Source organism: Pseudoliparis swirei, chromosome 6 (genome assembly GCF_029220125.1).
Source record: "Pseudoliparis swirei isolate HS2019 ecotype Mariana Trench chromosome 6, NWPU_hadal_v1, whole genome shotgun sequence".
Taxonomy (NCBI): Eukaryota; Metazoa; Chordata; class Actinopteri; order Perciformes; family Liparidae; genus Pseudoliparis; species Pseudoliparis swirei.
Genome location: NC_079393.1, coordinates 13,282,828 through 13,354,916, shown reverse-complemented (window position 1 = coordinate 13,354,916; position 72,089 = coordinate 13,282,828). Strand labels below are relative to the sequence as shown.

At 40.8% G+C, this 72,089-nt stretch overlaps 4 protein-coding genes across 5 annotated transcripts; 2 read left to right on the top strand and 2 right to left on the bottom strand.

The window, feature by feature from the left end:
* The first annotated feature begins 38,413 nt into the window (after positions 1-38,413).
* znf710a (zinc finger protein 710a) lies at positions 38,414-43,820 on the top strand. 2 transcript variants are annotated; one of them, XM_056416449.1, is made up of 5 exons: positions 38,414-38,525; positions 40,538-42,025; positions 42,730-42,921; positions 43,014-43,188; positions 43,543-43,820. In XM_056416449.1, exons 1-5 carry the CDS (start codon positions 38,481-38,483, stop codon positions 43,710-43,712), a joined length of 2,070 nt encoding a protein of 689 aa, XP_056272424.1. In that variant the 5' UTR covers positions 38,414-38,480; the 3' UTR covers positions 43,713-43,820. The 2 variants fall into 2 exon arrangements, with proteins under 2 accessions (XP_056272424.1, XP_056272425.1); XM_056416450.1 differs by lacking the exon at positions 38,414-38,525 and adding an exon at positions 38,615-38,825.
* Positions 43,821-45,344: 1,524 nt separating this feature from the next.
* Positions 45,345-59,999, bottom strand: idh2 (isocitrate dehydrogenase (NADP(+)) 2). Its single transcript, XM_056416451.1, has 12 exons — positions 59,913-59,999; positions 59,459-59,602; positions 54,139-54,230; positions 53,484-53,649; positions 50,472-50,632; positions 49,311-49,454; positions 48,198-48,334; positions 47,907-48,058; positions 47,645-47,757; positions 47,297-47,394; positions 47,123-47,215; positions 45,345-45,767 (listed from the first exon to the last, which is right to left on the bottom strand). The coding sequence occupies exons 2-12, from the start codon at positions 59,571-59,573 to the stop codon at positions 45,683-45,685; spliced, it is 1,356 nt and encodes a 451-aa protein (XP_056272426.1). The 5' UTR covers positions 59,574-59,602; positions 59,913-59,999; the 3' UTR covers positions 45,345-45,682.
* A 3,521-nt stretch (positions 60,000-63,520) lies between these two features.
* On the top strand, positions 63,521-66,706 carry LOC130195844 (retinol dehydrogenase 12-like). The gene is made up of 7 exons (XM_056417573.1): positions 63,521-63,704; positions 64,456-64,596; positions 64,677-64,868; positions 64,959-65,120; positions 65,251-65,367; positions 65,467-65,671; positions 66,095-66,706. The coding sequence occupies exons 1-7, from the start codon at positions 63,632-63,634 to the stop codon at positions 66,198-66,200; spliced, it is 996 nt and encodes a 331-aa protein (XP_056273548.1). The 5' UTR covers positions 63,521-63,631; the 3' UTR covers positions 66,201-66,706.
* ankrd34c (ankyrin repeat domain 34C) lies at positions 66,343-70,138 on the bottom strand. The gene is made up of 2 exons (XM_056417572.1): positions 69,956-70,138; positions 66,343-69,029 (listed from the first exon to the last, which is right to left on the bottom strand). The coding sequence occupies exon 2, from the start codon at positions 68,977-68,979 to the stop codon at positions 67,402-67,404; it is 1,578 nt and encodes a 525-aa protein (XP_056273547.1). The 5' UTR covers positions 68,980-69,029; positions 69,956-70,138; the 3' UTR covers positions 66,343-67,401.
* Between the last annotated feature and the right edge of the window lie 1,951 nt (positions 70,139-72,089).

The window sequence follows — 72,089 nt, the reverse complement described above, 5'->3', positions numbered from 1 at the left end:
GTTCCAAACTTCTTCCATTTCCTGATGATGGAGGCCACTGGGCTCATTGGGACTTTCAATGCTGCAGAAATCTTACTGTACCCTTCGCCAGATCTGTGCCTCGATACAATTCTGTCTCCGAGGTCTATAGATAATTCCTTGAACTTCATGGCTTGGTTTATGCTCTGATAGGCACTGTCAACTGTGATACCTTAGATAGACAGGTGTGTGCCTTTCTCAATCATGTCCAATCAACTGAATTTAGCACAGGTGGACTCCAATCAAACATCTCAAGGATGATCAGTGGAAACAGGATGCACCTGAGCTAAATTTTGAGTGTCATGGCAAAGGCTGTGAATACTTATGTACATGTTATGTTTTCGTTCTTTATTTTTAATAAATGTGCAAAAATTTGCAAAAAACAGTTTTCACTTTGTCATTATGGGTTGTTGTGTGTAGAATGTTGAGGAAAGTAATGAATTTAATCCATTTTGGAATAAGGCTGTAACATAACAAAATGTGGAAAAAGTGAAGCGCTGTGAATACTTTCCAGATGCACTGTACAAGTTGGCACACTGTGTTCATCGCAAACACACACGTCTTGTTTGGATACAAACCTAAAACCTTTTTTTATAAATGTGCCATCAAATGTCTTGTGCAACTTTCTATACATATTTCTAACCAACGAACAAACTACTGGATCTATGCTCAAATCCAAATCAATTCCTGTGGGTCTGAATGGGTTAGGATGCACAGCATAGATTTGTAATGACTGATCCAGAAGTTGAAACTAAATGGGTTAGATATCTAATCTTTCCTATTTGTAATAAAGGTGAACACGTGGTCCGGAAAAGTATTAGCTAAGGTGGCAGTGTGACCAACAATTGAGGTGAGAGACTCATTTAGAGATTTAATGTGACTGGTTCAGCATGTTGGTCGGCGTGTAACACGCCAAGCATGTCATCAATCAAGGCCTTCTCAGATGGTCTGGCGTTGATATGTGGGATGTTGATGTTTTTCATCCTGTGCTTTGTTTATTTGGGGGGGGAAATAAGCTGTGAGGACACAGCATGACACACGCCAAGGCATTACTCCACCACTTCTGACATGGTAGCTCCCCAGCAGAGAGGGTTTGTGGGATGAGTGCCCTCTGGCAAGGAGGTGATGCCATTGAACAATCCCAGGGTGTGTGGGAGAGAGCGTTTCAGCCATCCACATGACTCACCCCATGTCCTTTCATTACACTGTTGCATACGTGCTCATTTTCTCTATGTCACCAAACTATCTATTACTCACAAGTCTGAAACTGTTGCTACAGTTCCCAGTATTTCCAGTCACATGTCTACTACACCATCATACTGTAAGTGTGACTTATCACAGCATGCTCTCTTGCAGGTGCTTGCTCTGCATGTGACAGTGTTTCCCCTCAATACTTTTAGAATCTGTGTTTATCTGTTTGAAGAGAAATATGTTTGAAGTGGCCAAACTATTTATTGGATTAACAATTTGTCCAATGAGAGCCAATGGCACAGCTCCAAGGCAAGTAGGTCGGCTTGAAATTCAACAGACAGTGCAAGAAGAACAGCCCGGATGCTCCTCAGGAGGCCCTCCATGTTCATGGCAGCAACTCAACTTTCTAGTGTTTTCTACCTCAAGGTCCCCTCCCCCAAACATACACACCCCACTACCACATAGAGTAACTACCATGTCATCCTCTGTGCAACAGAGTGGGGAATTAATCAAGCAATTGTTTGTGGTCCAGTGGCAAGAAATTGGATGACATCGTCAAAGCTCATGTCATGGTCAAATGTCTGTCTCTCTGTTTATCTCATCTATTTTATCTATCTCATCTATCCATCTATCTAATCAATTTCATCTATCTCATATATCTACTCCATCTATCATCAAGGGCCTATGAACCATCTATCTCCAAAATGGAAACTTTTAATGAGGTCAGAAAGCAGCCCTCAGCTTTGAGACTATGTATTTTTTTTAGATAATCCAATACATATTTTAATGTTGTCTCTAAAACTTCAACCAGCAACAAAATATTTTAAAAAGGTTAAGACACATGGTTTTCATTGAACAGTATACAATTTCTTGATTCAATGTATTAAAGCTGCAAGGATCAGACGGTAATCGCCTAATTTGTGGGCAGTAATTAAATCAGCATACATGTTCATTCATTATACAAGTAAAAATAAAAGAAGAAGTAAATTGGAGTAAATATCTTTCCATTTTGTCCAGTCAAAACGAGTTATTAATGACATCGCTTTGGCCTCTCGGAATTGTAAAGGGCAATCAGCATTTTTCAGTTTTCTAAAAACTAAATTATTAAACACGTAAAGAAAATAATCGTTAACTGCAGGCCCAAACACTAAATATCGATATATGATTTTTAAATGACCTAGACTTCACTATATACAGCCACTAGAACTTAAAGAGAACAAAGCTGATCAGAGAACAGATTTAACACTTTAACTATAAAATTATTAAAATGCAATTATTTTAGAATTATTTTAGATTCCACAACACATTAACATCATTGATTACCGAGATAGTTAGAAGACAAACACAATCATAACCAATTGGCAGTTTCAGCACTTAATAACCATCGACTGGCTTTGGTGACGTTACCTTGTCTCTCAGTGAAAATGATGAATGGATATTTGTTTTCCATTTCAGCTGTCAATTAATTACATACATGCTGTGTCTAGATAACCCATTTTCAGCAAATGCAGAAGAGTAATGACCTGAGGGATAATACACTGTCTGCTGAGTCTCAAAGACCAATTACCTGTACTGTAAACATGACCCCTTCCCTATGGGGAAATCATAAAATGACCCTAAAATTACCACATGGTTTCCCTTGACTTAATCCAAGCTGGGACTCTTCTCCAGAATATATCCTGATCCCAAAGGGCTAATGAGATAGTGATTTAGAGAAGTAGTTCATCTAGCTGATTACGACAAAAGAGAAATGTTACACTTCTCATGTACTGAGTGACACGGGCGAATGAGATGAATGGATAGCATGAGACAAAAGGAAGTGGAGATCAGTGATGACTCAAACACAGGGAAAACCCTGAGGATAAATTAGTTATACGGCCATCTACATGTGGAGCAGAAGAGACATGGAAAAGAGACATAAAATATTAAGGTACCGTCTCATATAGTGCAAGAGTTAAGGTTAAACAACTCCTGAAAAAGCTCCTACTGTATATTTACAACCAACTCTCTGTGGCCCTGTGCTAGAACTACACATCCCATTGAAAGACAATGACGAAGAAGGAAAAGTGTTTGACTAAGCATCTACGTAACGCACTCTAAATCCCGGTTAAATGTCTGTAGCACTCATAAATCTGCATGCAGATAACACCCACCGCATCATTAATCTCGCTGCATGAATGTCAATGTACACGCCCAGTTTTTGTCGAGCTGATAAATCAAAGTGAGACATACATTCTGGGGAAGTAAGAAAGGTTTTGTTTGTTTGTTTTCAACCAAAAAGTACAACCGTGCTGCAAGATTTCAAATGAGTATCAACAAAAAAGCTTTCTGTCATCTCTAATAGAAAATGCACAGGAGATGAGAAAACACTTCACACCAAAAGGTAATTGTAGCTTTCCACGACACTTGCTGAATTACCACTGAGCCAGCATGGAATCCGTTTCATCTTTACCATGGAAACCAACATCCTACGACAGCACATGCACACACACAGAGGGAGCAATTGCCATGGCATCCAGTACCGTGGCGACGAGACGCTTTCAGCGACCAGACCAATTTACTCAGCAGCTAACTGGACACTCAGTCAACCTTCTGCCTCTCACTCCCTAATTCACTCTCTCTCCTCCCGATTTGCTTCTTCTTTTTTAATTATTTTTTTTCACAAATAATGTCTTTTGTCATGACCCAGAACGATTACCTTTTATCAGGAGAGGATAAGGTCTTGTAGTGCTCTGTAGGAGCGGCTCTCTGTCGAGTGGGGACAGAGGAAAAGAAGCTCTGCAGGGATCCCGAGAGATGCCCAGGGATGCAGCTGAACCGGCACCGCACGCACGCATCCACAACCACTATCACCACCAGCGAGAGCAGCAGCAGCAGCAGCAGCAAATCGGAAGGGGAGGGGAATGAATTTTTTTTTTTTAAAGCAGGAGAGGGGGTTGCTCTATCAGCAGCAGGAACATTACATCATAGGCTGCCTCTGTGGAAGGGTGGGAGAGGAGTGGACGGAGAAAAGGGAGGTGCTCCTTGTAGCCGCACTCTCTCTGTCACCGCTGAGCTCTTTTTAGTGCGTGCACAAGTCCAAATTTAATATTTATGATCTGGTAACTGTAAAATGCCCACAGTGGTTCGAGGCAGATCTATGAAATAATTAGATCAACTGCTCTTAATTGTGTACGAGCATTGGGGTTTGTTGTCAGAATTAATATAATATGATGTAATGTATAATGTGCCTTATCCCTTTGGGGCACAGGCTGTGTATGTGTGCGAGCGTGTGTGTGTAGTGCATGAGAGCTCACACAATGTCTATTCTTTGTGGTAATTCGATTGTGTGACAAGTGCTTGCTTCCCAGTGCTTAAAACGCATTCTGCTATTCAACCTTTGCAAAAGGTCATCTGAGATTTCTTGCAGTAGTTGTCAGTGGATCGGGTAAAGTTGTTAGAACAATGATTATATTTGAACTTGGCCGTCACAACAACTTGTTAGAAGCTGCTGAGTGAATATGCCGATGCTCTGAGCACATCTGGGAGGCAGAGTCCAACCATGATGGTCAGCTGTACCCACCTTCACACTGACGCACCACAGACCACCGCCATGGACAACAATACTCACAGCAATGGTTAGTCAGAACCACATGATCTGAATACTTCCTAACAACAACAAAAACGTATACCCACACATGTTGTCAAAAGAACACAAATTAGCTGAAGTACATTGAAGAAAATCACAATGTTTTCTCTTCCAGCTACAACCAGTTGGTGTACAGTGTATATTTAGACTTTCCCCTCTTCATTGTTATTGTATCTCCATTTATATATTTTTCAAATTCTTCATTATCTTAATAATAAGGGAGCTGCAATTCATGATTATTTATATTACTTATTATTTTGCAAATTATTGAATCAATACATTGATTCATAATGTGAGTTTCCCAGTTTGCAAATGACTTGTTTTCTCCAACCAAAAGTCCAGAAGCATACTATAATAGAAAACAAGAAAAGCAGCCAAACAGCTACCTAGAAAATATTTAAACAATTAATCAAATATCAAAATGATTGTCTATTTGTAATTTTCTTTCAATTTGTATCACTTTATTGTTTCAGCTCTAATCAACACTGAATCAAATGACTGTGTATTTTGAAAGGAGACACTCAGAGGGCCCAATAATGGAGTATTGATACATATCTCTGCAGCTGTATACATTGTGCATTTACTGTTTGTATGATTCTGAGCCAATGTCATCAATCCCTGTCGTTCCTGTTTACAGCCAGACTCTGATCAACCCAATGCTGTGGCGCAGCAAACATAAGAAAGACAAACTTACCCATTGGCCGGAAATAAACAAGCTGAGCTTGGCATATGTTTGTATGTTTCAAACCCAAGCTTCAATGTACTTGTTGTGTTTACTATTACTGTTAATCATTGTAATTATTCCATCTGCAATGTCTTGTGGCACAGCGGTTGATAGATGAAGTAAACTGACTAGTATGCATTGTGTAAATGAACTGCAGCTGTGTTCTCTGAAACAGTGTGTCAACCAAAACAATTTACTCACACGATGAGATAAAAGACTTAAGATGAAAAACTGTTGTTTATAGCCAGCAACTAATGTGTCCCAGCAAACATCCAATTAAATGATGAAGAGCATCTAACTCGTCTGTATTGGACTGTAAATCCAGTTTAAGAGTGCCGACAGGTAAACAGACTCTGATGAAGACCAGATCTGGTACATACACTCTTCATGTTTTCACGATGAAGTCACTCAAATAAGGGCTTTTAAATCATTAAATTTACCCAGTTGGGTATGCTTTAAACTTTGAATGGCAATAACAAGTAATTGTATAAAAAAAGAGTGACTTTAAAAATCAGACAATTTACAAGCGATCACAGACAAATAAAAAATCAGGAACATCCTGTTTTACTGTATGTCCGTTCACCGGGATAAACTTGCAGCTCGGCAGGGATCTGGTGACCGTCCAGTCCAGATTCTGACTAAAGCTGACAGATCAGGAGGAAATACTGCAATTCTGAAAGCTAGTTCGCTAGTTACATCAGCATCTTTAAAGTATTTTCCTGTATTGATTTATCATTGACTTGATTATCTATAGGTGTAAATATAACCAGACATCAAAGTGAAAGGTTAGCGTGAGTTTGAACAGCGACGGTTGTCACAGCTTCTTTTGCCCTGACAGCAATGACAGACCACAGAGACCTTTAATTTAAGGCCAGATGGCCAGCTAACCTGACCCGTATGTCCATGGACAACTCACATCTGCAATCTGTACTCCATGTACATCATGGTCCCCACGCAAAAGAAAACCTCAAACAAAAAGTTGCCACCATTTGATCTGTATGACCAGAAAAATAAATAATGAATGTAAATAGATCAAAGATCATACAACTCGACACAGAGATCCACTATTACAATAAGCAGATGTGACCTTCACAAAAACAGTAACAATATCCTCTCAGTCACAATAAACTCAAACAGCAAGATAACATAAAGGAGCCCTGTATGTGCAGCAAGTGAGACAGTGAAACAGAAAAATCAATCCAGCTGCTCTTTTGTCCGTCTCTCATTGTAAAATCGAGCGTACTAAATTCCTCACATACCAAGTCTTGTAGGTTGGCTGCAATGCAGACTGTACTCAAGGCTGTGTGATTTCCAGTGTGTGTGACACTATTCACTGGATGACGCCTGAGGAACGAGGGTACCCCAGAATGTAAACACCACTCCAGATGGATCTGACCTTTGCTAACACAAATCGGCTGAACCCTTTTTGACCGCAGGGGACAACAGCCTTGAAATATTATTGCTGAAGCACACAGACTATCATTCTACTTTCCTAAAAAGCTGCTCTGTCTCACTGATGCAAAAAGATTCAAGTGCCTGATGGCAAAAGGGAGAACAAAAAACAATGGAAGTAGCCGATTGAGAGACATGGGAGTGACCTTGACATGAGCCCATCGTGCTCTGAAAGAACACAACAATTAATTTATGCTGCTTCGAATACAAATTGTTGAAGATATGTTTTTACGACCAGATGTTGAATGTGGACAAACCACTTATGAGTATAAAAACAGTGCAGATGCGGTAACAAAAGACTTTGATTGATGTTCATACAGCTATAAACATGGTGATTGTTCTTTGGGCAGCTCCATGACATATATTTAGGATGGATTTATATCTCTATCATCTCTCTAATAATATAGATGATGAAATTAAAATTAAAACAACTTTTAACTTTGACATAGCACTACCTTATTTTTTTTAATTTAATTCTTTTAATTTTTTTTTTTTTTTTTTTTTTTAATTTTATAAATAATAAATAATATAATATGACGACCTGACATAATCTATTTTTATAATCCAATTAAAAAATAAAAAAATGAAGGGGGTGGGGTGGGAAAATTCACATCACATTTCACAGTAAGAGTTGGTCAACTGTAATAATACATGGTGTTGATTGATCACACTCCAGCATCCTCGTTCCCTTCTCCTCTACGCGGGCTCTCAAGACTTCTTCTGAAATTAAAAGGTCAAAGGTGATTGGCTGTTGTTCTCTGTAGCAACTGAACAGCAGCAGGGATCATGAAAACCCTCTCATAACTTGGTGTCACGTGCAGTAGAGGATGTAGAAGTGACATTGTGTTGCAACATCAAGCCTCAAACAGCTCAATGCCACTAATTGGGAGATTGTGAGAAACTGAGAGGTTAATGCCATGCACAAACTATCGGGATCTATAGAAATGGGTGACGTGACAACGACATCTGAACACCGCATTACGAGGTGGTGGTATGTAATGTGGTGAAGGGAAGTGTAAACAACGTAGGTGTCAGGCAGCAGAACTACTCGGGTAGGTTTAGGAAAGAAAAGATGATGGTTAAGGTTAAAATGACATACAACTTACTGAGCCCACATCAACCAAAAACCAAAACATGACCGATTGTATGTCAAACCATATATACATACACCAGCAGAGGATAGCTTAAACATTTGTTTGAAAAAAGAAAGAGGCACTCCAGTGGCCTCTGTGTATAAACAAGCTTTTCTCAGATAAACATCTCGTCTTTCTTGTCAAGTCTGACCACAGCCACGAGCACATCACTACCCGTCACAGCTTACACACGTTTTACAAAAGGGACAAGTGGGTCAGTGGAGGTTTGATTCTTCGTGGGAATTGGCCAAACCAGAAAGCCTTTTACATCATAGGGGATCATTTGTATCAAAATTATTAGCCTACTTAACCCTCCTGTTACCTTAGGGTCAATTTGACCCCATTCAATGTTTAATGTCGGTGTTCTTTCTGGTCAATTTGACCCCAGGCTGTTTTTCACTGTTTCAAACGTATAAGAAATATCAACTTTTTTATATATTTAAAGGGCTATTTAGGTAGTCAACAAACAAATATAAAGTACCTCACACTTAAACTTGGAAAACAATATTAATTCTAATAATTTTCTGGAGGTTTTAATTGCTGGGGTCAAATTGACCCCCAAGGGTAAAATATGTCAGTAAATATAAAGGTAACAGGAGGGTTAAACATTGAATGGGGTCAAATTGACCCTAAGGCAACAGGAGGGTTAAAGTTTATTTCTGACCTCTATCTCATTTATAAAAGGGTGCTCTGTGCAGATGCCGCTGTCGGTAACAAGATGAAGACCACACTCTAAAAAAAAAAAAGTTGAGTCAACTTTAAAAAGTGAGGCAATCAGCTGCAAAGCCTTTTTGAGTTCACTCAACTAAGGGCTAATGTGTTGTGTCAACTTATGATAAGAAGTTCACTCAAAGTGATATCTTAAGTTTGTCAAACGTAACATTACTATTCAGACGTACTTATGTATTTAAGTTAACACTACTTAAAATATTGCATTTGATCTACTCATGTACTTAAGCTCAGAACACTTAAAATATTAAATTGGAGAAACTTTAAATTGTGTGTTCTTGTAGATTAAAAACATACATAAACATCACTTAACATTTTTTGTTGAGAAATGTTTTGTTGAGAGAACTTACTTTTAACTTAAAATGTTTTGTTACTAAATTTCACTGCCCATTATTTGAGGACACTCAACATTCTTTGCAACGTTGCCTTCATTTAAATTAATTAAAAATGTACACCGTTTTTTTGGAAAAGTCAACAGTTAAAGAAAACAAACTTCTTCAAACACAAAATGTTTATTAACAATAACTAAACATGTTTGCATAACTATATGAATTCCAGGTGTCAACACTTGAACATAGACAGCAGAGGGTCAACATCCTTAAAAATCAAAATGGCTGCATAAAGAAAAAAAATGAAAAAATTATATTTTGTGAATCCAAAATCAAGTCCTGAAACAAGCTTTGGAACATGGTTGTGACACGTGTGTAGCCCTCACGAGTAGGTTCCCCCCCCTAAAGCACCAATAAGCAACAAGTAGCCAGAGGGATATTCGGTAATAAGGTTTATTCCGACAGCAGACTGTGTCTCTGCTCTCCACGCTTCTCTCATCTCCTGTCTGTCCAGCTCCTTTATGGAGACAGACTCAGATAACCAACACAGATCGTCATCAGCTGGACTGATTACCAATCTGATTACCAATCAGTCCAGCTGATGACAATCAGACACCGTTCCCTGAACCACACCCCCGCTCCACCCACTCTGCAGTATTCCCAGTTCAACTCCTTTTACATAAGATTCCTGCGGGTCTGTATTCTACACAAAAACAAGCATACAGAGACTATAATAAATATTCACCGCCTCTTTTAAATTTTCATTTTTTTTCTTCCCATTCTGTAACAATACAATTTAAAAGTCAAAAGACATTTTTATGCAGATTTTAAAAACTAAAATATCCCACTTTCATACAAGAGTCACCTCCTACACATTAGTATTATGGTATTTCAATCTTCATAGTCTGTTAAATTAAATAAATAAATTGAGCAAAATACAGGGAAACATTTGCTCTCACGGTACAGGCTCCCTTTAATTCAATAAGTGACAAAAACCTGAACTGGAGCAAATCTGCCATTAAACAATGGACAATATCCTTCCAAATCTAATCCATATCTAAATATAATAAACAAACAATGGTATCAAAAACCAATGTATTTTAAACAGGGGCTAAAGAAAATATTGTTATATTATTTTATTATTTAAAATATAAGATTAAAGTAGTATATATATGTATTTACATATATATATGTATTTATATATGTATTTGTATATATATATATATATATATGTGTGGCCTTAGTTACCTCAGCAGATGCCCAAACCACTATATTAAGTTTTCTCAACTTAACATTTTAAGTGGATTCCACTCTTTATGAATGAAATTGACATTTTGAGTTAGTTCAACTTTTTTCAAAGGCATTTGTTGACTCAATTTTAAAAAATGTGTTAAGACAACAAATTTGAAGTTGGGCTTTTTAGAGTGCAGCAGTCGCATCTTATTACTTTGTCTTGGAATAGTGATCTAAATCCTCGACATATATATAGCGCTTACGGCTGAAAGATAACAAAGCTCCGCCCTTGGCACCCTTCTCCAGGGTCTCAGGGGGCTCTGGAACGGCTGCTCAGATAAAGCTCTTGTAATGTGGAACATTTATTAAATCCCATCTTGCAGCTCTTTGACATTTGACCATGTGCTTGAGCAAGGCTAACTGAAGACAGCACTCTTTAAACATAATTATGTTTCTCTTGCCCTGCGAGAGGGCTGGAGTTAATGATGGGTGTCACCCGTTTTCTCATTTCCTAATATGGTTTGCTTTGGTCAGCTGTTGAAACAGGTGTATTCTTTCTGAGGATGGAGGGCTGAGAGAGGGAACAACACACTTTAAATGGCTCTTGAAATTGGTGTGATGGTAATTTGAAGATGAAAATAGTTTTCTTTTGTAAATGGCGATGACTGTACAATGTGGAATATTTCCTTTCACCCATATATGGATTAACGGAACTGAAAATAGCCGTGACACTATTCTGGGAAACCCTGATGCAACATGATTTTGAAATCCGTCCCATCTGCTGCTGATCTAAGAGGCTCCAGGTAACCACTTTGGGCTCTTCTGTTACAGCACGGCCCAACCAGTCACCTTGTTCACCGACTCTCACTGCAGTATCATGTTCTTCGTTACCGCGGCAACACAGCGATTATGTTCGCCTCCGTATTCACGTCCCACTCTCATCCCCCCAAGAAACACTCTTCTTGTCACCACACTGAGCTGACAAAGCAGGCATATTACAATAGGCATTGTTAGATTGATCTAAAGAAAGCCCGGGCCCCCCCGGCAAGGTGAATCGGGCAACATCAAACGGAAACCTGGGTCTTTGGATTTGGGAAAAAAAAGCAGAAATGTAAACAGAAGTCATGTGACTGAGTACAGGTTCCATTATATTTTACTGGATGTTTGCTCCTTTAAAATATATCCTAATTTGACCAGCTTGTACTGAAACAGATATCAAATGTAAAAAACAACAACAAATAAACAAGCAGTACACCGTCCTACTATTCTATACTACAGTAAAGTATCTATATTCAATATACTGTAATCTTCTACTGAAGTAAAACATCAGCTGTTGATCTTACTTTTGTGGAAATATAATAATTATGATTAACAGACTTTTTTTAACACCAATGGGTGAAGACAACGGTAAAATAAAATGGGAAAATAGATTGCAACCATTTAAATCGTTATAATTGCGACGTGAAACTCCTGGAATGTGGATCAAAAGGCTGAGTAACAGACAACGTAGATCCCTCATATCTGTCCTATTATTAAGAAAATGCAATAATATATCACAGTGTTCTTTGGAATCAGTGGTCTCAATTTCAAGTTGAACATTACAGGGGGCACACCTATGAACAACACCCAGGAAGATTCCTATCTGTTTACTGTCTATTTGAAAAGTTACAATATATTCATTATTATCTACATGGACCATGATGCTACAATATCAGTCGCTGTGAGCCTATGACTCAAACGGTGAGTTTTATTGCAAACATCTGTCGAAAGTACTCAGATGACATTTTATAGTGCACCTCTAACACAGTTAGCTGATCAGCTGAGGATATTATGAACATTTTACAGTTACTTAAAGTTGCACATGTTTAGATACGGCAATACATTCTATATCATCTCATACTCAGGTTCCTGCATTTTATAGCTCATATATAGCCACATAATAACTGAATAGGTTTTTACAATAGTTAATAATAAAACTAAATAATGGCCATGTTGCAATGGTCAGCAGACCAGTCTAACTTCTTCATATACATATTAAACCCCAGATCCACTCAGGTACAATCAAAAGATCATAATGAAGTCGACTGTATAAGCAGCAGAGAGACTGTGCAGAGGGCTTCAATAGGCCTTAGAGTGGCTTCATCATCAGTCTCCCCTGAATCATTTCATGAAGCATTTTGGATATGATGCATGCTAACAGTGGTACAGGCACAAGGACGTGACAGTCATTCTAGAGGATAACAGATTTAGAAACGATGTCTATTCCGGTTCATTCGTGAAATAAAACAAAGCTTTAGAACTATTACCACACAATTGTTCCTCAAAATAAAAAGTTTACATTGAATATATTCACCTACTTCTGTGAACATGTGAAATTGACAAACATCTATACAGGTTCCATAAACTCTCGTGTGAAACTTCTTTTTTTGAAGGGCGGATGCAAACCAACAGTAGTCCCACATTTACTGAGGTTAAGCCAGACACTAAGTTAAATTATGCAGTGTATGCAAACCTTAAACTCATGCCAGGCCTAATAATACACTGACCAGATCATACAGGGCACAGCAGATACAGCAGCAGGTCAGACCTCCATTTCTGTGCCTCGCCTTGAAATCCTCTCAGGTCACTCCACTCTGTAGGCCTCTAAACTTAGCTCAGCCCAGAAACAGACCAGATCAGAGGATGTCTGCCTGCTGCTGGGGCGCGTGGTTATCCCTCAAAGGGTGCAAAGATATGTGACAACTGCTCGCATCACACCACGGACAGCATGGAGCCACAACAAGAGTTTAAATCCTCTCGAGTATGAGCAGCAGCCGAGACCTCCAGACGACAGCAGACGAAGAGGAAACACTCAGTCAGTGACTTAGGTAAAGAATTACATAACAATTACAGGTGGTTGCCAAGACACAGGAACCATTCAGACAGAGATTCAGATGACTCAGAGAAGGTTAAACTCTTTAATATTCTATAACTGCATACTCCAGTTAAAGCCTACAGAAGCCTAGAGAATTAACAACACTGTTTCTGCAAAGCTTGGTAGGTCTTAATCCACTATTCCAATCAGCAGGATATGTGCAGACATTCAGTATACCTTCAATAGCACAGCATAGTGGCGCTGACGTTAGTTAGTGCTAATGCACTCGACTCACCACTTCATATTACCACCGCCTTAACCCCGTCCTCCGTGTCTTGACTCATGGAGAACTGCAGCATACTAAGCTCACTCACAGCTTCCAGGCTAGCTTGGATACCTGGTCAAGACTCAGGATGTGACTGGAACACATTTTGATCCCTGACTCATGCTTGACATTGATTCTGCTGATCTAATTAATGAAGAATCACACAGCCAGCGACAGGGAATGGGATTGGTTGGTGCGCGTTGAACAGAGTTGATGTAGTAGAGTGGACAGATTTTTGGGCACATGATACCGGAGGTCAGACATGGGCACTGGAAAACGTGCTAGAATATCAATGGTGTCAACCCAGTGATCATCATCTGGTTGTACACAGCTCCATGAAAAATCAGTATGCAACAACAAATAAAATTGCCATAGAAATGTGATTTCAGGTCTCAGAAGTCTATGCGTCAGTTAAGCAAAAGTGAGATTTAGAAGCTGATCTTTACTGATGTAAGCAATACAAATATGTATATGTAGTAAATATAGTGTATTGTACACATCACATATGTACAGGATCACCACCAAAGACACCAGAGAGACAATCTCTGAGTTACATATGATCATGGATGTTGGATCTGATTAGCTATGCTAAAATACAGTTATATTCATTTAAGTGTAGCTCCAACAAACAGACTGTATCTTTTCCTTTGCATCTATGCCTAGATGGAGATGCAAAAAGCCCTGCATGGCTTGATTTGACCTCTGAGTGGGTTTGAAAATAGGTGCACTCACTCCAAGATAAACACCGACAAGGTTGTTCAGACTTCTGGAACCGAGTTAAGAGGTAACAAAGAGGTTCAAAGTGAGCGTATTAGCATCCAGTAGAACCACACAGAGATGCATCATCATTGACAATGTGTCCACAAAGAGAAAACAAATGAATGAACATCAACAACGTTGTTCAGGACTGTAGGGATTTATTTTGTATTGACCTGACATAATAATGAATGCATCAAGAAAATATGAAATAAATAGATCAAACATGGCAAAGGTCCACTGTACAGTACTTATTGCCTAATTGTTATCTACCTTATCAAATACTGAAATATTCACGCTCCGACAGAAACTGATGGGTATACCTTTTGTATTTCATTAAAAAATTACTAATTAAACAGTTTTTCTCACATGCAGCTCATTTCCTATAGCATGCTTGTTTTGGATGACCAATGGTCCCAAACCAAAGATCAGCCTTACAACTGGAACCATTGGTTATTTGGCATTGTTGCTTGATAAATAATTATCAAAAAATACTTGCCAGATGTTTTAGTTATAATGTACACAACAAATGAAGAAGCTCTTTTCTTTAGTATCTGCAGTAATGCCACCACAATTAAGTTTGGTCAAGCCGACTGGAGGTTTTGGGTGCAAGCAAGTAGAAACTCAACAGTGAATGTGAACGCTCCAGCATTTGACACACAGACAGCAGAAGCCCAGAGCTGGTGCATGCTGTGATTTAGCCGGTCAGTCTTGTATCTGACCATCTGTCGTTGAAGGCCCTTGTAATATTAGCACCCCCTGTGTATATTACTTCCTCTGTTTACTAAAATCTCTCTATGATGAAACATCCTTTGAAAATACATACTTTGACAAGACAGGACGCAACATGCAAGGATTACTTCTGATCAATGTCAGGAGGAGCCTGCAGAGAAGATTTCCAAGGATTCCTTTTTTATATTTCTGGCACCACACTCTTACTCATCCCTGCAGGTCCAATGATGCTGCTGCAGTACAGCACAATAACAGGTCCACGCCAAGCACATGTGTGACTCGATCCATAAGACACTCACAATATAATGTAATCTAGCTAACTGTCTAAAGAATACAACAGAGATTTTTTAAGTCAAGTCTCAAGTCTTTAAAATTATAAAAAGATAGATAGATAGATGGATAGATAGATAGATAGATGGATAGATGGATAGATGGATAGATAGGTCTCTGAGCTAGTTGTTTCTTCTTATAAAGAGATAGTGAGTGTAACAATATTGTGACAATAATGTTTAGAACTGAAAATGACTTTGTATTTATAGACGTTATTTACAATGAAATGTAGGCTACAAACAAAACTATTTACTAATGTTTTTAACCTTTCACCATAAATGGTACTATAGGATTAAACATAACTATCACCAAGTTGACTCGTATTAATACTTTTAAAAAAAGATTTCAATTCAGTATTCATCTTGAATATTGAAAAGGACAAACATACACTATATGGTACATTTGTACATACAGTATCTGATGTACTATCCAGTCATGGATGCCATCTGTCATTATTTCTCTAAAATTACTGTTGAGTAAAGAAGAAATAATTTCACCGCATACGGTATTTCTAATATCAAGTCAGAAATGAGAATGCCACAAAGCCTGGTCTGAGCGATTTGTTTTCTTGTCTGGGTTCAACTTGACAAGTAGTTGTGTGAAGAGAGGGTACAGTTTCAGTGAGTGGAAAAGCTTTGATGATACTACATCAATCACTGCAGTGGCAGTCAAGCTCATCAATGCTGCTGTTCGACACAGACCATGCACGGATCCAGCTGCATGGTCCGATAGTGGTGAAATGAACTGTTGCCTTTACAAGAAAAGCTGAGGCGACCATAAACCCAACTCCACCTCGGGTATGGAGTGGGTAACAGGTGTCTAAACACCTTTGTTCCTGTGTGAAATTGTGGAATAATAATAACCCTCTGATAAAAATCAGAGTAGTTACATATGTAAGCTCTCCAATTTATTTCACACTCTTAGGATTATCCATGAAGTAAAAGTAAGCTTAAACACTTGCAGCACATCAAAGACGAAAAACAAACTCAAAACCTTTTAAATGTATACCATTTGGCAAACGATTGATTTCCAAGAAATCTAATTGCTTATCACTGAAATATATCATCCACAGGGCAACCTGCAATTACAATGACATTTAAAGAAAGCTCCGTATAAAAGGAAAACACATTTGTATGTAGGTCTGAGTAGGAGAACTACAGGCAACTAGACATTACTCCTTTCCAGCCAACACAATGATGCAGGTTAAACCCCGGTTGGCAGCCAAAGTGAGTGAGTCAATGTGCATCATCCACACAGGCTTTGTTTTAATTTGATGGTATATATATTTAAAAACCATTTAACTGCCATGCTGAGTCATCTAAAGTTTGTAGAAAATTAAAGATATTGCACAGAATGAGCAAGAAAGACAGAGCAAAGTTGTGCACAGAAAACTGAGACTGAGACTTGAAAGCAAGCATTAATGTTATTATTTATGTTATCTAGATGATTTACCAGTTGTGTGTAAGGAACTACTTGCAGACCCAATATGTTATAAAAAGGAATGAAACGGGATTAATTTGGGACAACAGTGTCATATGAATCGGTAAATCACAGGTGGAACCCGTGTCAAAACTCAAATATCAAAGTGCTGCACACTGCGCATGTGTTCAATCTAATGGCCTTTTATTCTTGTGTCCTTGGGCTACTGCATGAAGTTAAAAGACTGCTGTGATATTTAACCGGTAAAGCTAAAGTAACCAAAATGTCACTTTTGAATCTCAATCTCCCCCGATGACAAATGACCACAATGTAAGAAGACTGAGGATGAAAAACAATGACCATAAAAAGGTGATTCTACTCAGGATCTACACATGTCAAAAACTGAAACTGATATATTCTGTAGTAACTGAATATCTTATCAAAGTGAAGAATTAGGCCTGCAGCATAACTTCACACATGGCACAGAGGCCTATTGACTATCAGTAGCCTGAAGGGGCTTGTGATGGAGTTTCAGTCAGAATCCCAGTACAAAGTACAACTGAAGGACAATACACAAGGAGATATTTGCCTTTAGTTTTTGGTTGTGGATTTTGGATACAGCACATATCCAGTTACAGGGCTGGATTCAGATCAAACAAAATAGTTTCTGTTTGACCAGACTTCAGGCACACTGAAGCTGGCCACGGTAAAGGGAGTGTAAATTATATCCTGACCGTATGTGCCAATTTGAAGGCCCAAAAAATGTACCACATCTTTTATGCTCCTAGACCTGCCTGTATTTCAGTATTTCAGTGCTGGCCCCTCAAGAAGCATACTCTTACATAAACGGCCGTGGACTTGGATATCCAAATGAGAATATTTACTACATGTAATGTAGTCTGAAAGAAAAAAATACGAAGAATATACCAAACTAACGCCCTTGTTATGTCGACTACACTGATACATAGTTTTCACAAAATGTGATAAGAATGTATTCAAGCTGTGATGCTTTACCTGCCCAATAGACAAAGCTCACTGCATATAACACATTTGTGGAGAAATTGGTGGTCAAGAATTTTAACGGGGCACAAGTACCTCAAGTATCTATTGTATGTTGCTGAGAAAACATATCCTTCAAACCACTGTATGTGTTCAAGTTCCTCACCACAAACACTTTTCTACAAGACACATCATGATCGTTCTGATTTACCTTCGCCCAATATAATGTTTTGCTGTTTGGAGTTTGAACGTAATGTAAACACATTAGTCGTTAGTTCCGTTACACGCAAGACGGCTCGGGAAAGACTTTGTGATGTTACTGCGATTGCCCTGAGCAGCATCCATGGGAAGGCATTACAATATAATGTTTGGATCTACGCGTCTGGTTCAAAATGTTGCTATGCTATTAGCTTCGTTATTTAGCCAACCATCTGGGAACATGCTGCAATCCATTTACCTCGGAAATCTGAATCAGGAGTTTTTCAACAAGTTGGAAAACCTAAATGGGGTTTGTTCCAGCTAGTACTGTAGGCTATGTATGACTCATTTAAGAAGACACAAGTAAGTAAGTGCTCATGAACAGCATATTACTTAAGCCTTTTTACTGTTGACACACAGAGCAGCCATCTTGGATTTTGAGGAAAGGGTTTGTGTAAAATCCAACTTCAGGTGGCCTTACAGTTGACATTTTGGACTGCGAAATTCTGACTTCCCAGTTAAAATGGAACCAGCATAAAATCTCTCCTTTTGCCGATATCAACAGATGTGTTGATCAGGGATCGGCGACAAGAAAGCATTGATGCCGATCTCCGAATTGCATATTTTTTACTGAATATCGGCCCTTAATAAAGTTATGTATTTATCACTCCAAACTTAGAGTTTACATTATTTAATCTTTTAATCAGATTTTCATAAAACTATATATACTAAACTATATATGAATCTTCATTCATCGTAAGAAGATACTAGATGTGTTGCGTTCAGACAAACTTTTGGTTTCAAACCTTCAGTAGCTCTGTGATTTATTATTTAGTCTTTTCAGGTCATGGTCTGACTAACAAACAGCTGGAACAGACTTTAGTGTAATCCCGTTTTAAATTATCCAGCTATTCTAGACTACCGTAGGAAATAAATACGCAAAAACAAATACTCCTGGCCACCCTCGGAGCACAGATTAGTGAGTACATCAAAGTGATAGCATCAAATTTAGCATCAGAGCGTTAGACACACACACACACACACACACACACACACACACACACACACACAACCCTATATCAAAGAGCCCTTTTTGAGGCTTTGCATAGCAAACAGGTGCTAGATTAAATCAGAAGGGTAGAGACAAAAGCGTAGTGTCTGATACTTGGCTTTTCACCACAAAAGTCAAATCCTGAAACGATAAACCCTAAACGTGTGTTTAAGAGCAAAGGGAGAGAAAAAGGGCTGTTGTTTTATAACTTTATCTTTTTATTGTCAACAAATCTCATGAAAAGAACAGAACCTTGATTTGCTTTCAGACAAATATAAAGAAATCTGACCAACCACAACCACAGTCCTGAGTTTTTGAGTATCACATTCTTAATAAATAATAACTACGGATGTTAATCAATTTATAGTTTTGAGCAAAAAAAGTAAGAAAATAATGATTAAAAAAAGTCCAAAGCCCAAGGCGACATCTTATTATAGCTTAATTTATCCGACACCAACACCATCTACGGTATTTGACAGGGAAATAATTAAATCAATCATCAAAACATTACATCAAACATTTCAGCTCTACGAATAGATGATAATGCGGTTAGACGTCAAGCTTTGTAACATTATTCAGTTTCAGTGGTGAGTGTGGATGGGGACAAATTCACAACTCGCCCGATTACCCCAATGCGAGCAGTTGGAAGAAAGTCCCTGACACTGATCGTAAATATTGCATGACGGTTTAAGGCACTGGCTGTTCTGAGAACAAAAGGAGTGAATCAACAACAAAGTCACGGGCAGGACAGGTCTGCACCTGTACAGCTGGGTGCTGCAGACCTTGACGTCATGCAGAGTAACACAAGCCCCAGACAGCCCTGTTGTGAGCAATATCAGCCCAAAGGGGAATCATCCAAACCAACAGCAGGAGATTCAATTGTCCTATTTTTCTCACAGAATCATAGCTTTGTAGTTTTTACGTTTTTCATCTTTTTTTCTTAATTATTTATTTCCAAGCTGTCACACACAATGTTGGCTGTTTCCTTGCGCCGTGTCCAGTCCTTTTCTGTCAAGGTTATTGTCACACTTTCTTGCAGAGCTGCATCTCAAGCGCAGCCAGACCAATGAATCGTCTACTTCTTCCCTGCCTCGTCTCTTCAGTGTCAGCCTCAGCAGCGTCTCATACCAAAACCTCCCGAAACACGTCCGCCATGAAACGCACAGAGAGGTTTTCTACGACTCTCTCAATTTGAAGATTCAGCAAAAGAAAAATTTGAATTTGTCATCCTCATCCTCATGATACACCGATAAAGACATTTCGAGGAAGAAGCCACGGCAGGACTTTCCCATGCATTTATCCGGAGAGTAACAGATTAACTTGTAATATGATTAAAGGACTGTGTGCTAACATGTGGTGACTTCCATCATCTCACAACATTCTCACAAAAAACTATGGGAAAACTGAGATACTATTTTAGGATTTCTTTCAAACATTTACAAATTTAATTTTCATTTTTAGAGTGAGATCATATAACAATGTCCTTTAAAACATAAAAAATAAAGAAGAGCAAAATCATTCACTCTAAAATACGACAAGAACAATATCCAGATCTTTTTGCCGAATATCTATGAGTGACATTGATGTCACCTTCAGAGGGTGGACACAATAAAAGCAACAGCTGCACGGTGCAATAATCCACAATTACATTTTTGGTTTTAAACAATGTCAACTTTTGTTTCAGTCTGTGTCAGTGAGGTACTGATTCAACTCTGAGTGTTTAATTGAGACCATATTTTGCATTAGTTGGGATTGCATTATATCAAAGAGGCGTTATCTGTGTCCACCCCTGCAAGATACCAGCTCAGCATTACACTACATGCCCATCTCAAAGTAGAATGCAGTGAATTATGCCATAAAATGATGGATTGGGTTCCCCCTAGTGGCCTCCTGGCAAACACATCTGTTAACATCCTGGATTCTTTTCTTTTTTTTATGGACCAAATTCTGCTGTGACCTGTGCCACAGCACAATCATGGCAACATATATCAGATCAATGTGTGCAGCCATGTTTGGTACACTAGAATCACAGCAATATGGTAATTGAGTCTTTCGTTGCAGCTGGAAAACAGATGTGACTTTTAGATCTGAGATAAAAGGGCAAAATGTTTTATCACTGAAAAAGGTGTTCAGTTTATATTCTTTAAATGAGGATTTATTAAATCAAACATATTTAAGCCAGTAACTATGACAGATTAAGACTGACTCTTGTTTAGAATATTCGTTTCCCAGGACAGTAAGATTAAGATAAATGAAACCCTGATGTAAAGTGGGCTGTTACAAATCCATGTCGTCATTTCTTTCACCCACGTTACTCACAATAAAAATTGACTAATCGTATTCAGTATTTTTTTATTTTTAAACATTTCTCCAATGAAAGGATTTGCTGGCTTTCTGTTTCATGTCACTGTAAATTGAATAGATTATTTTAAGCCTCTGGAACATTGGCCAGTAAAACATAAGCATGCTCAAGACATTGCTCTGGGAACTGCATTTCTCATTATGGTTACAATGAGGTTAATCCCCTACTGTATTTGAAAGAATAATCATGTGATTAATCAATAATAATGAATGTCACTTTTCTAATTTCACCTCATTATACGAATTCTCAAATGTTGCGTTTAAAGGTCTGTGAAGCTCTTAGAGTTAATTACATAACATATCATATGTATTAGTTTATAATAAGACCAACTGACTGCTTCAATTAGCATCATCTAATTAGCCTATAAAGATAAAGGTAAGAGGGGCATGCAGCCCAACAGCGCGTCTTACTGACATACACATCAACGGATTCAAGCTTCAATGGTGAATAAAATACTGAAAGCCATCAATACTGTATTTCAGATTAGAGCAGCACTGACATGTTACTCATTCTTCCCCAAATCACAGAGAAAAGCTTGTGGGTATCCTTGCTTGGCATGTGTAATGGACGTGTGGGAAGAGTTTAAAATGTGTTCAGAATTTACATGAAGCTCATTTTAGAGGCAAGCCGTGAATTCAGGTGAATGTACATCGTCTTGAATTGAAAAGGTTTCAGTTAAAGTGAAACATTTAACGTTACGCTCGTTCAAACCTGTATGAATCAACCTAGCAGCTATATTATAAGGCAGTACGGTAGTTAGTCAGTTAAGTGTGACATGGCAAACACATGCATCTGGGGAATTCAGGGGAAAATACAATATAGCAGCAATATCCAAACCTCTCTGAAAAAATCAACATAGTGGCAACAAATGGAGGTTCAATGCTCATGTGCCTGAACACATTATTAAATTAAAATCTACACATTTTTGAAGATTCATTTTTAAAAAGACTGCAAGACATGAAGTGGGGAAAAAACATAACTTTGCAGGTTCAAAAGTGAACTTTGGAGAATGCCATCCTGTTTTACTTAGAACCAGTAAAAAAGAAAAGAGAGCACATGTCACGGGAGTATGAGTATGAACCCAATAGCACGACTCGGGACACAGAACTGCAAATAATGATCCTTTACTTATAGTAACATCAGGAACAGAACAGACAGAAATATATAAACACAACGTGGAACGCTCGAGGGCTTGGTCGGAAAACCACAAAACAATCTCCGAGTCGAGCTCTTAGGTTCACCCTAATACTCCCGTGACATTACAATCTGGCTGAGGACAAGAGCAAGTGAGGGTACCTAAGTAGACAGGGACTAACGAGGGAATGGGCAACAGGTGAGAGGGACATGAGGACCAGGTGAAGGGAACGAGGCATTGACTAGGTGAGAGTGATCAGAGGCAGGTGAGAGAACAGGTGAAGGGAGTTTGACTGACGAGATGGGAAGCAGGATCTGGAATGACATGGCAGTGAAACAGGCCGACAGGATGAAAACAACTAATAAAGGACGGTGTGGAGCTGAACTGTGACAGCACAAACATAGTAAAATATGTCATCCCCCTTTAGTTAACGTGACATGAACATTAAGAATAAATACTCGTAAACTTAGTTATAGTTATGTTTAGTCTTATAGTACCATTTGAGTTGAAAGATTTAAAAACATTAGTAAATAGTTTTTCGTCTGCGGCATAGATCCCCAAAGTTTCTACAGCGAAACAAAGATCGCTTTAATATATTTTTCTTTATTATATATGCAATGGCTACATCTTTGGGATAATCAGTTTTGTCTGTAGCCTACATTTCATTGTTAATAACGTCTATAAATACATAGTCATTTTCAGTTCTAAACATTATTGTCACAATATTATTACACTAACTATCTCTTTATAAGAAGAAACAACTTCACTAGCTCGGAGACATATCTATCTATCTATCTATATGACATTTCGACACAACTAAATGAATTATTTTTAAACAGAGCACCAGTGCCACCTACTGGAATATGTTATTCACTACAATCGTCAGAAAATAGGAGAACTGTTTATTTTGCCAATTATATTAATGGCCCAGCTCAGTAATATTTTTACTTCTATCATTAATTAAATACATATTTTAAGTTGACTAATGCTTTATTTTAATTTTAGTGGCTATTATTATTATTATTATTATTATTATATATTTTCCTGATGAATCATGAAGTTGATGTTGCTTCCTTTTGGTGCTGCAAAATAATGTTACACTCTGTATAATAAACCTATATACTAATTTAAAGGTTGTAAAATACTACTTCAAAACTGAAAAACTGGTTCCACTGAAAACATAAGCAATAATCTGTGTAAAATAAATATTTGTGTTACTACACATACCAGTACTAAATACCATCATATCTGTGAGGGCATGTGCAATATTAAGATATTATAGAAAGGCTATTGGTTATAAATGATACAAATTGTTGCTTGATATATGTTTTACTCTGAAATACAGACTCTTTAATTCACAGCCTGAGCACAGGACCAGGGAAGAAGAAAGCAGAATGAGCAGTAAGGTGCAAGCAAGCTGTACAGAATTAAAGATGTGCTGGATTCAAGATGTACAAGATAAGCATCCATATCCTTGTCAAATCAAATCATACAACTCACTATATGAAGGTATTTTGAAGCTCTTAAAATCTCTTTAAGATCTAACACAACTGCAGACCCATGCAACAAATAATAATTTCAGAGCCTGTGTGTTTTATCTTGAGGGGGAAGCATGTCTCCAGCCCTTCAAAGAGCTAATCTCCCACCGCCCTTCATCGTTACTTTACAGGGAACGACAACACGAAAATGCACTAAAGATGCATGTGACCCTCCTGGAAACAGGAGTAATGCACACTGTGCCTTGCTTTGAAGAGACATGTGTTTCCATCCAATTTCATTGGGTTACAGGCTCAACATTTTTTGCAGTTTCGTACAAAAAAATCTATATTATTTACCTGTGAATCTTTTTTGTATCACTTAAAAAATCGAACTATTTCAGTGTCTGGTATGCAATTATTTAAATCGCTTGTTCATATGACGAGAGGAAAAGTGTGCTAGTGGTGCTTAGCAGGACAAGATGTATGTGTTCTCATTCAATGGGAACATAGTTATATATTCCTATCAAATAAAATACTGCAGTCCCCTATATTTTGCAATTCTCTGCATGTACAGGAGGCAAAGAGCAAGAGTGGGGGATCTAAGCCATTTTGGTGTATCTCACACTCAGTGGGTGAGAGTTGGCAGCCCTGTCATGTTCAACCAATGGTGGAAAAGTTCTTTTTATTTTTATTTCTTTGTGTGAATCCTAAGGGAACAGCACCTCTCTGAGGAAGCACTGGCTAAGCAGAGTAGCACTGGAGGGCATCCACAACACACGATGCACGGTCAGTCGGAATGACCAACGAAAAGTAAAATCAAAGAGAAGTCAGTGCTGGTGATTCAGTTTCTGCGTCCAAGAGGTTTTATGAAAACACCCAAACAATCTTTACTGCACTTAAACAGGGCTTGATTAAATACTACTATGTTTAGCTTTTTATAAAGAACCATTTCACTATACTGTATATTTAACAGGAATCAATTGTACATATCCTAGTGCTGCTGCCAAATCTAGCTAACTCATAGCACAGGGCCATGTCCTTCATACAATAACACATTATTTGGATTAATTATATTATTGACAATGTTTTGTAACATACATTCACTGTACATTGACTTGCAGCCTTCTTCTTCCTCTTCTTCCTCATTAATTTTGTCTTTTGTTGCTACTTATTATATAACAGTACTACCATCATCTATTGCCACCTGCTGCAGTCTAAAAGGGAATCACATCATGTGCTCATTGCATGCAGGTACAGTAGCTACAAATATCACATGAACCTGATCAACACATTGCACTGTAGTACAACAAGTAGTAAAACACCCCGTAGAGGATGCGCTTAACCATAGATTAAAAAAACAAGCAAAAAACAAACAAACATCAACATTTAATTAAAAAGTCTCTCGTACTTTTATCAGTGGAGTTTTTCCCTTTTTAATGTTGCATTAACATGAACATACCAACACTTGTAACACTGATTTGATTAAAAACACCTCTATAGTGTGGTGAAATGTGTATTATATTTCTCTGCCTCATATGTAATAAGAATGAACTAGTCCCCTGCAGTTCAGTTGAGACAACGGATTGTGAGGATGGCTGTTGTTTAACCTGAAAGATGAAGTGCATTGATAACTTAATCTTTTTTTATGGCATTTTCTGGCAAACCCCACCAGACTACTGAAAGAATCTCTGTAAAGCCACATTAGTTGCTGTAATAAACCATGGAAACAGCTTCCACTTTCAGTCCGGGGGACAGACACAGTCACCACATTTAAGAGTAGACTTAAGACTCTCCTCTTCTATAGTCTTATAGTGAGGGCTGAATCAGGTTATCCAGCCCTTAGAGATGCTGCTATAGGCTTATAGCTGCTGGGGGATGTTTTAGGATACACTGAGCTCCTCTCTCCTCTTCTCTCTCTCTACTTATGGATGAATTCTCTGTATTGCACATTACTAACTCTACTTGCTCTCCGGAGTCTTTGTGCCTTCTCACCTCACAGGGTCCGTTGGACCTGGGTGCGTCTGAAGCTGGTCCTGACTCCTTGACCCTGCTTCCTGCATCCAGCCCCTGCCTAGACTTGGCCTCATTCCCATTAGCCCTGCCTCCTTCTTTGTGCCTCCTGCCTCAAGGGCCTGGACTCATTGGTCCGGCCTCTTTCGCAATGCCTCCTTGGCCGCGCCTCCTGCCACGGCCCTGCTGATGAAATTATAACATCTCCTCAGATTTCTGTAGTCCACTCATTATCTCAGTTTGAGCTACATTAGCCACTACTAGCATATCACTTCCAAATCTCAGCATGAACTGTTGCGGTTTTGACAAGAAAGAAAAGAGATTTCATTTCTATGTTTTTGGTGAATCCATTTTGATCCTATTTTTAACTGTTGACTGTAAGTTTGACGGTGTTATGGAATTGCAATGCTAAATTGTTGGAGTACCTTTTTAACCCTGAGGCTACCAGGGCACCCACATACAGTAGATTTCACAAAAATTATTGCTGATATTTTAACCTTGACTTTAGACTTTTTCTTCAGAGCGGTCTCAAGTAGCATACAGTACTTCATCTCCTTGCTAAACTGAAGAGCCTGGGTTTCAGCCAAGTGGGAGAAGTAATCAAAGCATCTGGACTCCTAAGCAAAGAGGGAGAAATGTCTAACCCCCTCATCAAACCATCATAAGGACAGTAGATCCTCCACACTTGTCTTCACCAGACACAGCACACAGGCTGAACCAAATTGTCTTTAGTTCGGTCTATAACGTGGCAATAAGGGCATTCTGTGTTCACCTCACAGTAAAAGAACAATCGGTCTCTCTTCATTGAATTTGGTCGAGATGAACGTTTTTTTCTGAATAGCATTCAAGCTTGGCATCTTGTCTGAGTTGTAGGAAAAATCTAAAGAGCCTAGCTCCCTGGATTGTTTCCTGCTCATCTACGAAACCTGTAAGCCGTCACACTTCCGTTTGGTTATGTCAATCAACCAACACTTGATTACACAATTCTGTTGAACTCACAATAGTCAGTTTGGTCTGGTTTCAGAAGGATGGCCATGACTCCAGCCTCAGCCATCCCATCTGAGCACCGCCAGCACACTTGCCTTCTTGAGACATTGCTTAACCCTTGTGTTGCCTTAGGGTCATTTTGACCCGAATCAATATTACACCCTCCCCCCGCCTTTGGGTCATTTTGACCCGATTCAATGTTTCACCCTCCTGTTACCTTTATATTTACTTACATATTTTACCCTTTGGGTTCAATTTGATGCCAGCAATTAAAACCTCCAGAAAATTATTAGAATTAATATTGTTTTCCAAGTTTAAGTGTGAGGCACTTTATGTTTGTTTGTTGACTACCGAAAGAACACCGACATTAAACATTGAATGGGGTCAAATTAATCCTAAAGCAGGGGAAGGGTGTAATATTGATTCGGGTCAAAATGACCCTAAGGCAACACAAGGGTTAAAGAAGCTGATACCCCAAAATAAGTTGCCACCTGCCAAGTCTGCAAGTCTGTCATATTAAATATTGGAATCAAGCACACATGTCCAAGCATGTTCGTCGTGCAGCCAATGCGTACATACATTGTGAGCTGCAATGTACGGACGACTGCACAGACACTCGCAGACATGTGTAGGTGACAGAAATTGAGACCCTGTGTCCATGATCTTTATCAACTAAACAGACATATTACCCACACAGGGAAGCTGTTGCAGATGAAAGGAATGTGCAACGGGACATCAGGTTACTCTGCACATTGCTGTAAGAAGCTTGTCACTACCAGCCCTCGACTTGGAAAATAAATCTACAAGACAAGATAGAAGACCTGCCGATACGGGGTGTGGAATAAAGACTTCAGCACTTCATTTGGTTTGCAGGCATTTGACATGTGTGACACGAGGCTAAAATGGCTAAAATGGCCATAATTTGCGAAACTTTGCACTCGATTACCAGGAAGACATTTTAAGGAAAACTGACATATGCTTATTCACTTTTTGGGAGAAACAGAGGGAAACAAGTAGCCTGGCGATGTCCAATTGCCAATTTTAGAAGCAATTTTTAGTTACTGCTTCTAGCAAAGAAATCCTGTCTGTGAACCTTTCCGACGACAGACGTTTGGGAGTGGTGGGTTGCTGGGGGCTTCCGACATATGACACAGATGCAGCTACTGGCCAGATGTGTGGAGGGGATCTAGGTATGGTTTAAACTTCTCTCTCAAGCTGTTTTTCATTCTTCACCCAAGTAGTCCCGTCTCTTTTGTTTTGTACAACTGAGTGCAACACCAAGAGTTCCTTATGGGACAGATGTTCAAGAGTGGCCACCTTTGCTTGTTTGAATTGTTAGAAGATGATGTCACAATAAGTCTGGAGGTACATGAGGCAGAATCAACCTTCTGCCAAACTATTACCCACGACAATGACAATTCCTTTTACGCAGATTCAAGAAGAATCATCATTGTAACGTTGCCTATGGCAAACTTGCTGTTAACCACATTGGTCTTGATGAAGGTCACTGATGAACAGAAACAGGCAAAGAGAAATGTATGCTTGGGGCCAAGCTGTTTTGTTTAGTTTTTGAAATAACTGCAATCATTTGGAAGCATGTTACAGTGTTTTGCCTGTATGAGAATAATGGAACAAAAGTTTCATTTACTGGCCACAACCACTGGCTGAATGTACTTTGTAAAACAGATGTTGGTGAGTTGAATTCTCCATTAGGTTGCTACTAACGTGAGCTAACTAATATGCATCTTTTGACATCAAACAAACTGTGGACCTATAGACTTTTCTTTACCCAGTCCAAGTTGCCTGAAGTGTTGCAGAATGTTGAATGTGTGTCGGTTAACAAGTTAATTTGTTTGTGCTAGATTTGGTGGTATTCACAAAAATACGTATCCTTAATTTAGCAAAGATAATTATTATGCTGTTAAATAAATTAAAAAGCCACCCAAACACTTGTCTTCTTTGATGAACTACAGATAACTTGTATGTGTGTGTGTGTGTGTGTGTGTGTGTGTGTGTGTGTGTGTGTGTGTGTGTGTGTGTGTGTGTGTGTGTGTTCATACGGGTGCTGCACTGTAACCTTGATGTTGAGTGAATAACAGCAACTGATGTGAAGCCAAGATAATCAGAGGAAGCATTTGCCAACCAAATCCAATCATTTAAACTGATTTACTGGATTCAGTTACATATTGGTTTGCGCCATTTAATGTTGGACAACCCATGTTATCATGATTTTTACAACTGCTGTTGTGGATTTTACCCAGCAAAGTCAAAGTCATCCTCTTGGAAACAGTTATGTACACTGGTGCAATATACTTGCAATCCAATAAAAAAAAATTGTATTCTAAGAATATTCATTCTTTCCCTGTCATATATGGAAATAGAAATCGGAGGGGAAAAAGCCTTTCAATATAATGCAGTCCATTACAATCATCACTGACAAAAATTGAAATTCTAATTAAATTCCCCACATTTTTATGGATGTAATTTGCAACGTTTTTTTTAAGTGTAAGAAGTGCAATGAAAAAACCCAGTATATACGTAAATGTAATTCTTAAGAGACCATGTTGAGCCAAGATACCAACTTGCATCATCTCAAAGGTAAACCAAATGTTCTTGATTTTTGCACATTTTTAAGAAATCCTTAAAATAAATAGTTAATAATACCCAAACATTGTCTTAGCAGTTATTCTCCTAGGAACACAAATGTGTGAATAAAATGGAAAGATGACGATTAAAAAAAGATATTGTCATTTTATCAAAGTTTGAACAAACGTTTGCCATCTACAGTGTAGAACCTAAAATACTGTCATATACTGCTTTAGTGTCCTCCTTAACTTGTATTCATGAGCTGAGTTTACTGATATGGAATTTGGAGACTGCCCTCTGACAAACTATTTTAAATGTTCCACTAAAAGATTGGGCATTTTTAATTCGAACAGGTTAAGAACCGTTTCAATAAAGAAAATGTTCCCATGCTTGAATGAATGTTTGAATCCTCAATAAAAAGTGAGTGAGTATAATAATAACCCTATTCCAGCCATAGTTTTAGACGAGAAGCAGAAGAGGGAGAGCAGCAGAGAAAGGTGTTAAACTCCAGTCCAGTCAGCAACAAAGCATCGAGGTGAGGCCACAGCGGGGCAGGATCACATCAATCAGACAACCAGATCGTAGAAGAACTTCAACAAAGTACATAAACATTCTCGCTTTAATGTGCAGTATTTTAATTTATTTGTAATCATATTATACACTGCCTATTGTGACAACCTTAACTAGGTTGTTTGATTCAAGGTCAAGAGAGAGAGCTTACTTGTCAATCTGTCAAATTATTCTTGGCATGTTTATCCACTAATCTGGTTTCTTTTTACGATTGATTCAGTTCCACAAAGGGAACAGATTGTTTATTTGAAACAAGATCAGCCTAACAAAAATACATAATAAAAATAGCAATTGTCCAGAGCCCGTTATTGTTGCCATATTATAAATATTTCCTGTAAACTAACACTTACTGAGGAAGTCAGCTTTCGATGAACTATGTAAACATCTTAATCAAACTATTAAACTACTATATGCATGTCAACTCAGTGACTGTTTATTTCCTAATACCATATTTTACAGGGTTTTATTTTGAATAATGTATAAAAGAAAAGCAGAAATCCCAAAAATATTTTGACCCTTTTGTAGGAAGGTCAAAAAGTATCGTCTGTTACACACTGGCTGCATCTTGAAGGTAATGTTGCTGACTATACTATTGCAATAAGCTAGCCTGATGCATAGCAGTAATAATGTGGGCCTGCTATTTTTTTAAGGTACGTGAATCAGTTTTTTAAGAACTCAACTTTAAAATGCAGTCATATTTTTCCCATGAGCTCCAAACATTATTAATTTTTCTATTTAAAGTATGCATGAAGCTGGATTTAGTCATTCTGAGATGTGACATATATGCATATGAATAGCACTCATAATGCTGGACCAATAGGAAGATTGTACCTGCAGTGGGTTGAGGGTGCACATAGCTCATTACATCATTCATATTGGCCTGCACAATTATTATTGTTTGTAACGTGCATCTTTGCTAGAAAAGAGCGAGAAGGTCAGTGTTTTCAATTACAGATTGTATTGCTGATAGCTAGTATCAAATTCTTGATCATGACATCACGGTGCCAGTGGACATAGTTAACCTCCTGTGAGCTACATAGACTGAGCACGGTTACTACCTCAGTCGGATGGAGGGGCTGCAATCACATAAGTTAAGTCGTTTAGGGAATACATGAGGTGTATAACTATTTATCAAAGGCCTAAATATCATCTCATTTGTTTTTCACACTATGTTTTTTTAAACCATATAGAGAATGCTATTTAGTGAGCGTTAGTGGTGTTAGTATTGTGGTGCCTTTGTTAGATTTGTTGCCGTCTTTGTGCTCGGCTAAGCAGCTGTTGGCTTCAACATCATATTTACCAACAGAAAAGTTATATAAAAAATCTCATCTACCTCTCAGCCACAAAGCAAAGGAATGCATTTCCCAAAATGTCAAATTATTCTTTAAATCTTGAAGTGAACAGATAAAGATATTAAATATATTTTACGCAACATACACATCTTTCTGGTGTAAAAACACCAATAATGCATCAATAATAGTAATAATAACAGTGTTCTGGCAGACACACCGATGATGTAATATGAAGTAAAATGCAAGAAGGAAATTTAAAAGGTCAAATCTATTTGTTTCTCTGTTTATATTAGAATTTTCTAATAGTCAAAGCATGTGGCGTTGTCTTTCATTACTATGATTAAGAAACAAGGGGTTCAACCAGTCTAATTTAGCATGAATGTTCATTTAACACAAATAAAGAAAATCTGTTATATAGTCAGTTATTAGCGATTCTTCAAACCTATTTTAAGCAATTCCACATGAAGCTTTTCCTTTCCAATATAGTGCTCCCTTCATTTTCTTCTTAGAATATATTTCCACTGAAATGTTCCTGTCTTTGAGAGCTTTCAGTGCTTTTCTTTTTTTGCGATGCTTTTCTCTCCCTGCTTTATGCTCCTTTTGCTCTGTATCTTTTTCTGTCTCCCCTCCCTCTCTCTGTCCTTCTTTCTCTCCTTCAGTTTTTCTTTGGCTGCTTTTCATTCTGTTTTCTTTCATTGTTTTTCTTTTCTTTCTCGCCTAGGGACCCCATTTTTTTCCCTCTTCCTCTATTCAGGTTTTCTTTATTCTGTTTTCTGAATAGTTGTGGTACTTTAAGGGGAAGGGGAAGGCGAGGGAGAGGGGAGGGAGGTTAGTTTCAGTCAAAGCTGCAGAACAAAACTTCCTCCCACACCACATGCAGTGTCTCTTGGAATGAGTTTGTCACTGACTTGAAGACACACTCCCCCTCCTATGTATGTCGCCATGGATGACAACCCTACAGTGAATTGGTATTAGGCCAACAGACACACACATGTGTCTACAGCAATGATTGTCCTCTTAAATATCAATGGGGCATGTTGTGAGGAGCCACAGTGTCCCAGTCTCTGTTTGTGGTTAAGCGGTGTTGGTTCAACGTGCAGTATCACATGGTGACACATGATGTGGTGCGTTAAACCAACCACAGCTGTGTGTGAATATGATTAACTCCCAAGGTGAGGATCGTAGAGGGAGGCATTTGTGCTTCACAAGAACATCTTCATCACTGCGGAGAAATGACAGGCTATACCGTACAGGAGGCAGCCCCATGTCGGCTTGGGGCTCAGTGGGACTCCACTCAGATAAGCATGAGTATTGTCCACCAGTATATCAAAAATAATAAAATTAGTTTGTACATTTTTTGAGAAATTCTAACTGTTCATATGGAAATAGAAAAATAACACGTGTGTGTGTGGGGGGGGAATCCATTACTGCACTCCTGATAGACAAAACTACAGCAGCCAGTTAATCTCCAGATATCATGACAGAAAGCATTCCTCTTCCTTTATGATAGTAAAAAGACTCCTGCAGCTTATTCTTTCCATCTCGCAGTCACACACACTAACACGTTCTGCCCAAGACATTTTAATGCATGACTCAATGGCATTGAAAGTGGGTTGGATAAATTGGAAATGATTAAAAATGCAGAGTTGACAGGGAAACCGATAAAACTTTCTCTCTATAAGTAAGAACCAAAAACCAGCATGATGGAATGGCAGGCTTGAAGGGGAGAGAAAGGTGAAAGACAGATGAAAGTGAAGAGAGATAAAAGCCGGAGTGAGGAGGGTGTGGGATAAAGCAGGAGGAAGGGAGGCAGAGATGAAAGCAAAATGAGAAAGATAAGAACAGAGTGAGAGAGACAGAGAGGGAAACGGAGGAAGAGATAGATAGTGTACAGAGCAGAGAGAGAGGTAACCATGGAAACAGGAGGAAGGTACAAAAGAAGAGATAGACAAAGGGTTTGATTTAAAAGAATGAAACTTGGACGAAAGAAAAGTAATTCCGACTGAAATTTGTTACCGGGAGGTGGAGGAATAATACAAAGGAGTGACGGCCATAGGAGGACAGCGGCTGTGTCCCCACTGCCGGTTGTAGCCAGTATGAATGTGGTCGCCTAAAACCAGCGTATAAGGCACTCCAGAGACCTCTAGTGTTAATAGGCTTCCGAGGTTCATTGGGGGGCCTCACCTTGAGTAAATCTGGGACCATTTCACGATGTAGGACACTTGCATTATCGTCCAAATGACGCGTTTCCTTTCTGTACGTCTGTCTGTGGCGCACAGATTTCAGCACCTACAGACAGAGAATCTGGTAAGACTGTACAGTATATTACAAGCACACTTTTCCATGAATCACATAGCAGGAAGAGACTTCAGAGCGACTAAAATAGGATAAAGTACCTTGGTAAAATTCCTCTCCCACCTTACTGCAATAAAAAACTGCATTCCTGATAAGGCGATATGAGTTCTCCGTGGTCTAACATTGTGTTTGCTGACTTATTGAATGAACTTCAGGTGCTCATTGAATTTTGTTCGGTTGACTATCCCTTCCTGTTGAAAAAATGCAATGTGCCCATGTATTAGTATTCATATTTGTATATCTATATAGAGTTACAGATAGACAGAGGCTTTTTATTCTGTGGTTTTTGAGTCTCTTGTGGCTATCCCTCTTTCTCCCTTCCCCCTCTCTGTTTTTCTCTCCTCTCTGTCTTTCTCTTTCGTCCTCTGTCTCTGTTTCTCTCACTCGCTCCCCCTCCCTCCCTCCTCCCTCTTTCTCTTGATCTCTCTCTCCTCCTCTCTCTCTTGCTCTCCCATGCCCCCCTCTTTTTCTCGCTCTCCTATGCTCTCTCTCTCCCTTCTCTTTCTCTTTTTCCTTCCATAGCTCTCTGTCTCACTCCCTCGCCCCCCTCTCTGTTCCTTTTATATCCTCCTTGCTGAACGCTCTTCTCCTCTCCTCCCTCAACTCTGTCTTTTCTCCTTTATATTCAGTCCTTTTTTTTTTCAAGCTCTCCCCACACTCATTTCTCCAACGTTGTCTCCAAGCAGAGCTATTTCATTGCTAATATTCTGTTTTTCCATTTAGTACCCCCACTACAAAATGGGGAGTGTAATCTTTTATTTAGTTTTTGTTGTTGCTTTGGTCATTTCTACATCCTGTCTTGAGGTTTGCTTTAGAATGATTTGTTGAGTGAATTTTAGACCTGATTCGTTAAAATATACAGTGGGGGGAAGCAAGCAGACATGGAAAGCATCAATATTGAAACAAATACAGAATATGCTGCAGATTCGTATTTGTTTTATTGGCTGGAAGTTGCAAGTGATTCACCTATAGTCAACCCTGTCTGATAGATAGCATATTCCTCACGTATAAAGTTGCTCTCCTTCACAGCAGTGCGTGAGACAATACTGATAAAGACTGAAGCTTTGGGTTTTTTGGGGTTTGTGTCCAGTCTGTTTTTACTTACCTTAATGGAAGAAGCTGGAGGCGTGCGACTAGGGTGTGGCTGTTTTTATACAGTTTCGCTATATTCCATCTGCATTGCTAAAATTCAAGCTGTGTGATTGTCTGTTCTGTGCTTCTGAAAAAGCCTGCTGTGCTTTTTTTTATGAAAGCTTAATTACAGCAGCTAATCATGCTTGAGACTTAGTATTATATCAGCATGCCGTGCAGAGGTGAGGCTGAAACAACAGAAGGTGTGTGGGCTTGCTGCTTGAGATGCAGGTCTGAGAGGAATGGCCGCCTTTAACATCAGCATCAGTCCAATAACTCAAAGTTCAAAACACAGAGCGAACTGATTCCTCTCTTTATCCATTTCTGATCAGAAGAAAATCCTCACCTGAATGCTGCAGCTATAACAATCCTGTACACAACCCTACACAGCTCCCAGCACACTTGACAGACGATGTTGAATTATAGCCATCACCTAGCACAGCGTCTCACACACAGTTCGGGCAAAGTCGGGCAGTGTGCAGCCTGTCACTGTGTGTGTGTGTGTATAGAGAGAGAGAACAGTATGTTATCATTTGCATTTCTCAAATGCGAGTGTGTACTCACATTTATTTTAATCAGAGAAAGCAGGGAGTTGTCATCAATGAGTCTACTGCACTTTTAAAATTCATTGAGTTTTTCTCAGGGGAAAAACAGACAGCTGATAGCTGATTCTGACCCCCCCCCCCCTTCAACACACACACACACACACCCTCTTCCTCACATATTGCTCTCTTCCTCTTGCTGGAAACAAGAAGTTATAACTTTGACCTATATCACAGAGAGGATGTGCCTCTGGACTGCAGGGTTGTCCTCCTATAGATCAGCGACGCACCAGGCCGGGGTTTAGAAGACGGACGAGAAGTCGCTGGCAGGAATACAGTAAGTCATACGGACGCCCGTGTCAGAAGTGTGTTGTTTCAGGGCTGTGGGAAACTGAAAGCGTGTTGGTTTTAATGGTGTGTGCGTGTGTGCGCGTGTGTGTGCGTGCGTGTGTAGGTGTGTTCTTGTCCCTGATCTTAGACATCAGACAACTTGCGCACACACAACCTCACACAAACACACGTTTGAAATCCCAGTTGAGGGTTAGTACACTTGAGAGCAGAGCAAAGGTTTACTACCCCCTCTATCTCTCTCTCTCTTGTGTACATGTAGAATCTAAGAACAAAAAGTTTACGCTTATTATCCACCATAGCCTTTCCCAGTCAGTATGCTGGAAACCCCCCCCCCCCACACACACACACACATGCAAATGTACCCAAAGTAAATGGACAAGCGAGCAGGTCTTTGCTGTTGTGAAGATTCAGGCCTGAAAAGGAGCCGGTGTATTTCTTCCCCAAACTTTTGTTGTCTGTGTCTTTTTCATTTTCCCCATAGGCTAGTTCTGTGTTGTTTTATGTACGTGTCCCTTGTTGTTTCTTCCATGTGGTTTCTTTGTCTTTCAGCCTCTTATCTCTTTGTTTCTTCACTTGCTCTCCTTCTATTTTCTCTCCCATTCTCTCCCTCAACTTCCTGCTATCTCTCCCCCTCACTCACACCCTCACTCAATCTTTCTCTTTCTCTCTCTCCCTCCTCTTCCCTCCCTCCCTGCCTCCCTCGCGCTCACTCTCATTCCCTATCTCTCCCTCCTCCCCCCTCCGCTCCCCTTTCTCTCTATCTTTCTCATTCTCGCAGCACTCCCAGCCGCTGATGATTGATCAAGGTTTTCAAGGTTTGCCCTTTCCTGTTATTTAGTAGGAAATGTTTATGCACAGTCCTCGGCCTTACAGTCACAACCGGCGTGTGTCCACACCGCGTTTGTCACGCTTGCCGGCCCCTAAACCTACATTTCTGAGATGCACTTTTCTTTTTCTTCTCTCCACTCATTTCCCCTGTGTTTTACCAGTTAAAATGGGAAAGGTACGCTGTGGTATACTGGAATACCTGTCTAATTATCAGGATCATCTTCAGAGCCGACTACTTAAGCACACAACCTGTACTTTGCCCGCAGGTAGTCTGCCGCAATGTTTCTCAACACAGCCTGAAAGAAATCTGGAAGTTCAATAGTTAATGTCTTCCCTTGCTGTGTTTCCTTTTCCTCACTCTCTCCGTCTCTCTATCTCCTTTCCTCTCTCCATTCCCTTTGCTCTCCACCCCCCCCCCCTCCCCATACCCACTCCCTCCTCTTTCACCTCCTCCTCTTCTTTATTCGAACACCCCCCCTCCCCTTTCTCTTTTCTCTTGCTGATGGACTCTTCTTTTTTATTTTCACACTCCACCATCCCCCTTTTTTCTTCTCTCTTTTTCTCTCTCCTTTCCTTTCACTGCATTTTCTTTCAACCCTCTATCTCTCTTCCCATCCCCACCCGCCCTCCACCACTCCCCCTCCCCTCTTTCTTTTCTCTCTTTTATTCTTTCTTCCTCTTTCTTTTGCCACATCCTTTCTTATGCCTCAGCCCCCCCACCCCCACCTCCCTCCACAATCTCTCCTTTTCCTTCTTCCTCCTTTTTGCTGCATTCTCTTCTTCCCTCCCCCACACGGCTCTCTTTCCTCTCTCCCTTTTTCTTTCTGTCTCTCTCCCCCCTCCACCCCTTCCTCCTCCTCTTCCTCCACTCAGCTTCACTCCCCCTCCCTGTACTTCTTTCTTCCTTATTCTTTCTCCCCCACGTCTGTCTCCCTCCCTCTCTCTTAACTGCTTTTCTCTCCTTTCTTCCTCCTTCTTTTTTCTTTTGTCACTCATTTATTTTTCTTCTTCTGAATTTCTCAGACAGTATACTTCAGGCTGTCTCAATAGTTAATTAGTTTGAATCTAGAAATAATGGAAACAAACTACACGGTCTCTGAAAAGTTAACATTTTAGAATTTCTCAGACATTATCTGTCCGACTGTTTTGCTGCTGACAGACGCACCTCCACCCATAGTCTCTGAGTGTTTGTGCGTGTTGTGAAAGTGTGTACGTGCCTCTAAGTGTGCCTGCATACATACACATATGGAAACATGTGTGTGCGTGTGTAGATTCACATATATCTGTGTAAGAGAAACTACTGATTCGTGCGGTTGAGCACACGCTCGTAAAAAAAGGAAATGCAAAGTATAAAGTGTGATCAAGAAAAGATAGAGCTTGTGTCTCTGTGTGCCTTCAAGAGAAATGTGTGTTGAAGGGTCATGCTGAATTGTATGTAGTGAGAAAGGGAGATAAGATGTGTGTGTGAGTGTGTGTGTGTGTATTTGTAAGAGAAAAGAGGAGAGAAAGAGAAGTGAGATGGGAAGGAGAGGGTGGGAGGAAGAGAAAGAAATGGGGTGATGCTGTGTCTCTCTCTCTCTCTGTCTGTGTGTGTGTGGGGGGGGGGGAGGGAGGGCTGGTGTGGGGGGGGCTAGGCACAGTCAGTTCTGATAACAGCAACAGTAGGAGGAGGATGAGCCGTGGGACCGCCCCACTCTCCCACAGATATAAATAGGAGGTGGATTTTTTTACTCCACTCATTTCTCCTGAAGGATGAGATCCCTGAAACACCTCAAACATCACTCCAGGAACAATGTGGTGAGTTTGTAACCTACAGATGGAGAAAGATGTGTTCCTAGGGGTTAAAGGGGAGGGGGAGGGGAAGGGGGGGGGGATTGGTTGTTACTTGTTTGGCAGTTTGTTAGTGAGGTATTTACACTCTTGTCTGTATGTGAGGGTGAGCAAGATTACTTTTTACATTCACAAGAGTATACCGCAGTGAGAATATCTTTTCCAAAAAAAGATAAGAGTTGTGTTTCTATCTCTGCCGCACGTTTTCCGCTGCTGCTCTAATTGTTTGTCCTTAGGTGTCTCTCAGATGCAACTTTAAACGTGAAAGTACGTACTCTTGCAATTACTCCCCTACCTTCTCTTGCTCCTTGTCATTTGTCTTTTTCTCTTTCATTTTGTCAGCCTTTCATTTTGCTGTGCTTTTTCTTCTTTCTCCGGCTCCCCCTCCTTCCCTCCCTCACTCCTTCCCCTCTCTCTCTCTCTCTCTTTCTCTCATTCACTCACTCACTGTCTTTCTGTCTCTCTCCGCCCCCCCATCCCCCCCTCGCACACCCCCTCCCTCTCCCTTTCCTTTCTCTCTTCCCTCCTCTCACATGCTCACTCAATCTCTCCTTCCCCTTCCCTCCCCTCCCTCTCCTCCCCTCTTTCTTTATCTTTCAGCCCCTCCATCTCATTTCTCTCTCCGTCTCCCTCCCTCCACTCCTCCCCCGCCCACAGCTCTTTCTCCTTCTCTCCATACCTCCCTCCCTCTCTCTCTTTTCTCTCTCTCACACACACATGCTTTCAAATACACATCCAGTCTCTTTCCTTTTCTTTCTCACAAACACACAGTCTGTCTCTGTCTGACTACTTTAAAAGCAGTAATTATAAATGACGTGGTTATCAGGGCATCCAGGTCTACTCCCCTCTCCCAACACACAGACACACACACACACAACCACACAAACACCTTTATTCATGCTCTAGCCTCTCTTCCTTTCTCCATCCACTCTTTTATTTTCTCTCAGTATTGCGTCAAGAAAGGAAGCATCTCTTGCTTGTGTGTATGGCACAGAGTGAAGACTAGTGTGTAGTCTGATAGAAAGTATGGGTCAGAGAGCTTCCCTCTATGTTTTCCTTCCACTCAGATCAATGCTGAGAAATAGCCATTGGCCTAGAGGACTCGTGTCTCCTTGACCACCGATAGACAGTTTGGTTGTACCACAATGTCTTCCTCAGAGTTTCACTGTTCCTCTTTTACATGCACATGTTTACCGCACGCAAATGTTTACCCTGTAAACATGTGCGTGTGGGTCAGAAACACTTTCAAACTGTACGTTTATGTTAGCGAGCCTCTTGCATCGGTCTGGAATACAGAATGAGCTCGAAGCTCAATCGAATGTCTGTTATGGATATGAGGCTGCCTGCTGGCATATATCATCTTGTTAAGGAAGCCCAGTGTGGCAAGCGTTATGAAGTCGGCTGCGGTAAGTAGAGCCACGGCGCTCTGCTCCCCATGAATGGGACGGATAGCACCAGCGATGAGATGGCTTTGGTCAGCCAGGCTGCCCCGGGACCCCACGGGAAGTGCTGAGGACAGTCCACGGAAGTCAGCTTCCTGGCTGGACCTGCATCCCTTGTTGTGTTCTTTATTATTCTAAAGCCTGTCAAGGAAGGAAACGCAGTGCTAACGCAGATCTGCCTTATCGCCTCCATCGAATGTTATGTGGATTTAGAGCAAAGAAACAAGAAGCAGTATGAATGTAACCCTGAAAAACATTGTCTTAATACTCTACTGGAGTCCTGGGAGGGGAAGATAGTGTTTCATCTGGTGACAGTCGGGATTGTTAAAAACCTAATCATGTAATTTCAATATGATGGCAACCAAAAAACCTATGTTTGTACTTATAGTAAGGTTACCAATATCTCAAGGCTGCAATGGGGAAATGAGGTCATATGAGGAAACATTGTGTAAGGCAGGGTTTGAAACAACAGAGTAACACAAAGAGATGTTATTTCTTCAAGTAAATTCTTTTTAAAAACCTGTATGTTTCTTCCAGGAGGAGGAGAGTAGCCGCTTGGTGCGGACCTACCCCAAGATGACCGATAGCCACGTGGATGTGGGCACGCAGACGGAGCCCGTCGTGGTGCTATCTCTGGCTCAGGCTGCTGTTCTTGGCCTCATCTCCCAGAATGAAATCTTTGGGGCCACTATTGCTCCCAATGGCTTTTACACTGGGGAGCCCAGAGAGTGTGCCCCTCCTCCACCCGAGTCAATGGAGTACGAGTATGCAGATCAGCTAATAGGGGCCAATGGGGACTACCTGGCTGAGCCAGCTGGCGAGACGGAGCCCCGGCCCCACTGCAGTGAGAGACGAAGGCCCGGGCCCCGCGGGAGAAGCAAGAGACCCAGGAGTGAGGAGGGCCACCCACACAAAGTAGCAAGTCCACAGGCTCAAGTTAAAGGTGAACGACTTGAGTCTGACACTCCTGCTTCCTGCATTCACATGAACAGCCGGCGAAGTACCGGCAAGTCAGAGGATCCAGTCACCAAACAGGGCTCTCTGAAAGAGGAGCAAGCCTGCGTCGACTGTCTCTCATGTGTGAGAGAGACGCCCAGGCCACAAACAGACGGGCAGCCGGAACAGAAAGAAGAAGAAAACACCGGCGGAGAAAGAGAGAAAAAGGAAGAAGCCTTGGTGGTGGAGGAGGAGGACGGATTGGAGGAGGCACTAAACCTGAAGACCAGCGGGGACACTGGCAGTCCTCTGGAGAGCCGCTTTTATGAGTCCAGTGAGGCGGCCTACGAGTCCGCTGACATGGCGCTGCCAGGAGAGTATGAGGAGAACGGCCAGGCCATGCTGTGGTCAGACCCAGAGGGCCTTGCCAGGCGGATGCAGATCGACCGGCTGGACATCAACGTACAAATCGATGAATCTTACTGCGTCGATGTGGGAGAAGGTCTGAAACGCTGGAAGTGCCGCATGTGTGAAAAATCATACACATCCAAATATAACCTCGTGACTCATATTCTGGGCCACAACGGAATTAAACCCCATGAATGTCTCCACTGTGGAAAGCTCTTCAAGCAGCCGAGCCACCTCCAGACTCACCTGCTCACCCACCAGGGAACCAGACCTCACAAGTGCACAGTGTGTGAGAAGGCCTTCACGCAGACCAGCCACCTGAAGAGGCACATGCTGCAGCATTCGGACGTCAAGCCGTACAGCTGCCGCTTCTGTGGCCGTGGCTTTGCCTACCCCAGCGAGCTGAGGACCCACGAGAACAAACACGAGAACGGCCAGTGCCACGTCTGCACCCAGTGCGGTCTCGAGTTCCCGACCTACGCTCACCTAAAGCGCCACCTGGCCAGCCACCAGGGCCCGACCACATACCAGTGCACAGAGTGCCACAAGTCCTTCGCTTACCGCAGCCAGCTGCAGAACCACTTGATGAAGCATCAGAACGTGCGGCCCTACGTTTGCCCCGAGTGCGGCATGGAGTTTGTCCAGATCCACCACCTCCGACAACACGCTCTGACTCACAAGGTACTGGCAGCGCACACCCTCGCACTTAAGGTACTGAAATACAGATGTTGTGCCTTTGTCAACCAGTTTGTGTTCAAAATAGAAGCCAAAATAGGCACATACTGACACTATATTTAAGGGCATTATCAAGATGTAAACATATGAGAGATTCAGGCAAGTATTTTAGCGTCACCCCTTTAGATTCCTCTGTATGAATCTGCATAGGAAAATGGGAGGGTATCTCGCACACTTGCACCAGTCTTTCCTCCAAAACCAGTTGCTTTGTAAACATAGCCTTCAAAGGCCTTGAGTTTTTTTTTGTTTGGCTCAACCCGCCACTTGCATGCGTTTTGTGTTGTCATTCGCAGAGCTACTTCCCTTTGTGTGTGATGAATCACCCTGGTCTTTCCCTCCGTTTCATTATATAGGAATATAATATTTCTTTTCATGGAATTCGCTTTTGTTAAATATTAAAATGAAAGTCAAATAAACGTAGAAACAAAAAAACAAAAAGTTTCATCTCTCCATTGTTGGGCTCTTTCCGCTCTTTTCCAGTCTAACACTTGGGGGGTGGGCTATTGTTATCGACATGTGTTGGATCAAACGCCAGAATGTAAATACTCCCCGTGGGTTTATTCTCTAAGCCTCATTTATTTTTCTCCTAACCATATATTAAGCGAATAATGAAGTGTATTAAAAGGCCCAAACACTCCTTGTTTCCGCAGGGTATGAAAGAATTCAAGTGTGACGTCTGTGCCAGAGAGTTCACCCTGTCGGCCAACCTGAAGAGACACATGTTGATCCACGCCAGTGTGAGGCCGTTCCAGTGCCACATCTGCTTCAAGACATTTGTTCAGAAGCAGACCCTTAAAACGCACATGATTGTCCACCTGCCGGTCAAGCCTTTCAAATGCAAGGTGAGTGAAGCGAGTGGCGCTGTACATGGAGAACCGTGGGCGCCATTGTGACCGAGCTGGGAGGTGTACCGACTCACTCTTTTGTCTCTCAGGTGTGCGGAAAGTCGTTTAACAGAATGTACAACCTCCTCGGCCACATGCACCTCCACGCGGGCAGCAAGCCCTTCAAGTGCCCATACTGCTCCAGCAAGTTCAACCTGAAGGGCAACCTCAGTCGACACATGAAGGTCAAACACGGGATCATGGACACGTCAATAGATGGACATGGTGAATACCTTCATTGATCTTCCATCCATTACACTCCCTGCTTGAAACTCCTTGATGGGTTATGTGTGGCAGATTTCCTTGTGGGACCGCTCGGCGGCGTTCACTCGGTCTGCCCCGAATGCACTTTGACTTTGCATGTACTGTAATCGAGTGGCCAAGTGTTTTGATGTTTGTCTGTCACTCCCTCCGTGTGTTTAGTAAATGTAGCACCACCTGGCTTAGACATGCTTGTCTCTATCAGTAGAGGCTGATACAGAGGCAGGGGGGGGGGGTGCCATATGTCTTTAGGAAGAGCTCTGAATGTGTGCTGAGGACAGAGTGGGATGATGTTTGTGTATTTGTTTCCCTCATCAGAACCCCCCAAAGAAACAGAAGGCCAGGAGGACTACGAAGAGGAGAGCTTTGAATTCAGCGAGCGAGAAAACCGAGCGAACAACAACAACACACCAGACATTGCTAAACTATCTCAAATGGAGTATTACAGCACCTATGGGAAGGGCACAGGGCGATTCAGTACTGCATGAATTATTGAAATCACCCCCAAATTGAATATAAGTGTGAACTAATGAAAATACGATTGTTTTTTCTTCTTCTTGCTTTTAAAAGCATAGTGCTCGGGTTGTTCAAGTGTGTGAAGAAACCCAGCAAACTGCACATTCATATGCACTGGAATCACTCGTAATGCTACGAAATTTGGAAATATATACTTTTTACCTTCTTACATATTTTTCATCTCTAAAACAGCATATCTACTGAATAAATATATTATATTTGAGAAAAGTGGACTGTCTAAAACAGGAGCGTTTAAGTAAATAAATATGCACAAATACATAGATGTTGTCGGTTGATTAAAAACAGGAACATCATCTGAATTTTAAAAGCAAATTCTTAGCTACAAGCTTGAAAGCATATGATGATGTTAAACTGCACTTATTCATTCAGACAATCCCGCTCTCTTTCAGACTGCCGGGGTAAACTAATGTGAAGGGTTAAAGAAGGGGAAAGTAATTTCACATGCCAAAGCTTATCATGTTGCAAAGGTTAATGATTCACTTTGATTTTTACTGTGATAAATTAAATTTGAGATCTGCAAAATTAGTTATTCAATTGGATTTGCGATCCGTGTTTAATTGTATATTATTGTACAGAATGCACCAGTCCTCCTGTATGGTGGCTGGTACTGTAATCGGTGTGTTGCACTGAGGACCACTGTGTCGACATTTTAGGTTTTGCATTAACAAGCATCACCCTGTATTGATCGCTAGTCTATGAATGTAATTGTTTCTGTGGAATGTTTTAAGACGCTAATCAAAATACTCTTTTTAAATGGTAGGACCCCTTTACCAAAGAATTGGATCAAACCGTGCAGCTGCGGGGTTGGAAGTCTCTTTTCTTGCTGTGTTGAGCTGCGACATTAGGTTTCTTGAGGTCCAATCGCAGACCTCATGAAATTACATTCAGGTTCCCCTCCCACCCGTCTGTAGATCTCCTCTAAAGATTACCACGGCGAACAGACCGGCACAGCTTCTCTTTCAACGATTCTCACCGTTTCCCTCCATCCAAGCCTTCGTGAGACAGGACTGCAGCATTTTTCAAAAGCAATGCAAACCCTGCATTCATATTGCAGTTCCGTTTTTTTTTTTAAATGGATGAATCTCAACAAGAAGTGTCCAGAAAAAAAAAAACTCAAGACACAAATATTAAGTGCCCCAGTGTGTCTGCAAGAGCATGCCATCAATCATATTGTACACTGGTCTCAAGTGATGGACGACAACCTCCCAACATGTGACAGGGCCACAGACCTTGTGGAAAATGATTTGGGAAATGCTCAATATATTCAGTTTCCCAGTGCTTAGCTTTTCAAACTTGTAACCTGCAAAACAAGGTATCCATTTGCGATGTTGATATAGCGCATTAAAAATAAAAATGCTCAATTCTGTGAGTTTTTCAGCTTCTGTGTTCAATCCATCACTGTTCAAGTGATGGTTCAAAAAGGGGAAGATGTTCAGCTTAAATGAAATTCTGTATTAGACATTAGTGTGGAGATAATGTTGATAGAAATGTACGTACAATGTTGTGGACCAGACTGTAAAATAATAAATTTATTTACCTTTAAAATGGCTTTGTTTGCTTTGAAACAACAAAAACTACAAATAGTGAATTAAACAGGATTTATTGGCAAATAAGTTTGACAGAGGCTACAGTCCTGCCCAAAGGCATTATACAGTCTTGACTTATTAGTACAGTACTTCACATGACAAAAATAAAACACGGCAAATAGTGGGCAGATCGTTTGGGAGAGAAGGTGGACACACAGCTCTCAGCTATTTAACAATAACCTAATTGAACACTACATAATAATCCTATTACAGTACTTTATTTTCTCCTTCAGACAAAACGCATGTTGATTTATTGACCTTAAGTTAAAAAAAGAGGTACAAAAACAGATGAGTGACATTTCCATCTCCAGTATAACTATATTCTTTCAAGTCTTTTACTTGCCGAGGGCTTTATCCAGATTAGTCTTGATGGCGTCGAGGAAGTCTGTGGTGTTGACGTAGTGCTCGTTCAGCTTGACACTGAGAAGGCAAGACAAGAGCGATTACGTTAAAGATCTATACTTTACAGAAAAAAAAAATACTGTAATAAAACAATCAGTTGCCCTTCTTATCATTAGGGCTGTTAGTTAATAACAGCATCATCATTATTCAGAGCATTATTATTATCTGATGCATGATATGAGCCACTTTTAACAAAGTATGACTCGGTGCGGCAGGCTCCAGTATTTATGCTCAGCCAGTTTGAGAAGAGTAGTCTTTAGTGACAAAAATAACAAGATCCGCGCGCTGCAATGCCTCATGGGTGAAAAGTGCTTGAAAGAAAGTCAAGATGTGCTGATGCGAGCCCCTAACAGCTAATATAGTGCAGTTACCAATCATGCGCAGAAACAACTTGGTGAACGAGACGGCCCATACTTCCAACAGAACTACACAACTACCAAGTATGGGTTTAACACAACATTGTCATATGCATCTTCATAAGGGAGATACAAACCTGCAATGTGTGCAGTTTGTTCTTCAGCATTCAAAAACGCAGTCTTAATTAATATTTCACGACATTGGGAATTTTCAAATCGCCTGGATCCGTATTTTGATCTGGACCGAGATAAATAAATGATTCTTACACTGCAAAAATCTCCACCGAACTTCATTGAAATGTTTTGTTCAGATATCCCACTAACCACTAATAAAAACACTACTTTGAGAGGTACCCTACAGCCCTTTGTCCACAGGAGACCGGACTGGCTTAAACATCTGTCAGCGAAAAACAAGATGAGGGCATGTTTGGGACGAGGTTGAGTTCCCAACCAGCATCACATGCGGCAGGTCAGAATCCGGGCAAATAACACTAAGTTATGTCAATGTTTCAGACTGATGGTTTAATCAAAAAGGGAATATTTACATTAAAAGTTAAAAGCAAATCTGCCAGTGAAAGCAGCACACATTAATGTTGATGCCACAATAGGTTTAATGTCCCAAAACAAAGATCTATGGACTAAGTTGATACATACTTTAAATTTGGGCTGCAACTTATTTTTGTATGATTGATGAATCTGCAGATATATTCTTCACAATTTGGGGAAAACAAACTGTGAAGAATATTTGTAAAAACATCAGATAACATCTTTAAATTAATTATTAACTAAGAAAACTAAGCTGCTTGAACTATGGTATGTTGTGCATTTCTATCTTTAAATTATTATTATTTTTTATAAATATTACTTAAATGACGGATTCATACATGCTCTTTGCAGATAAATAGTTGCACGCTTTACTTTTATTCTACATGTTTTAGACTGAAGATAAAGAGCTTTCCATTCTATATTTTTAGTGACCTTTAGGGCTGAACCCTTCCTCACACTAAATGAACTTACTTGGTCAGGCCGTGGATACAGCCTGCGAGGTCCTTGGTCATCGTCCCACTCTCAACGGTCTCGACACACACTCTCTCCAGAGTCTGGGAGAACCTGCAGATAAACAAAGATATTTAGAAAATGCACGTTTCATCCCAGGAGCAGTACATTTCCTTTAAAAACAACATATCTTACTTGATGAGGTCTGGGTTGCCGTCAAGTTTGCCACGATGCTCCAGGCCTCTGGTCCAGGCAAAAATACTGGCAATGGGGTTGGTGCTGGTCGGATTTCCCTAAAAGAAGAGTGGAGGATAACGTTAAAGTGTTTAACTTCTTCACAGCATGTCGGTTTAAATAATCAGAAATGTAAAGCCCAATGCATTTACTTTGCTTCTCAAATTCCCCCACATGGTGGCAGTATAACCCCACAGAGTATACAGTCAAGTTGCAAGGTTATAGTTTGGCTTCACACATTTTCCATGTCAGTGTTCAGAGTAAATGTTTTTCTGTACAGAGCAGAAGAGGATCAAAATGGTTAGCAACCTTCTGGTGCTCGCGATAGTGCCTGGTCACGGTGCCATGGGCAGCTTCAGCTTCGATAGTCTTGCCGTCAGGGCACACAAGAACTGACGACATCAATCCGAGAGAGCCAAAACCTAAAATCAGGAAACACAAAATCTTCCTTATTGCAACTCTGATCTGATCAAAAAACTGGCAGGCATCTCAAATGATAATACATTTGAGTATTTAGCAACAACAACACTCCGGTAGACGCAGCAGTCGTGTCGCTTTCCAAGTATCTCACCCTGTGCGAGGATATCGGACTGAACGTCTCCGTCGTAGTTCTTGCAAGCCCACACAAAAGCTCCAGAAGACTTGAGCACTTGGGCGACCATATCATCAATAAGCCTGTGCTCATACCAGATCTTCAGCTTGTCAAACTCAGGTTTGTAGTTCCTGTAGGAAGAACAGCATATTCAACTCAAGCTACTTCTTGCGCTTACCTTGTAGTTTTATTACAAATTCTAATTATTACAACAGTTATGTAAACAACCTAAATACATTATTTGGGCATGAAAAAAAGAAAGACACTCACTTTTCAAAGATATCCTGGAAGATGTCTTTAAATCGGCCATCATAGGCTTTAAGAATGGTGTTCTTTGTGCTCAAGTACAGGGGCCACTTCTTGCCAATAGCATACTGGAAGCAGCTGTGGGCAAAGCCTGTGATAGACTGTTGGGGGGGGAAAATACAAACGGCTCACCACTACTGTTCTGCTTTATCAGTCGTACAGGGGCCAACGACCTTCCCCTTCACAAGTTGACAGTCATCTACTATGACCTCCGATGTTGTTAAAGCAAACAAACCAGTTCTGATGAAGGCAAACAAATCAGCGAAACAGGTCAGACTACTGAAACGACTTCCATGTCAATTAAAAACGAAAAGCCGTGGGCAGAACGTAACAGCAGTTACAAAGGCAACAGTACCAACAGTCCACGACTGTACCAACAGGTAGACTTTGGGACTACTGACAAGAATTAAGAAAGTTTATTTTGTTTTGTATCCCTCTTAGTGATACAATAATATTGACAACAGTAAAAAGGTTCAACCCATTTTCTGAAGCATCTTACTCTGGTATGCAGGTCCATTTGTTAGCTTTTATCCAGAGAGGCTTTTAGGAAACAATCGTACCTCATGAAATTAGTAAAACACAAGACCTCTTGTGTTACAATAGGAAATACATGAAAGACAAACAAATGGCATTAAAAAAAAATGTAAATAAGATTAATTGATGCCACAAACAAGCATTTTCTGTGAATTCCTGTGCCGTAGATCGCCTTTGTTGTTCAAACTATTACGGCCAAATCAATGAGCAGCACCATTACGTGGGACTACATTCCTTAAATATGGTGAACTTTACTTTGGAACTATAGTTTATTTTGAGTTGCATACATAAAATGTCTTGCTGCTATAAATATTAAACTTTCAAACTAAATCTGCATCGGAAAATAGCCCAGAACAAATGCATCAAGAACTTTTGTTTGTGTAACATCTGCTAAAAACTACAGGGTCCAGCTGTCAATTTAGGATTAACCTAATAATCTACAGCAAGAACTAATTGGTTAATTAATTAAACATTTGAATAAATGGGATAAACTGACAATGAGGTAGCCTTATCTTTTAACTACACACACACACACACACTCACCTCGTCGGTGTTGTACATGCCCATTCCACAGCCACCAGCAGGAAAGTCATAGACCTCCCACTCCTTGCCTGCACTACCATCAGCAGGTGAGAAGATCATCTTGAATTTTCCAGGCTGGTCCACCACAAAGTCTGTTGCTCGGTACTGTAGACACACAGTGCATTGTATTAACATTCATATATCAACTCACAAATGGCATTGGATCTCATTCATAAACGGTACATATGCACAAAATGGTGCCTGAAAGAGGCTTACGTCACCTCCCACGCCAAAGTTGTGATCTATACAAACAAACTTGATGGGAGAAAGTGAGCGCCTGCACAGAAACTCAAAGCAATTGCAAGAATAATAATCGGTTGGATAATTATTTAATTTCATATTGCACATTACTTATAAATCCACTTCGTCATCTATATATGTTATTTGTGCTAGTGATCTATGGCTATTCCAAAAGCGCTTTTTTAAATGGTAAAAGATATAAACCTATTCAAATCTAATTTGATGGTTAAAATCCAAGATATCAATTTGCGTTAGTTTCAATAATATCGTCTAATACGGTTCATATATAGACCATAGCAAGGAAAATTTTTGTTTATCAAGTTTTTGTGTGTAAAATCACAGCAGTGGCCAAAACGTCATTAATGTATGGTTTATGCGAGAGGAAAAGATGCCGTTTGGAAACAATCAGTCCAATTGCATTAAAATGGACATCTCGTGGTGGCACTTGTAAAGCTGCATGATGGATGCAGCGTCACTGCTAGAGGACGACACAAACCGAGGGATTGGGAGGAAATGAGTGTTCAGGAATCACCTCTCACAAGCATCTCGATTACTGTGTCCGAAAGATTCATTTCTAAGCATAAACATTCATGAGGTGCTTTGCATTGACCATGTAAAATTGAATTCAGGACGAATGGGATATGAAGCTGATACACATGCGCACTTTTCCAAGTGTAGTTCCAATTTTCCCTCTGGCAGGTGTACGCACAATTCTGTGTGTACAGCATTTTTGGCTTGTGATATGTACACTTTCCGTGTTGAAACTACGTACAATTTAATAGATGCAACCTCTGGTTTGGCGACTTTAGACTCAAGAGGTAAAAGAAATGTACCTGTAAAGTGAATTGCTCTATTCTCGGCAGCATGTAGGAGGAGACTCACCTGGTCACCGAAGGCGTGTCTGCCGATGGTGATGGGCTGCGTCCAGCCGGAAACGAGCTTGGGAATGTTCTTGCAGATGATTGGCTCACGGAAGACGGTGCCACCCAGGATGTTTCTGATGGTACCGTTGGGGCTCTTCCACATCTTCTTCAGGCTGAACTCTGAAAATAAATAGAAACTACTGCTAGAACAGGATGGATGAAGGAAGAGGTTAAACCTGCCTTAGCTGCCTCACAAGAAATGCAAGGCCTGACCGGTGCTCAGCTCAGGGCAATCTTGTATCTGGAGTTCCACAGTACACAAAGCAATGAAATGTTTTAGATAAGTAACATTTTCTTATAAAGTTTGTTGGCTCTATTCTGTGTTCTCCAGTGCACTTTGGACCCAAACTCTAAAGTCTCTACTAAAACCGAATGGATTGGATTTTTGACGCTTTGGATATTTCAGAGTTTAAATTCTCATTAGTTTGTTTTTCTATCAATTGCAAACCAACAAAGTCACTGGCTAAATTCTTTCTTTTTGGGGAGGATTGGACTACAGAATGGTGACACTGGTCACATATCTTTGGTATTTCTTGTAGTTCATTTGACGACTTGTTGGTCCGAACTGATACGTCGGTTGGGCTCATGTTCACAGCCTGTACATTCTTTTGATAACCTCACATTTTAATATTGACAATCACAAATGCTTAGGGATGAGAATTGATAAGATTTTAACGATTCCGATTCCTAATCGATTCTTCTATCGATTCTTATTGGGCAAGGGGTGAAAAAAAGAGCAAACGGGTTTATTTACATTAATTTTCTTTTATATAATGCTGCACACACCATATACAGTATGTATACATACACATTTAAATTTTTTTAAATAACCAAAAACATTTATACATATTCCTCTTGAACTTAAAATAAAACGTACATAACTTAAATAAAATGTATTCTGTTTAATTTAAACATGTTCCTAGAAATTACAGTGCTCCTTCCTTTTTTTTAAAGGGTATATGAACTGAGCTGCCAAAATTGAAACTAGCAGTGGCAAATACCAAGTGTGCAACTAGCAATTGTATGGATCAACAACAATTCTTGTGCAGAAAAATAAGCATGTCTGCTTTCTCCAGGAGGATACGCGATCTCTCAGGACTTATTGTGTCTCCAGCCGTGGAGAACACTCTCTCAGATGGGGTGGAGGTGTACAAGACGTGCTCGCTGTAGCCTGCGACCCAGACAGACTACCAGCCTCTGAACCGGTCTGACTCTGAACGTCGTCAGCTAAATTGGATGGCAATGGAGATTATTTATATAGTGAAAGCTGGTTTACACAATGAAACAAATGGCACTAACTATTTTGTTCACCTGGCCCGCTGCCGTTGAGATTGCAGTGAGACGCGGAGAAAATGTGAAGTGGTGTTCTTCACAATAAAACATCTTTGATGGGACGTGTCGCGTCTCGGCCAATCAGCGTTCAGATGTCCACAGCGTTTGGGAAGTTAGGTTAGCTTGAATGTTAGTCCGCTACATCTGCTGCTGTCACGCTGCACGGTGTAGCGATACTAACAAAGTACCCGTACGTTAAAAACGATGTGATTTAGCATATTTTTAGTATCGATACTTCATTAAAAGAGCGATCAGAGCGCACGCAATGCTCCGCTCCGTTAAATGCTGTCTGCGCACACACTCACCTCACACTAGCACTTTTTGTCGTGTGAAATAGAGCCAAACTTTAGAACACCTCTGCCTAGTTGCCATGTTTGCTGCAGTCTGAAGAAGAAACTAAAAAAGTTTGCGCATGCGCAACGCCACAGAGGACCGTTAGCAGAACCGTTAAAGAATTTGGCTGACGATTCCAAACAATCGGTTCACTGGGAACCGGTTCTAAAACAGAACCGGTTCTCGATTCCCATCCCGACAAATGCTTATTGTAAATTTCACTGAAAAACTAATCTGGCTGCGAGGCGATGTGTACAAGTCGCCAACTGCTCTGAAACTAGAAATGTGTGTCGGCCATAGGGTATAACTTATCCGATACTGGTATATTTATCTATAATAGTAACAAATAAAACATCTGTATGGTTCCCTTTGTACCATCTTGTTCCTGCCCAGCTTTTTCAACACTAAACAAATTGCATTAATATAAGTATTAGCCTACAGCAACAAAATACATGGTGCCATCATAGCATTGCTTATACAGGGCTATGCAGGCCTTTGGTCAGTATCTGGTCAGATGACTCCAAAGTTACTTCAATTAGTATGAGCAATTGTAGAGTTCATATGTCATCCTAATTCATGGATTCATTATTTTTCTTTAGGGTCTCTGCAGTCAGTGGGCTTTCCTTCACTGTCTGCAATATCACCAAATTATTTCAAGATTTCCCTTCTGGCCTCTTTTTTTTTTACAAAAAGCAGAGGACGGTCAGTGAAAGCTCCGGCACATGACACCATGTTGTCTCCGCAGTGAGCGTCACTGTGTGCGAGCGCTGCCTGTTATGTTGCGTCCACACCAAAAGCCACACACAAGTTTACTCGCCCGACAAGTTGTGCTTAACTCGCGCCTTAGAGGGGAGCGAGGCTTATCTGTGGCTTTACTCCGTGGAAACGGTCATCATTTCCGCAATATACCATAGAATAAATAACCACTATTTCTGCTTTATAGTTGTTGTGGAAATCCCACAAACGTGGGAACATCCACCGCCCTCGTGTTTGGGTTCATAGCATCACCCGTAGGCTCACCTAGCTCGGTGAGTGTCACCGATTACGTCTGAATGACTGCCGCTTCCAGCAACGCTTTTGGTGTGAACGCAGCATTAGTGAGAGAGTGCCGAGTAGCTCCGCCCCCTTAAAGAACGCATGCAGGCAGCGGCGCAGCGAGTGCGCTCTGATCTGGCGCCATTTTAATGAAGTATCGATACTAAAAATATGCAAAACCGTATAGTTTTGAACGTACGGGTACCGCGGTACCTTTTTACTATCAGTACACCGTGCAACCCTAGTCGGCAATGAAATACTTGTTACAAACCTTTCACTCTTTCTTCGTCGGGTGTGATGGTGGCACATTTAACCGCCACATTGTACTTCAAAGTGGCTAGGGCAGAGTCGATGGTGACCTGGTCATCAGTCTGGTCACGGTACGGCAGACCCAGGTCATAATACTTTAGCTCAACATCAACATTGGTCAGGATGAGCTAAAAGACACAACAGAAAATACACTTACAGCAACACCACTCTTTAAAAAGTCTTCACAACTTTATTCAGTCCAGTTTTCTGAGAGACCAAATCCAATTATTTTAAACTGAAGTAGTGTAAACTGTGACGTGAATGTAAAGAAATACCAAAATGTGTAAAATATATCGTAATGGGTATTTCCATGATTTTACATGTATGAATTACACATCCGCTGTTGGGACACTTCTTAACATTTCCTTCCTGAGCCAACACACCATCTGCTCTCTCCCTAGAGGCAGGCAGCAAGTGACCGAATGAAACCTCCCAAAGTCCCCCCCCCCCTCCCCACACATCATACATACATAATCTTCCATAAACCTCCCCTCACATCCACGTGTCAGTTTGCAATATAAAAATAGACGAGTCAGACGGCGGGGGCACGTGTTCTCCTGAGGCTCACACCAGTGTTTGTGCATTTACCCTTCTACCTCTGGGCGTCCCTTAATCACCTTCTCTTTGATGAACTCCCAGATGATCCTGGTCATCTCATCTCCGTCCATCTCCACCATCGGCTGGGCCACTTTGATGCGTTTGTCGGCATCTGTGTATTACAAACAGAGACGGGTTCAAGCAAATCCAGATTTTCATAAAAAATTTAAATAAAGCTTATTTAATACTTATTTGCTGAGTAACAAAAACACAGGAAAACAAGTGACTGGAAAAAACGGAATTGTTTTGGTATCTGCAGAGGACGGGCAACGGTTACTTCTGCATCTTGTTTATGCTACATTTACCAGATCAAATATTGGCCTCGGGAATTACCGTTGCAACTATTAAAAGGCCGATGCCCAAAGCCCAGAGATCGGTATTTGGATATAAAAATTGGATCAGCAATGAATAGATATAGAGAGACATTTCAAAGTGCAACCCAATCCGTCAGCGTGACAGCAAATACATCCGGACCCATTTCATAAAACACTACTAGTGGACAAAAACTTGACAAGTTACCTCTAATCTGTAAAAAAATACCAGTTCAACTAGTTAAAAAACACTTTCTCCAACATTATAAGAAACACATTGTGTAACCTGAATGACATTTTTTTTTTTTTTACTTAGATTTCTTGTTTAAAAACAAATACTATTTAAAGTGTTTTTTCCACCTCGAACTTCACTAAACAAAAGGGTTTTCATTGTCACGCTGACAATGACTTGATAGAGGGGTAGCTAAACTTCTTTGTCTTCCAGTTAGTCGGATTACCGTATATTAGTATCTCTAATCATATCTTCTCTCATCCGGCTTAGTGTGTGAAAGACCTGCCAGCAGGACCATGTCAGTCAACAGAGCAGTGGGAGGTGCAGAGGATCAAGTGACTGAGAGTTCCAGCCAAGTCAATGCTCCCCTACCGGCTTCCCAGAATGATGCAAGTAAACACGAGGAGCCTGGTGGAATAGTTACACAACCAACATTTCCATATGATAAATTTAACAAAATATCAAACATCCACATGGGTTTGTGAAGACATTTGACCTCGTTGGGATTATAAAGCCATGGTAACAGGCAGGTAGGGCGGCTATGGGTCAGTGGTTAGCAGGTCCGTCTTTCAATCAGGGGGTTGGAGGTTCAATCCCCGCCCTAGTCGATGTGTCCTTGAGCAAGACACTTAACCCTGAGTTGCTCCCTGTAGCTGCGTCTACAGTGTATGAATGTAACAGGATTGTAAGTCGCTTTGGATAAAAGCATCAGCTAAATGACATGTAATGTAATGTAACACCTGTCAAAACAGCCTCTACTGATCCCAATGCTCCAAACATGATACATGAGCCCTCTCGACCATGGATACGTGGTGACCATTGATGCCCTGAAAATAACCTCGCTGAAAAGAAAGTTCTAATGTTACAATTAAGTTACTTCAGAAAGAAAGTGATTGAGCAATAATGTGAATAATCAGAAGCTGAATTCTTTGAACATGGAGAATAATTTGCTTTTCCAATCTGCCATCACGCACAAACTCATGCATCGTTCATAGAATAGTTTGGCAGTGGACGTATTGAGTTTAGTGTAATGATCAGGAACAAATCAAACACCACATGAGCAGAGTTATACTGGATTTTGGTAATTTAATAATACACTGTCCTTCTCCATCCACTATGGAAACAGTTCAATTTCTGCCGCAGTGCATTATGGGAGCAGCAACCGTTACTGGTATCATTTCTGACGCAACCAAAACGTGCTCTAGCAGGGCTCTACTATCACAGTGCAGGGGGAGGGGAGCGGGGGAGGGAGCCGAGTAGGTTATGTAACATTTGTATGCATCACAAGCGGGATGCTGAGGGGTGGGCTGAATAGAAGTCACGTGGGCTTTGCCTGCCACATCATTCCCACATGGTCTCATGTTTATCTCCTCAAACCAGATAAAAGCTTATAAAGCCTCAGTAAAGACCAACAGTCAGGCCTCGCATTCAGTCCCAACATGGAGTATTAAAGGGTACCTGTAGTGCAAAACAATATGTAGCCAGATCAAAAGATAATGTGTTTCTAAAGGTTATTCATGCACTGACGGTCCAGTATTCAATAACAATACGTAGTTTAGGCTGTTCAAAGTCCTCAACTCCGACATGCGACATTGCACTGGAGCTTGAATATGTCGCGGGTGGTGTGATGTCAGATCGTTGAGAGATCGACAGCCAGCCACAGCGGATGTGTTCAGATACCAATATAAACAACGTCGAGCGCTCGCAAACAAATGCTGAGAGATTGATAATATGGACGATGAAAGATTGTCTGATTCAGCAACTGGATACTTGTTTGAACCTTTAAAAGCAGACTATCCCCATTTAGTGAATTGTGACAGCGATGATAGCTATGATTCTGATGAAGTTGATGCCGAAGGACCGCCGGTCCAGATGCTTCACCGTGCGGACCGTGCACGCAAGTCGGCGGACGTTTGGTGCAGTTGTGGGAAATGTGTGCCACAGAAAACAGACATAGAATGCATTTGTTGTAAAGAACACGAACTTATGTCCGATGATATAGCAGGGCTCTCAAGTTTTGAAGACAGGCAAGCGTGAGATTTCCATCAGCACCCGATACAGCTGACTGTTGCGCGCGCCCTCATCGAGCCCAAAAGAGTTGTCGACGGGGTGGGGGGTGCTATCAACAATCGATCGGTATTGAGCACCCCTGCATTCAAGCATTAAATAGCCGAGAGGTTTTTTCAGCGTGAGGAATTAGATGTGTGGCGGGAGTGCGTGAGATAAGACCGAAATGCGTGAGACTTGAAATGCATTGAGCGTGAGACTTGAGAGCCCTGATATAGTGTCATTAGACCTCATCTGCTTCACACAAAAGCGTGAGCTTGATAGCTACATCGCGCATAAGCCAGCGCTGGAGATGTCTTTCATTGATGCAATGTTCGGCCGACATGTTCGGGGGTGCTAGTGACTTTTTCTTTGCTCCGTCCGTCCCGATGCGCGCAAACCGGTGTCGGGAGCTCCGCGGCGCACGAGACGGCGGGCAGAGGACTGTCAACGCAACACGTAGAGACAGAAATGACATGCTGCTGCTGTAATGTGGCGCTATAGAGAAAGTGACAGGGGGGCGGGCCAATTTTTTAAAATGTCATGCGATCTACCAATACTACGCGCGATCGACTGGCAGGTCGCCGCGATCGACGTATTGAGCACCCCTGATATAGATTGTGTAATTCTTGAGGCCACCGATCTATCCCAAGAAGCAACGCGTGTAGAAGTGGCTCCGGATTGGCTGAATTCCTTTCAACGACTCTACGTCATAGTTAGCTTTGAGCTGGAGTAAATAACTAGCAAAATGGCTGCGCCCACGGACTCGGAATGTTGACAAAGAAATGTAAATCCTCGGGCTATGCGTGACTTGTTGACAATAGCGGCGGGGTAAATATGATTTATTTGATGCGCCGAATGGATGTAGCACGTTGTTGTTTTGCACTACAGGTACCCTTTAAGCAGGTTTAAATACCCTGCAACAGTTTTTACACGTGAGTGAGAACTCAACTATTGTAATGTCATCTTACTTATGTGTTCCACATTAGTTGTGCAATACACATTAAAAAGGGCAAGCAGCCAAAGACAGTCTATAAAAAAAACATGTTGACAGCAATAACCTTCGTCGAAGAAGCTTCTCTGGTTAACGGTCAACAGAAGGAGGCAGCGAACCTTAAGACCCTGCAATGTAATTCTTTTACAAGAAAAGGCATCCAGCAGGTAGAGCTCCTGACAAGACTTTAATGAGGCCAGTTAATTAACTTTTAAACCGGACCAACAAAAAAAAAAAAAAAAAAAGAGATTACTCTCAAATGTAAGGTTTCAAAGTTTATAAACTAATGGGGGAGACTAACTGGAGCATTACACCTGGTCTTCCACCGCATGTTTCAATTGTATGAGCACTTTGAAACGTAAACAACATGCAAATACAATATTCAGCTGGAGGCAAAGACAATGCAACTTGTGACTGTGATAAAAACAGGAAGAAGCAGTGTCACTCTAAATTATACTTTAGGCACACTGACTTGTGTATGATTTATATAGCACACACCAAAGAAAATGAGCCACACTTGTATGTTCAAGGTTTAAGTTCAGAAGTAGTAACCCTTTTTCTCCTGGTGGTGTAAACTGGGCTATCAATCACCACTCACAGGAAACTACAAAGCTCACATCACAACTCGATTCACTCACACTCCAGGGACAAGTTGCCCTTCACGTGACCCTTGTTAACATTAACTGGTGCTGCTAGTTTGGGTTGAATGGAGACCTGCAGCTTAAACACAAAACCTTATTTGGATAAAAATCCTCCCCGTTAGAAAGTTGGGATGTACGCAGCGCCCACGTGATAAATCTCGATCATTCAACCCCGACCCCGTATTTTGGTTGCTCTCCTGGTAAGGTATGAACACAAAGTAAAACATTAAGAGGGAACATACAAGTAGCATGCTGCAATGGGTTTCACAGTCACACAGCAAATATCAGACGCGTTAAAATGCTGACCTAAAGTGAACCAAGATGGAAAACCATGTGTAGGACACACCGGGCAGCGGCAGCCATTACTCGATAGCGGAGCCTCGTATGCAGTAGCTGACCTTGCCACACGTTTTTGATCGCACGAAAGTCATGATGGCTGAAGAGCCGCTGGTCGGTTTGGGTTTGGACCACTGAATGAATGAGTTTGAGTGACGACGACGCCGTTTTATCGCCCAGCGACGAGCAATAAAATATCCGCACGGCTGAAAACGGAAGATTCATTTTATTCATCGGATGACAGTTTTCGCACCGCAATTTTCTCCCCGATGGAGTTAGTCTGTTGGAGTCAGAGCGGGGTGCAAGTCGGCTTTTCCCTGCCCGTCACATTTGTTGTGTTAGTGGCAGCAGGACTTTTTTTAAGGGCGGACAATTTCATTCATTTATGTGACAACACGTCATCACCCGGTGTTCTTTACACTTTGGATGTGGAAGACAAAGACGGCGGTCCTCGGCCCTCGTCTCGCTCGACGTTTATGAGCCCCAGGTTGTTTAGACGACCACAGGGCTCGTAAACAACCTGGGGGTCGACCACGGCCATTAAAGTATTACGCCCCTGGAAAGCGTCGAGAGCATCGCTGCCCGCCGGCTAGGAAACACCATTAGTTCTACTTCCAGTAAACGGTGGCTAGCGTTAGCTGCTTAGCTTGTGCGCCACTCGGATTCAAACCTGCCGGCTGGCTAATTGTTGACGCCAACGTTAGATTAAAATGCACCACCTTAATAGAAAGATACCATTAAAACAAATATGCAGGAATCACCCCGGTTATCTCCACTCACAGTTTCTTTGTTGCAAGGTCTGGCCATTTGAAGCCGGCGCAAGGACCGCGGGGTTTCTGGAAAAGGCAGCGGCAGACCTCGAAAGAGTGCTGAGGACTTTCAGATATCCAGCCATGTTTCCCTGACTTGATTACCTCGACAAAACTGAGAGCAGAGAGAGACAAAACGCTTTGAGTCGCTCTGCAATATAGTGAGCAGCCGACGCAGCACCGCCCCCCTCCACCTCACCGGCGGGACACGCTGGTTGCTACGTCAGTCACACAGACACAGATGAGGGACCGAGAAAAATATCTGTTCAAGTCTGCAGCTATTCCTTCGTCAGAAATTATTTTCACGGACCGGCAATATAAATGACGGAATAAATATGACGTCATACAATTATACGAAGGGCATAAAGTGCCAAAACTACAACTCATCATTACGCCGAATTAGTGTGAGCCGTGCGCTTGTTTACCTGCAACGAGCCGCTGATGGAGACGGCGACACAGACGTGTGTTTGGTCCGCTGCTCCTAACCGAGTTCTGGTCGCTGCCATTAGAACACCGGCAGAGTTGTTGTGTGAAATGTCCCTTAAGGCCACCGTCATTTGCATCTCGAACAAATTTTCTTCTAGCTCGGACGGGCTCGATTCACCGGGTGGGTTTGTTTACAAATGGGTTGCAGGTCTATTCTTTTGCAGTCGGGTCTTTTGTGGTTGGAGTACCGCTCAAACTCTTTTAAAAGCCTCTTCCACCCGGTCAACGTCTGAAACATGTAGAATATTCCGCTGTTCACTCGCCCACACAGCAGCGATTTTATCGGCCAATTTGAAAACAGTTGTCATTTCCCTGAAGTGACAGAATTCATTGAGCAGGTTGAATATGTTTTAAGATTCTTTGTCACTGAAATGTGCTGCCAGCAGAGGGTTTGGCACGTGAGACTCGCGTGCAGCTATAAACCCGAACTTTAAGACTCCTGAACGCGGCTCAGACGTACACACGGGTGTATCCGGTCCTTTTTCAAAATAATATATTTTTCCGACAGATTAAAATTAAAAAAATACAACTTTTTTTATTCACTTTTTTTCCGCGGCCCGGTTCCAACCAAGCCGTGGACCGGTACCGGGCCTCGGCCCGGGGATTGGGGACCCCTGGTCTAGACAACAGTTCAGAGCAGGTGAACCCTGAGCTTCTCGTGACCTCAAGGAAAGGTCACCATCTGCTGTCACTGCTATATACATTGTTAAAGTTATCACTCACAAACCCAATGCCCACACGGTCTGTATTGGCTGCAGAGATGTGACACATCGATTCTCCCATTGTTGGAAGACATTTGACTGTTCTACACAAAAACGTAGGCGTGCAACCAATATTGTGCACATTAAAAAGTCACACTCGAGTGACTATATTTCCACATCAACAAACTTGCAAAACTCACACAATAATTAAAAAAAATAGCCTCGTCAAAAAGAAAGCAGGGGGAGATGGAATGACCTATACTTTCTAGACTCAGATGATAACGCTTTAGAAGAGTTCTTATGGACTTAAGAAACTCCCCATAGTCGTGGAAGACATTGTCCTGTATTCACAGGCTGAATGGTAACCTGCTATGGGTACGTAATTTGTCAAATCAGTGACGAAATCCCCTCAAAAAGCTTGCCAACATATGTCCCATGCAACTTGTTGAATGTCTGTTGCACTCAATTGTGTATTTGCAGGACTATTATAATTCATCAGCCAATTTAGATTGCCCACAATAAATGTAAGTGTATTTGACTGTATATGCCTCCTCCATACTGAAGGTAAACCTATTATAATGCAAACATATAACGTATTGTATAGTTAAAATGAAACTCATAGTAACTAGAAAATAGCCCTATATATGTGAGGTTAGTTGAAGACATAATTATGGATAACTTTTCTTTTATTTATGGTATTTTGCACAATATTAATGCATCATAGATGTTAGAAAAACATGATGTAATATTAGATGGATGAGAACAGCAATGTAAAAAACTCACTGCATATGTCGAGCAAGATGAATATAAATATAAATCATAATGCCACAGTTATGTCAGAAAAAATTGTCGAAGATGACGACTGTGTATAAAATGTGCACAACCTCAATATAGCAGGTCTAAATAAGGATATATAATGTGAAGACATTAGGATGCAAAAACCTTGATAAAAAATATATAACTCTTTTCAAAACTTGGATAACACATATGAAGTAGCTATATAACTTGTTAAAAACATTTTGCACAAAGCCATATAAAAATAGACGTTAAAAAAAGCGCAAGCTCACAGGGTTTTTTTATTAGTAAAAAAAAAGCCTTGACCCTTCTTCTGATGGAGCAGTAGTAAACTCAAGCCAACATTAAAAACAGACAGGAGATTTATTATGATCATCTGCAGAATGGGTATGGGATAGTCACGTTCCAAAAAGTCTCGGCATAGAGCCCTCTAATTTTAGCAGGGGAAGGTTACCATACTCGGAGAGGGATTGGAAAGTGTGCAGTGTAGTCACATGGCAGGCTTGGTGGAGACATTCTGCAGGTCACCTCTGAAGTACTCTCATTTGAGAATAGGGTGGCCTACATTGAGAAAAATCAGATATGCAATGTCAAATAAAAATGTCTATAAGCCAAAAATATCTTGTATGAGAAATACAAGATTTTTCATATGTGTTTGTAAGAATATGGCGAAGATTAGCTGTTCTTTTCCCTGAAATTCGCAGTTTTGTTCTGTACATGTAGTAAGAGATTGTAAATAAGGTTGTTGCGTTCAGATTTGGCAGTGCAATTACATAATCTTTTAACTTTTTACATTAACTATTGACCCTTTGTTTTGTAAACAGTGTGTACATGCTGTCCACCTTCACATGCACTCTCCAGATGTCACCCTGTATACCACAAGGTCAAACCTCTATATTAAGTCCTCGTCCAGACTCATAATGGTGGACGAGCATAGTGTGCTTTAAAAAAGAGCAATGACTTAATGAGCTGCCTCACTAAAACTTTACACTCATCAATAAGCAAGGAACTCAATTATGTATTTGAAGAGTTAGTTGCTCAGCTGCAGCTTTTATCAAAGTTTAATTCAGATCTGAGGTTGTAATGGTACTATTACTGTCAACTTGCTGCTGCTTTGTCATTTGTCTGCTCGTACAGCAGCAGAGAGACATCTTAATTTGCTCGTAGGAGTTTAGTATATAATGTGATGCTATATAAAGTACTTCCACAGTGTTCTTAGACTTGATTGGTAACTGTGGATATAAAAATTATAAAACGGTCTGAGGCGTTATATGAGGTATCTACTGGGCTCCTTTCTGCCCTGAGATTGTGGTGGTGAGCCTATACTGACCTCTGCTGGAGGATTTGTGTGCATTTTATTTTCGACTATGGATTTGTTCACTATAGCAAATAACTTTCAGTAGTTTTAGGATTTTTTAAAGAGGTCTTTAGTTATCTAAAGACCTTAATGTGTGTCCCCCGTCTACCTTGGTGATATTGTAAACTAAAATGGTATGTGCCAACAGTTCTATCGTTCTTGGTCCAACATGTGGGGCCGTGAGGGAAGCAACATCGTGTGAGGCTTTTTCACCATTTTAGCCTCGCTTTTTTTAGGAAACATATATATGTAGGTTCATCTTATAACATTCTGATAATTAAGATGATGTAGATTGCCGTGGTTATGCTAATTTTATACTTCATTCAAATATGAATTTCTTTATAGTATATCAACAAATAATGTTGTTCTTTTCTTTTGTATTTTTTTATTTAATTTAGACATATATCAAATATTAATAATCATAATAATAATGATTATGATAATAATCATAATAATTATTATGATGATTATGATTATTATGATGATTATTATTATTATTATTATTATTATTATTATTATTATTATTATTATTATCATCAAGTAGAAAAAGTACAATAAGGGTCAGAGGTTTTTAAATGTTCGTGACACTATTATTTAGAAGGTAACTAACCAGGAGAACCAATAGGATTCGTCTATAGGAAGACAGTAGGCGGTACTTCCGGTCGTAACGCTGAGTTGTCGTGGAGCTGTGAAACACGTTTTCGGCATTTTATTGGTTTGTGGTAATTTTTCCAGCAGAAAGAGACTGTAACTAAACTGTACAACTTTAATCGGACTTAAAGCCGGAAACAGTGTTGGCAGGACGATGCAGACTTTCATAGCGATAAGATCGTTTGTTTCACAGTACCCTAAAACCATTGCCGTCGTCACAGTAACAGGTAACTCGTTTAACCCTCCTGTTACCTTTGGGGTCAATTTGACCCCATTCGATGTTTAAAGTCTCAACATATTGATTGATTGATATTCCTTTTTCGTCCCACAGTGGGGACATTTTAAAAATCATAGCAGCGGTGCACATCAGAGCATCAATGAAAATAAATATAAAACACAAAACAAAATACTAATACTAATAATATAAGAAAAGCTCGAAGTCTATGGGAGCTGCTGACATGTGTTCGATATGGTCATGGGATAAAATATATGTGTTAAACTTACTAATAGTGGGATGGATGGATAGACATCAATATTTATTTGACCTGTCCTGACATACAATTAAATTGTCAGGGATTAAAACAGAATAAAACTAACATTTCCATAGTGGTGCTCTTTAAGAAAGTTGATCCCGAACACTGGCAAAATAGTTAAAAACAATACAAACCAGCCACAATTTAATCATAAAATTACACAAAACAAAGCCATTCAAGCTGTTTTTGAAGTTGAGATAATGTATTCATCTTTCTTTAAAAAAATATCCAAGTGCCTGAATTGACATCTTCAATTTTTTTCAGGAACCCAGCTTATATTAATAAAAAGAGACAAAAATACATAATATTTGTCATTTTTGTTTGAAAAATTGTTGTAAATAGTTTGAATTTAAAACGGTTGACAATTAAATAAATATGGTACTAAATGAACAGTTTTTCACTCGAATGGTGCAGACGTATTATAACTGTGTTTACGCTCTTACAGGAGTGGGACTATTTGGGGTGAAGAAATGGATGGCAGGTGGAGTGTGCCACAGCAAAGCCTCCCTGGAGGGAAAGACCGTCTTGATCACCGGAGGCAACACTGGGATTGGCAAAGAAACAGCTGTTGACCTGGCTAAAAGGGGTGAGCGACTTATCCTGGTTTCATATTTTACCCACATCTAATTTAATTTTATATGTAACAGATCTGCCGCTGTGTTTCAGGCGCGAGAGTCCTTCTGGCCTGTAGAGACATGGATAGAGCTGATAAAGCAGCAGAAGAGGTGAGGAAGAGGAGCGGAAATGAAAATGTTATTGTCAAAAAGTTGGACTTGGCATCTTTTCAGTCAGTGCGACATCTCGCCAAAGACGTCCTAGCAAGTGAAGAGAGGCTGGATATTCTCATCAATAATGCTGGTGGGTGTATACATCGCATCTCATGACTGATGTTGTGGTATATCCAACAGCTTTGAGACTTTTTGTTTTCCTTTTAAATATTCCTTTTAGGTATTATGAGATGTCCAAAATGGCAAACTGAAGATGGCTTTGAAATGCAGTTTGGAGTGAACCACCTGGGCCACTTCCTTTTAACAAACTGTCTGTTGGATCTCCTGAAGAAGTCGCCTTCGAGCCGCATCGTCACCGTCTCCAGTTTAGCGCATGAAAGAGGTTCAGTTTTTCTCTGTTTTCTATTTCACTTCATAAGATGTAGATTTGTATTCTCGATCAGGAATGACATCCTTTTCAGTTGCATTTCATATTAAATACCACATTTGTGAATTCTGCTTTCATTCAACAGGTCAAATCTCTTTTGATGACATAAATCAGGAGAAAGATTACTGCCCTGCGAAAAGCTATGCACAAAGTAAGCTAGCTAATGTTCTCTTTACAAGAGAGCTGACTAACAAGCTGCAAGGTATGGGAACATTTTCTATCTCACACCAGACATTACATAGTTTTTAATAAACTGTCCTTAAAGTGGATACATCATGTCCTTTGTCTTGTCATTTTGCAGGTACTGGAGTTTCTACATACAGCCTCCACCCTGGTATAATCCGGACGGAGCTCGCCCGACACTTCTTGGCCACAATGCCCCTTTGGAAGAGAGTTGTGTTTACACCACTCAAGTTCCTCATCAAGTCTCCAACCGAAGGGGCTCAGACCACCATCTACTGCGCTGTGGAGGAAAGCCTGCAGAATGAAAGTGGACTCTACTACAGGTCAGTTATTGTAAATCAGTTGCTGGTAGCTTCATTATTAAATCTGAGACAGCCACTATCAACACAACACATATCAATAGATTGAGGTTTGAGGGCGATTCCCTGGCACCAATATGGCTTTATCTTCTCTTTGAATCGTGGACGGTTAAACCTGCACAGGAGCTGTAATGTCCCCCTAAAAAATCAGGGAAATATGTCAATATGTTCCTTATCATAGAATCATGTGATATTGACATACTGTCAGTGTCTTGGACAGAATACTGTGGTGGTAATGCAGTATTCTGTCTAAGATCCCGTCCTGTATTGTCAGGTAACCTGTGATTTCCATTGTTTCCTGAATGAGAACTGATCCACGTGACTAAATCAGCACTGTAGTAACTGATTGAGCCACATGTTTAAAACTTAATTCTGCCCTGATTGCAGCGACTGCGCCCCTAAAACCGCAGCCCCTCAGGGTCTGGATGATGAAGCTGCCAAGAAGCTGTGGGATCTGAGTGCCTCTATGGTTGGTCTGATACAATCACAGTGACATCGATGATGATCGTCATCATCTTCATCGTACCAACAGAATGCCTGAGGAAGGATGGGGTCTCTTCCTAATGAGCATCTTTGTGGCTGCTAACATCTGAGCTCCTACTTAATGTAACAAATGAGTAAACAGACAGAAAGTCTCAAGTGATAGACATTTATTCAGAATAAACTGCAAACTACTTGCAAAAATACTATGGATTTACTATATTTTCTTTCATTTAGTTCAAACAGTAGCAATGCTTCACAGGTAAGTGACATGGAAGCGGTATGATCTTTAGTTTTGATTGCCAGTAGCGTGAAATGACATTTTAATTGACAAGTTTCACCAATGCCGGTATTGACTAAGGGCTCGAATGTCATTCTTTGTTACTTGATTTCATCATATAAGGATTACATGTGATTTAAAGGTTTTGATTACTATTGCTATCACTGTTGATAGCAACATTATAATTTGTTTTCTTCTCCTGGGCAATAAAGTGCTGTTATACATGGCCCATAATTGTACCTGTTTGTTAAGGCTTATTTTTTATTCATTCACATCACGTATATTCTTTTTGTTTCATGTGAGACCAACTATATTCAAATAAAACACATTTTGTTTACATCATCTAGAATAAAAAATGTTCCTAATACATTAAATGTATCTGACCACAATTTTTTTTCAGGTTTCTTTATCTTAAAGGCACTTTGTACAAATTTGCTACAAACAGTAAAATCTCATCTTACTCAAAGCTACATCTCAGACAAGTGCATCACATATTCTTTTAAAATAAAAAGCCCATTAATTGTCCTAATTACATTTGCACATTGTGCACCAAAGTGGCCTGCTGGCTACAATGGACCCTGTATGTTCCCTACGCATTTCATTATCATGTAAGAGAGACAGTTCAGAGGAGAAGTACCATGTCTTGGCATTTACATTCAAAACTGTAATACATGTACAGCAGATGTTGTGAAGTCAAACTATGATAAACCTTAAGGTTGGGGTGTAACACAGGGAAGAAGTCTACCTATATTGCTCAGTTTCAATACAAATATATTTATATATATATATATAATTTTCTATTTAAAAATTATACATATTCAACATCTAGATGGCTGTGAGTCAACACAGCGGAACCTATGAATGTACTTCCTGACAATTTATGTTGCTGACAGTTCTACTCCCACAATATGTGCTGCATAAACACCAACACTAACTAATGAGCCATCTCTTCAAAATCAGAAAGCTGCTTCATCTGCTCCACTTGCATCGAGTGCCTTCTCACAAGTTTTTTCTTGGACTTGAGGCCACCTCTCTTTGGTGTGTTAGGTGCTACTGGAGCTATATATCTAATACCTGTGGCCAAAGGTGAGGAGGGCTTGCTACTAGCCCCGATGTCAGGGATGGGAGGGTTCGGGTTGACGTTGAGTGGGGGCAGGTGGCCGGGCCTGGTGTGAGAGATGTGATCCAGCAGCAGCGTGCCCGAGCCTCTCCTCTCCAGGAGGCCTGGCGGGCGTCTGTGTGCTGTGCTCGGAGAGGACGTGCTGGCGTTGCTGTCTAGAGATTCTCTGGAGCTAGTTAGCATCGCTAGAGGAGACGTGTTCAGTTTCCTTCTCTCCACTGGGACCTTAGGAGAGTCTAACATGGCAGAGCCTGAGTAGAGCTGAGAGTCTGAGTCATAGTGATCGTTCCCCAGATGTCTCCTATGCACTGTGTCTCTCAGACTGGCAAGTCCGCTGCTGCTCTCCTGCTCTGTGGGCACAGTTATGCACTGTGCCAGCGGCTGGTGCTGGCCTAGAGATCTCTCATACGATGCTTTGGACGTTGGAGGAACTGATATCGAGGTTGTCATTTTGCTGGATACCTCACCCACCTGTGGGAATAAGGTGTCCTTTCCATCCACGCTGCTCTGACGAGATAAAGCTGACCTCTTATTCAGAGAGAGTCCGTTTACCCCTGTGACGACGTCCTCAACAGAGCTGACTTTTTTACTCTCCTCATGGGCGGCTGCAGCCAGAATAGAAGGAGCAATCAGCCCCCAAGGCTCTGACTGCAACCTCTTCAGCTGAGGCAAGCGGGCACGTTTGGGGTTTGCAGGCCGGCGTGTCGGAGACGTGGGCCCGTTGGCGAGCTTTGCGGCCGAACTGGAGGTTTTCAGTTTGGTCTGGAAACTGAAAACTGTGTTTTGTGGCTCTTGCTCAGGCGTCGGAGATGCAGTGACGTTGATATCAGACGGAGAGGTGCAGTATGCTGGGGAGGACTTGTCATCCAGCTCTGGTGATGGGGGGACATTTAGGTACTGTTTGGTCGTTTTAGTGCCAGAAGGTGACTTGTCTGTGGTGATTATGATAACCTCCTTGCCTTTAGCTCTGCATGCATCCAAGAGCAGTTTTAGTGTCTCCTTATCGTCTGCGTTGATGGCGTAGACCAGGGCTGAGGCCCCGCTCCTGTCCGCCAGACTGGGGTCAGCGCCATTGCTCAGCAGTACGTCCACCACCTCGTAACCTGCCTTGTGGATGCAGGCTTGCATTAGAGCTGTCTTCCCAGCTTTGTCCTGTATGTTGGGGTCTGCCTGGTTGTCCAGCAAATATTTCACCAGCTTTGGCTTGCTCACACTCTGCTGGTCAGTGTGTGTGGACATGCAAGCCACCATGAGTGGAGTCTCCCCACGTTCGTTGCTCTCGTTGATATACGCCCCTCCTTCCAACAGGAGCCTGGTGAGTCTCAAGCGTTTGAGCCACACCGCCTTCAGGAGTGAATTTCCATCCGTCCGCAGCTCCAGTATATCTGCCATCTCCCAAGCAGTCACAGATCGTGTCAGTGTTCGATTTACAGCTCACAGCCCTTTGAACAAAACATTGAAGTAGTTCAGTTTACATTACAAAATATTTATCATGTAACACTCATGTTGTTTGTTTCTCTGCTTTGCTAAATCACCTCCAGCAGGTGGCAGTATGTTACAATGTAAAGGTTCTAAACATAACTTACTGTTTCCGATTCCTAATATAGGAAATATCTTATCTTTATATAAAAATTCCGATGTGTAAAAAAAAAAAAAAAAAAGGTGCTCCCATCATGACCATGCCCAAACATCACTATGCACGAGACAGAATGGTAACTGCACCTGTTAGATTCCTCAAGCGATAGCTGATCATGATTTGGATATAAAAATCTAAGTTTATCTCGTTATCTCTATATCGAGACAGGAGCTCGCGTTGGTCTGTTTCCATCATATTTATGAAAGCGACGAAGAACGACGAACACATGCATCCATCATCCCGTGAGTGCGCACACCACGAACCCAACACCGTGTTAATCATTTTCAGAAATATATGCAAGAGACTGTATATCAACGAGATTTATTTAATATATCTACAAATTAAAAAAGCTGTGACAACTCAATCTGCTCAGAAAAGCGACATTAAATATTGCCCCGAGACGGAAGAGTCGCTATCCATGGTTCTCATGTTGGATAACTTGGCGACAGAAACGCGCTCCATTACACGCCGTTGGGTTCGTCGTCTGTTCCTTCGTCAAACCCGGCATTTTAAATTGTGTTTATTGTGTTTATGTTACTTCTGATTGTAGATATCATTCTACATTTCATGCTAAGTGTAATGTAACAGGTGAATCCTAGTGTTCGCCAGCCTCCTGTAAGATGAAGACAGCAGCGACGCGAGCCATAAAGTTGAATTAATTCCCGTTCGTTTTTAATCATTGTGTAGTTTGATAATTTTGCAGAGCAACTTAATGTCTGCTAATTGTCTTACCTGGTCAAAGGAGAGGGTTCCCATGCTCAAAGTAACCAGGGCTTTCTCGTGTAAGACGCAATATATCGAGGAGGGTTGGGAGGGAATTAATGATTCAAAGGGAAAGTTTGTTGTAGTTCTTCGCAATATCCCGATATGTTCCAGCCGCGACTGTTCCCATCGACGCGTCCTAGTTCAGTTTGCAGGGTGCCGTACCTCTCTGGACATGAGCGGTGTGGCTTTTGTTATGGAGGCTCGCTACATCAGTCCAATGGGGAGTATTCCTTTCACTGCGCACTCAAGGATCACAACCTGGAGGTGCAGCGGGTTATAAATAACTTACTTTCTTGCTTCTTGAATGAACCGTGTATTCACTTGACGTCAGAGTAGTCGACCAAAATAAATTGATGATGAAAACCTCTGTCCTGATCTTCATTACTGCACACAAACACTACCTCCCAAACCCGTGTATTATTCATCATTTCAAAAGGACAATTTGTAAATGAAAGCCACTGACAATGTTGGGCTTACACATGAGAGAAATTAAGAATTACGGCTTACTGAATATCTCTTTTATCCTTTTATAAATGTCTGAATCAATGCCTCAGATAGTGAGCCAGAGCTATAAATAAGATGTAATCTATGCAGTGTGGAACAGCAGTACCAGTTAGACGAAAGACAGTCTTCCTATATCCACTACATAATAAAGGGCACACACACACAGATGCATTTATATAAATGTATATATATATATATATACGTATATATATATATACACACGTATATATATATATGTACATATATATATATATTGCACAATTAAAGAGGCCACAACTTGTAGCAGCCATCACAGCTATACAGCCTAATAGGGACATTTCTATTTTTAGGTTGCTATGAGACAGCACAGAAGCAGTTTCTAATGAGAACAGTGATGTTCTCAGCCCTGCAAGGAACAGGTAAATCAGACACATAACATTCCACCATAAGGCTTTTGTGGCATCTACTCAATTACTTTTTTGAAGCAGTTTTTTGTCTTTTAACTTGCACAAGTAAGCCACCACCACCACCACCACATTCAATCATTAGTCTCTGACCCCTGCTCTCTTTCTCTGAGACTGGGGTTAATCACTTTATGACCCATCCAAACATGATGTCTCAGGACTCTGTTGTTAATACTGGCAGTGATTTCTCACCTGTGATTGCCTTCTCAGCTCCTGGGGACTTGTTGTTCATGATGCATTTGGAGAGAAGGTTTTACAAAACAGACATACAGTCGTCCAAGTCAAAACAAAGCCTCCTCTCGTTCAAGAGATAATATACATGCAGAAATATTTGTATCTTTATAAATAAGAATTGTATAAAACACTGTTTTTATAGTTTACGCTTAATATCAAGCAACCTGAAAGAAAATGCAAGATATTTAAATGAATATTGTACATTCTCAGAACTCGTAGTCTCAATGTTTTTGTGCAGAGAAAACCTGAGGTCCAAATGTTTTTTAAATGATGCTCAATGTAGAATCTTTGTTGATTGGAAATGACCTCTATGATGGACGGACCTACCGTCCACAGGGACATGATAGACCAGGGACCCGGCCAAGGCCAAAACTCACTGGTTTAGACACATTCATTAGCACTGGGAGCCACACGAACGTCAGCAGTCCTCAAACAGCGTGATCTTTGCCCCAACGATGCTGTCGTCCGCGGTCTATTAAAGGGGAAATAAATAATTAAAGTGGAGAGAATAAGCGCTGTCATCCCTGGGAGCAGTTTCCATTTTCAGATGTCTTACATCGCAGCTGCTGCTCTTCCTCCCGTTCTTTCTAAATATAACCTTTCTTCCAATCTGCATTGTGAGATTTTTATTCAACAGGGTTCTGTAGCTTGCAGACTATTTAAAGATCCTGTCAAAGTACATGTAAAAGTAATCAACACTTATTCAATTTAGAATCCGGGCAAAATCTCTCCAAAATAGTCAGCAACCCAAACATGATGTCTGTGCCTAACAAATGTCACTGTTTCAAGAAAAAGAAAGAGAATAGTTTAAAGTAAAATGGAAATGGAAAAGAATAAATCTATAAATAATAATATCTGCTCCCATACCTAACTGGTCTATATGTCTCTTTTTAAACCGTATGTTGATCAAAGGTCTATCA

Coding starts and splice junctions, on each gene's coding strand:
- ankrd34c (XM_056417572.1), bottom strand. CDS start 68,979: ATGGCAGATATACTGGAGCTGCGGACGGATGGAAATTCACTCCTGAAG.
- LOC130195844 (XM_056417573.1), top strand. CDS start 63,632: ATGCAGACTTTCATAGCGATAAGATCGTTTGTTTCACAGTACCCTAAA. Junction 63,705..64,455: donor TGCCGTCGTCACAGTAACAG/GTAACTCGTTTA, acceptor ACGCTCTTACAG/GAGTGGGACTATTTGGGGTG. Junction 65,121..65,250: donor CAGTTTAGCGCATGAAAGAG/GTTCAGTTTTTC, acceptor TTCATTCAACAG/GTCAAATCTCTTTTGATGAC.
- idh2 (XM_056416451.1), bottom strand. CDS start 59,573: ATGGCTGGATATCTGAAAGTCCTCAGCACTCTTTCGAGGTCTGCCGCT. Junction 47,395..47,644: donor ACTATCGCGAGCACCAGAAG/GTTGCTAACCAT, acceptor CTCTTCTTTTAG/GGAAATCCGACCAGCACCAA. Junction 47,216..47,296: donor GGCAACCCAGACCTCATCAA/GTAAGATATGTT, acceptor GTTTATCTGCAG/GTTCTCCCAGACTCTGGAGA.
- znf710a (XM_056416449.1), top strand. CDS start 38,481: ATGAGATCCCTGAAACACCTCAAACATCACTCCAGGAACAATGTG. Junction 38,526..40,537: donor ATCACTCCAGGAACAATGTG/GTGAGTTTGTAA, acceptor TGTTTCTTCCAG/GAGGAGGAGAGTAGCCGCTT. Junction 42,922..43,013: donor TCAAGCCTTTCAAATGCAAG/GTGAGTGAAGCG, acceptor TTTGTCTCTCAG/GTGTGCGGAAAGTCGTTTAA.